Source organism: Cyclopterus lumpus, chromosome 2 (assembly GCF_009769545.1).
Source record: "Cyclopterus lumpus isolate fCycLum1 chromosome 2, fCycLum1.pri, whole genome shotgun sequence".
Lineage (NCBI taxonomy): Eukaryota > Metazoa > Chordata > Actinopteri > Perciformes > Cyclopteridae > Cyclopterus > Cyclopterus lumpus.
Window position 1 is genome coordinate 11,506,169 of NC_046967.1, and position 70,832 is coordinate 11,577,000.

At 45.9% G+C, this 70,832-nt stretch overlaps 5 protein-coding genes across 6 annotated transcripts in view; 2 read left to right on the plus strand and 3 right to left on the minus strand.

Annotated features, from left to right (window-relative positions):
• filip1l (filamin A interacting protein 1-like) overlaps window positions 1-6,823 on the minus strand; it is a 7,328-nt gene extending 505 nt beyond the window's left edge. The window contains exons 1-2 of the mRNA XM_034549357.1: window positions 6,715-6,823; window positions 1-2,906 (exon numbers count right to left, since the gene is read on the minus strand). The exon at window positions 1-2,906 is cut by the window's left edge and continues 505 nt beyond it. Coding sequence (XP_034405248.1) covers window positions 59-2,587 — 2,529 coding nt within the window. The 5' untranslated portion in view covers window positions 2,588-2,906; window positions 6,715-6,823 and the 3' untranslated portion in view covers window positions 1-58. The remainder of the gene's footprint in view (window positions 2,907-6,714) is intronic.
• Window positions 6,824-36,947: 30,124 nt separating this feature from the next.
• LOC117740496 (serotriflin-like) lies at window positions 36,948-39,292 on the minus strand. The gene is made up of 8 exons (XM_034546948.1): window positions 39,230-39,292; window positions 39,103-39,106; window positions 38,904-39,013; window positions 38,660-38,750; window positions 38,293-38,435; window positions 38,097-38,191; window positions 37,196-37,278; window positions 36,948-37,075 (listed from the first exon to the last, which is right to left on the minus strand). The coding sequence occupies exons 1-8, from the start codon at window positions 39,290-39,292 to the stop codon at window positions 36,948-36,950; spliced, it is 717 nt and encodes a 238-aa protein (XP_034402839.1).
• Window positions 39,293-39,611: 319 nt separating this feature from the next.
• Window positions 39,612-42,725, minus strand: LOC117740504 (flocculation protein FLO11-like). Its single transcript, XM_034546957.1, has 3 exons — window positions 42,717-42,725; window positions 41,294-41,971; window positions 39,612-39,719 (listed from the first exon to the last, which is right to left on the minus strand). Exons 1-3 carry the CDS (start codon window positions 42,723-42,725, stop codon window positions 39,612-39,614), a joined length of 795 nt encoding a protein of 264 aa, XP_034402848.1.
• Window positions 42,726-50,971: 8,246 nt separating this feature from the next.
• LOC117745970 (formin-A-like) lies at window positions 50,972-54,270 on the plus strand. The gene is made up of 8 exons (XM_034554669.1): window positions 50,972-51,182; window positions 52,324-52,396; window positions 52,488-52,600; window positions 52,701-52,799; window positions 53,060-53,238; window positions 53,508-53,565; window positions 53,663-53,725; window positions 53,804-54,270. Exons 1-8 carry the CDS (start codon window positions 51,012-51,014, stop codon window positions 54,242-54,244), a joined length of 1,197 nt encoding a protein of 398 aa, XP_034410560.1. The 5' UTR covers window positions 50,972-51,011; the 3' UTR covers window positions 54,245-54,270.
• A 7,938-nt stretch (window positions 54,271-62,208) lies between these two features.
• Window positions 62,209-70,832, plus strand: part of LOC117740582 (collagen alpha-1(VIII) chain-like) — an 11,334-nt gene continuing 2,710 nt past the window's right edge. The window contains exons 1-5 of one of the 2 annotated variants that reach the window (XM_034547069.1): window positions 62,209-62,291; window positions 63,272-63,421; window positions 68,820-68,976; window positions 70,069-70,358; window positions 70,780-70,832. The exon at window positions 70,780-70,832 is cut by the window's right edge and continues 2,710 nt beyond it. In XM_034547069.1, coding sequence (XP_034402960.1) covers window positions 70,073-70,358; window positions 70,780-70,832 — 339 coding nt within the window. In that variant the 5' untranslated portion in view covers window positions 62,209-62,291; window positions 63,272-63,421; window positions 68,820-68,976; window positions 70,069-70,072. Of the gene's footprint in view, window positions 62,292-63,250; window positions 63,422-68,819; window positions 68,977-70,068; window positions 70,359-70,779 lie in introns of those variants that run through there. The other variant, XM_034547077.1, reaches the window with a different exon arrangement.

A 70,832-nucleotide genomic window follows, 5' to 3' on the forward strand; every position in this document is an offset into this window, starting at 1 on the left:
CCTCATGGGCAGGATTCAGCAACAATGGATGGGATGGAGGGTTTGGGGGATTATCAGGTCAATCATAGACATTACTTACTGTAATTTGTGATGGCCTTTGGATTGGGGTGGAGGTGGGCTTAATCGTGATGCTACTTGTGATTTTGCTGTTGCCTTTCGCAGTAGAAGTGCTGCAATTTGCAAACACCTGAGTCCTTTGCTCCTGGAGTCCAGGTGTGTGGCCCGGACTCAGTGTCTGCGACGGCGTGCTGATGCTCTGAATGAAGGGGCTCCCTAAGTGAATGTGGATTTTGTTGTCCTCCGTGGTGAAGACGTTTGGCCCAGAGCTGTTTGACCTCTGGACCTGCCAGCTGCTTTGCCTTTCTGGGGTGACGCGGAAGATGGCGTGCCCTCCGAGAACCTCCACTGGCTCCGTGGAGAGGGAGCGTTCGGGGGTGCCCGTCGTCACCGACACGATCTGTATAGGCGACATTGCTCTGTCTGGTGTTACGGAGCCGCACGAGTCCGGAGTCATCGCTCTGGAGTACGTAGCCATGGTGAACGGTGACAGGGCCCTATCCGGGGAACACAGTCCGTCAGAGATCGGGGAACCTTTAGATCTGGGGGAAATGGATATGGCCGTCGGGGATATGGAAGCATTCTGGATGATGGTGATTCTCTGTTTGGGCGGACCTCCGCTTGTGGGTATGACGGCAGTGCTTGTGAACGACTGGGTGTTTTCCGTGGTCGGGCTGGTGATCTCCAGTGTTGCCGTGTTGTGTCCGTGGTCGGGAGTCACCTTAATGTGCAGAGGCTGCCCGGGGCTGTGGGTCAGCACAACGTCTCCTGGCTGAACGTGGTTGCCATTCTGCCGCGGTTGCACTTTACCGTTCACCTGATGGGGGGCGTCTTTGTTTTTAAGGAACGGGACTCGGGCCCTCCTCAAGTTGTTGAGGTTGTTCACGTTAGTGATCAGCGTGGGGCTGCATTTGGTGAGCTGGAGCTCGTTGCTGTAGTTGGCGTTCTCTTCAGGGTCGCTCTCGTCGTACAGCTTGCCGTTCACCACGGCGCGCTCCAGCGGGGCCATCGTCTTACAGCCGGGAGGCATGACGTCAAGGGGCTCGGTTTGAACTTCCTTGGTAGAAACGTGAAGGTCTGAAAAGCGCCTTCCATTCATGCCGGGGCGAAGACTTTTGCTAAAGCGCCTGTACCTCTCCAGCTCTCGCGTGAGCGTCTCCATTTCTCTGGCCAGTTCTTTGTTCCTGACCTCCTGCTGGGTCAGTTTCCTCTGGAGCGTAGAGTGGTCAGTCTTCATGCGGCATATGGACTCCTCTGTTCCCATGTATTCATGGATCTTCTCTTTTAGAGCCGCTACCTCTCTGGTCAAATGGCTAGACTTTGCCTCCTCGTCCTTCAAGCGTTTGTAAAGAACGTGCTCTTGGTTGCACTCTTTCTTTTCAGCCAGTTGGTACTTTGAAAGTTCTTTTCTGGATATTTCCAGCTCCTCCATCAAGGCTTTACCTTTCTCTCGTTCATTGATGAATCTTTTCTCCAGTGATTCAAACTCCTCTGTTTTTACGAGGTCTCCCTCTACCACCTTCATGTCCTTTAATTTGTGTCTCAGGCGCTCCACCTCCTGCGTCAAGTCCTTGACTTTGTTCTCTTCTAGTTGGAAGTGTTTAGCAACAGGTGCTTTGACGTTCTCCTCTTTAGCTTTGCTTCTCACGTATTCTCTCTCTATGTTCTCCAGCGATTGCAACCTTTTCTTCATCATGTTGATTTTAGACTCCGAATCGTTGCTCTTTTCCTCTTCGGCGAGCAACATGGCCTTCAAGTCGTCCCTTTCCCTTGTGGCGCTGCACATTTTCTCCTCCAGCTCAGCCTTTGACCTCAGCGCTTTCTTGCTCTCCTCAATCAGCTTCTCTGTGACCGACGTAACTTTGTCCTGTTCAGCTTGAAGTTTGCCAGTGCTGTTCTGGACCTTGTTCTCCATTTGCTTGAGCTTCTCCGCCATTGCCTTCCTCTCATCCACCAGCATGACGGTCAGAGTCTTTAACTTGGTGAGATCTTCCTTCAGTGTCAGCTCTGTCTTTCCCAGTTGGCTTTCAGCCGCCTCCAGATCTTTGACCCTGACTTTCAAGGCGTCCAGCTCACTGGTCAGAACCTTTGACACCGTCTTCTCCTTCTCCAGGTTACTTTTGAGTGAGTTGCATTCTTGTTTGCTCTTGCTGAACGCGTCCTCTAATTTCTCCAAGTCCATAATCCTGTGGTTCAGTTTATCGACTTCGGTCTTCAAGCTCCGGCTTTGATTGGCCTCTTTCTCCAGTTTCTTGTTGAGGTCCCTGCAGTGGTCCTCCATCCGGATCAGCTCTTCATCCTTTCCCTCCATTTCAAGCACCCTTTTCCGTAACTCTTCAAGCTCAGACATGAGGCTAGAGTTTCCACACTCACCGCGGCTGATTTTGTCCCTCAGCTCCAGCAGTTCCTCCTCCGCTCGCCGGAGGGTCTTGTTGGTCTCCTCCAGGTCGTCCAGCTGCCTGCTGAGAGTTGACAGCTTCTGGCGCAGCTGCCTGCTTTGGGCGTCCTCGCAGGTCAGTTTGGCTGTCATGGCCTCTTGTTCCTGATGGTATCGACCGCCTTGGTCACGCAGCTCCGCCTCCAAGCGAAAGACCTTTAGCTCCTCCTCCTGCAGACGGGCATTAGCTGAGCTCAGCTCCTCCTGGGCTTGCGATGCGCCGGCACTCAGTTCTTGGACCTTTGCCGTTTGCTGATCCAGCTGCTCGGTGAGGCGCTGCTGCTCATCCACGACAATCAACGCAAACGACTTGAGTTTGGTCAGCTCCTCCTTGAGACTCGTGACCTTTTGGTTGTTCTCGTCGTCCCTTCTTTCTTGGTAGACCTTATCCTGATCAATTAACAGCTTCAACCTGTAAGAAACAGAATCCAATTCAAAACGTGCATGTACAGTTTGGTTACTTTCCCCCCTGCAGTTGCATTTTCTATTAATTTCACGTGAATTTCTTTAAATTTGGAGCACCACATATTTAAGTCATTGTTCATTTGAAAATGTCAGTCTTTTATCTTCACTAATGTTATATATGAAAGGGACTCAAGAAACTCTACACCCCCACTGTCATTACCACTTGGGCCCACGACTCCAAGCACCGACACATCATAAACACGGTTATTTCCCCGGCATTTCTTAGGCGGACTAACGTTTTTATGTCATGGAAAATTTAACACATCATAAAAAGCATTACTTTGACTCGCTCAGGTTGGGAGTCTGAAATACCAGAGGTTACTTTTCTTTTTGTTCCCTTGTTGCCAACTAATTCTCCGATGGTTTGGAAACCTGAGTTACCGCTGTAAATATCAGGCCTCGAGTTTAACGATCAGTTTCCATCGTGTTTGACGGTGTAGCATATGGCCGATAGAGTCCTCCGGGAAATAACGTGAAAGGACCCACAAGCAGCCCACGACCTCTGAAAATGATCTCACCAGCGAAGATGAGCAATACTGTCCAACTCATAAGGATGACGTCAAAGGCCGTGAGGTGAGAGATCATTTAGAAAGCAGAGAATATATGATATTTACACTTCCACAACTACTTGTATCTCATATTTCTACCTGCAATATATACGCTGATGGGCTACAAAGTACTCGTATTACGTCTCGGTGCGTAGACGGGGTCAGTACATCTCACACATGCATCCATCACCGGGTACACTCCCGGGGGAAGATATGTTATGTCTGCTGTGTGTGTGCAGCTGCCAGGCATTTCCACACAGATGGCCCAGTGGCATGGAACAATCCTTTAATTAAGGGCTTTCTCTCTACTACCAACCCTCCTCCCCCTTTACCAAAACCACCGCCTACCCGCCCTGTTTCTTCTATACATTTAAAGGAATTCCCCCTGCTTCAAAGGCAACTTCAGTTCCACAGAGTTCACACAGAAACCCCCCAACACACACACACAGTCTCACGGATCACTTGTTCCACATGTACACTCGGATGGTGGGCCGTGATGTAAGTGTGGAAGGGCGGCTCGCCTCTCAGCGGTAGCTGCTAAACGCTGGGAGCGGGACGGGACGTGTAACTGCATCCATGTGCTGCGACGGGGTCCGGTGAAACGTCAAGCACGAGCGTGCACGAGCCTCATGCACGAGCGTGCACGAGCCTCGTGCACGAGCGTCATCATTAGCGTCGTCCGGCTGAATTAGAAGACGGTCGTTATGAAGCGTGTGGTAAACTTGATTTTTATGTAAACTGAAAGTTGTGTTGGTTGTTGGCATTTTGCAGTTATCATACTTGTACTTTAATATAATTTAATTTAAGTAAATAAAATCTGTCATTTTGTGTTGCATAGCTGCCTTTTTAGGCATTAATCCCCTTTAAAGTGGTCATGGACTCCTTTATATTTATATTTCATTGTCAGTGAGTCGTCCAGGTGCTCAGATAATATTTCTATCTATCTTTGTTGACTTTAAGTTTGCCCTTGTTACAAAATACACTGGCTGGTGTCGATAGACTATTTTAATCTTCTTAACTTTCAAGGACTCTGGATAAGAGCGTCGGGCCTTATCTTGGAACCTGCATGTGTTGAGAAAAAAAAGTCCATTTTCTCCGACCGGCCGTAGAAACACGGAGTTGCTAAATGAAACAAGCAGACGTCTTTCCTGCGAACGAGCCCGAGGCCTCTAATCGCTGTTTATTCAATCTCTTATCTCGGCGCTCGCTGTTTTTCTAGTGATGTCATCCGCCAAAATAGAAGGAGAAATGTACTTAGTGCCGCAGCGAGGGCTGGGAACTCTGTTTGAAACGCTTCAAAGTCCCGAGCTGGTTATTAATCCTGTACACGGCTGCATTAAAGGGCACTTTGCACTAATAAAAGGCAAATCCTTGGAGAGGGCTCATGTGCCCAAAACACGGGTGAAATCACCTCCAGCCCTTTATGGGACTCTATCACGCTATTTCCCACTGCCCTCTGTGGTGCATGAGGAGATGTTGAACTCTTTCTCATCGGACACACACACACAGATGAGTGTGTGCACGTCTCAGACCAGTGGGGGTTCAATATAATTTAGCGTCTGCACGTTATATAGTCGGAAGCATCGTAGACTCCTGCAGCCTGACCCTTAAATAAATGAGACCCAACCGTACTTTAAGGGGAAGCAATAGCTCAAGTAACAGTATCCACATGCGTTCAGAAAATACATAAACATATATCAGCTGTTCCAGATTTCACCTCCCCGTCATGTTTTTATCTCCCCTCGTTACGGAGGAATAAATAGTGCTGCACATAAAGCTGGTGGCACATCAGTTTGAAGGCTGTGGACATTACAGGGCACCGTACCACCCACGCTGCAGCCGGTGCAACACGTTTCAGATGTGGGGGGGGGGTCGTGGAAAAAAAGGATTGATTCTGGCCTTGTTGCAAATATGCGCCCGTCTGCTTTATGCAACCGGCCGCAGCTTCTCAGAGGGCTTCCCTCTCTGGAAACTGTGTTACACGCTCCACATGTCGTTTCCTCGCCGCGAGGGATTAGGTCATGAACGTGCAGACCGACGTATATCCAGCAGACACACATGGCCACAGAGCTGGGGGGGGGGGGGGGCTGATTGATGCAGTGTGTGGACTGTATGTAAAGGCTAAGTGATGTGCCCCCAGAGTGCAATCATGTGTAAGATATGTAACTCTGACTTTTTATGAACTTCCCGGTGGCGCTGGGTGTGTTTCCAGAAGAGACCTCGATGTGGCGTCTGTGTGTTTGTGTGTATTCATTAATTAATTAATTAATTAATTAATATACATTATGGAGCTGCCAGAGGTGGAACGTAACAAAGTACATTTACCTCAGTACTTTACTGGAGTATTTCCAGTTTCTTTATACATCTCAGAGGGAAATATTGTACTGTTTACTCCACAACATGCATTTGTTTGACTTTAGTTACTTTGCAGATTCAGATTATCAAATAAAATAAAATATATATATATATAATAAATTATCTAAATTCACCTGCTACAGTTTATACTTATATATATATATATATATATATATATATATATATATATATATATATATAGTAGAAAATTGGCTTGAACATAAAGGGGCACAATGAGTACTTTAAATGTACAATACTCGGGGGGTTAATTTTGATGCTAATAAAAAAAAGGAATACTTTCTTATTTTAACACCACAGATTATTCTTTCCTCACCATTTAGTAATGTGAGTTGTTACAACCTCATCTGACAATAAAAAGCCATGAAAAGAACCTTAAAATCACATAATGCCTCTCTAAATAATAATGTGCTGTACATACTGTTTATATTAAATATAGTATAATCACATACTGTATGTCTTACACTGCCTTTTTACTTAAATATCACTGAGATTCATTAATGTCTAACTAGTGAATATCTTTGGACTTTTTCTTTATGCATATTTCAAATTAAACTCGATGATATAACCGCTGGCTTCAAAACATTAATGACATTCCTGCCACCGTTTGTGTTTCATTCAACACATCCGATTTAAAAAAAGACTTCCCGAAGCTTATAGATAAATACATCGAGGCTTTTAGAAGATAAACGTACCTTCTCGAGCCAAAGGAAGGTCTATTAAAAGCCCCACTCTCCCCAAAGCAGCGTGGAGTGGTGCGACCCTCCAATCAACAGGACTACTCACTCTTCTAAAGTTCTTTCCCCCTGAACCGAGCCGTGCGTTCAAGCCTACCTGTGCCGAAGGCGCCCCCGTCTTCACTTCATTATCTTCCCGTACAACACCCTCAACTCGTCCTCTCTGTGTGTGTCTCACTCTCTGAGTGCCTGTAATGTGGGCATTCCTGCAAGTCAGACCAAACAATAAGGGATGTGCTCCCTGCCTATGGACCATTACATCATCGGCACGCCCTTATATGGCGCTTTGCATTGCACAGGCTCGCAAGAAGGGGGTGTGCTTGCTCGCATGCGGAGCTGCTGTGCTGTGTACCTGCATGTGTTTGAGCGAGTCTCCCAGAAGTGAGTGTTTAACTGTTAAAGGATGTGGCGGTCGGAGAGGGAAAGCTTCTTTTTTCTTTTCTTGACGTATGTAATGTGTGAAATATCTGGCCGCTCTGTCACGGCTCGGGAGGTGAAGAGAGAGACGAGGAGTTCCAGTCGCGGTATTTCCGTCTGGCTCTCGTCAACATAAGTCATGTATTCAGCCGAGGAGGGAGGGAAGGAAAAGAGGAAGAAAAAGAATCGCCTCGCAAAGCTAATAAGAGGATCTTGGAAGAGGATTTTGTAATTGAAAACCAAAAAAAGCTGCAGGACGAGACGCGTGAAGTGTGCGTTCACATTTAGCTTAGCGTAAAGAAACAAAGGGACCCGGCTAGCATGGCTGTAGTCAAAAGAAGTAAATACACACTCGTGTCTCCTGTGATTCATCCAAATGAAACAACGTGTAGAAATAGAGTAAAAAGAACAATTTCCCCCGTAAAATGTAATCAAAGTTCCTCCAGCTGGCCCGTGCGTGCGGTTCTGAAGGTACTCTGTTACTTCCCTCTCCGGTGCAGAGGTCATCTTGCTGCCAACATTGTGGGGCTATCCGGTGCGAAGGGCTGGGCTGCGACACACCTGTGGGTGTAAAAGTGTCTTTAAGCTAATGGCTCGGCAAACAACGTGATGGATTTCCATGCAGCGGTGTAATCGCAGCCAAAGCCAAACACACGCTGCTCTTTATCAGCGGCACATTGTTGGGCTCACAATGCCTCCGTCTTTACTTTCATTATCAGATTGCTCTTAACTCATACGGGTCTGCAGCCGGTGACTGAATGCATCTTTTAAAGAAATCTCACGGAGGGTTGTTGCTTAGCTGTCAGTGTTTCTATTGTTTACTCGAACAATGAGGCCGGTGACGACCAGAAGACACACGGGCAGCTCGAGTGGCGACTTCCTGGCGTTCGGGTGCACGACGCGCAATTAAAAAAAAACGTCAAATTGGTCCCAAATATCTGTAACCGATGCCAGGCGCGCGGGCGAGTTACAAGGGCAAGACTCTTCCTGTCTCTCGCCCCGCTAAATGAGATATGTCACGGCTTCACAATGCCTGAGGTCACCGCCGCGAGAATGTTACGAGCTCTCGCCAGCCGAGCCGAGGGGGACGAAGAGATTTAGCTGGATTCATTTTTAAGCCGCGCTCCGCAGGGTTTTTTCACGTAAAAAAAAAAACGAAGCACGACGTACGCGTTCGAGGAGTCGATGGACGCGCGTCACCCGACGTGGCTTCATGGCGCGACTGAACGTCTGCCAAAAAGCTACGCAGCACGATTACGAGTCCCCGGTTGTCCCGGCTGTGCTATCATTAATTCCCAGCTTTTAAAGGGTGTAATTACACATCAGAAGTAAAGTAGTGGTAGGAAACGAGGCCGGTTTGTTCAGCTTTCTTCAACCATCTTCACGAACCTCTGGACAACCTTCAGAAAACAGAAAGCCTCCTTTGGAAAGTGTAATTAATTGTTCTCCGAATGTTGACTAATACGGTGCCAGTGTAGACTCTGTTTAGTGGCAGATGGAGCGGCTTTGGTGAGTCACAGACTCACAAATTCCTAAAAAGAGTCAAAACTGAAAACATGTGGCCCTACGAAAAAAAAACGTGCAATTAATCACGGCGCTTTCGACCAATTGGAGGAGACCAAAGGCTGTGTGAGAAAAAAGAAAGACGTTTTTTTGAATGGCCGTGGTGCGCAGGCGGCGCCGAGAGAAGCCAACGATAGCATTTCTGTTTGCTCGGGAGCTTTTCGCCGCGCCGCCATTTTTAAAAAATCCGGTTTCGGAGAAGACGGCGAGTCTTGAACTCGACTGCGATGAGGAAGCGCCGCGTGGCGATCGTCACACGTGCGGTCGGAGGATCAGAGCCCGGAGGAACGACTCTTTTCCCTTAAAGAAGACGCGTTGAACTCGATTAGTCTTTAAAGTATCATTTTAATGCTTTGCACGAGGCCGTGGGATTCGGGGAGCCGGAGTGATGAGCTGTGATGTGTTTGAGTTGTGCGCTCTCTCCCATTTCCTCGCAACAAACTGTTTGTTCTCGGAACAAACAATTCGGTCATCCCAAATTAGATTCTATTTCTGGGTATGGACATGTTCGGGGCTGTACTTGAAACAGATGTCGGGGATCAAACACGCGAGCTGGCCCACACAAACATGTTTGCTGTGACAAGCCGCTGCCAAATGACAAATAGCGGCTGCGCGAAGATGTTTTTTTCGTAAACCTTCGATGCTGACGATGCAGAAAAGAATGTCGAGGTCCGCGTGAGCAACGTGTGCGGCGGGGTAGTCGTTAATGTCGGAGCGGGGGGGGGGGGGGGCGGCCATGTTGTCCTCGGCTGAAACTTCCTGGAAAGTCGGAGAGTCGAGCGGCACGGATGATGAACGCTTCGTGATCGGAGGAAACCGGTTAAGATTCCCACCACGTCGTTTACCCGTTTGATTGTGTCCATTAAGTCTTAAATAAAAGAGCTCAGGGGTTGTCCAAAGAACCCGGAGCGCCTTCGCCCACGACGTCATACGACGTCATCACAAAAACGCTCTAAGTTGAGTGCACACGCTTGGTGAGTGACTAAGTGAGGAAGGAAGCCGTGAGGTGTTTGGAGTGTCTATTTGTGCGTTTTTTTCCGTGCTTGAAAACATTGGAAATTACAGAACTGAAGCGGTAATGTTTTATGCTTGGCTGATGTTTCCATGGAAACGTTCCATCTAACTTGCACCGGCTTCAGCAACAGTTGAACGGCACCTGACTGCAGAAGCACTTATCAACTCTTAATATGCACTTAACCATTTAGCATGGAAACCCACGTTCATGCTCCGATGGAAGGAGCCGTAGAGGGTCTGAAGGCCCACTCAGACCTCAAAGACTCTTTCATGTGATATCAGTGAACACGGGATACCAGATATCTCTGCTTTCTGTTGCCGTGACGAAAGGTACAGCTGTCGTACACCTGCCTGAGAGTGTGTGTGTGTGTGTGTGTGTGTGTGTGTGTGTGTGATGTCTGGTACCTGATATCTAGCATGAATCTGATAAACCATTAATGACCAAACCAGATATTTCCTACCTCTGTGAGAGCTGCAGCAGTAAAAGCACGTCTGTGTGTCGCACAGTGATGTGTGTGACTTGAGGAGCAGCAGAACCACACACACACACACACACACACACACACACGCACACACACACACCCTCTCCACCGAGCGCGAGTGTGTGGCAAAAGAAGCCAATGAAGAATGTGAGGACAATCTTCTGCATTTCAGTTCACACGCGTTGAATAATTGAGACAAACAGGTTTTTTTCGAGGTGGGAGACGTTCTTGGTGGAATTATCTTGTTGTTCTTCCCCCAAAAAAAGAAGTCAGCGTTGGGAACAAATAGTTCCCTTCAGCCTCCCACATAACAAATGAAACGTACGTCATGCCAACGTGGAGCAAGATTAGAGGCAGGAATCAAACCGGCAGCCTCAGATTGAAGGGCTGTAATTTACACACTAACAACAGCTATTGCCTAACAACGCATCGCACGGGGAGGTGTGTGTGTGTGTGTGTGTGTGTGTGTGTGTGTGTGTGTGTGTGTGTGTGTGTGTGTGTGTGTGTGTGTGTGTGTGTGTGTGTGTGTGTGTGTGTGTGTGTGTGCCGGCAGGGAAGTCGTGTGTCTGCTGCTGATAATAAATATACTTACATAATTAGTGGATATATCTTTCCACGTCCCCCCCTACCTCATTCATTTTTGGCTTCGCACCCCGAACTCTTAACAATGACAGTCTTGTAACTTGGCAGGAAGAAGGGAAGTGACACACACACACACACACACACACACACACACACACACACACACACTAATCTGTTGTCAGGTGAGCCGGGTGGAGCTGCATCCAGAGACCCTTTGATGGATTCCTGATGGATTAGCATTGATCTCAAACGGCGTGCCGAGGCTCTCAAGTTGTCGAGTCGTAGCGCATCGTTCACGCCTGTTTCCTTCTCTTCTATTTAACGTGCACATCCACCTGTTCATCTGTTTCCTTCTCTTCTATTTAACGTGCACATCCACCTGTTCATCTGTTTCCTTCTCTTCTATTTAACGTGCACATCCACCTGTTCATCTGTTTCCTTCTCTTCTATTTAACGTGCACATCCACCTGTTCATCTGTTTCCTTCTCTTCTATTTAACGTGCACATCCACCTGTTCATCTGTTTCCTTCTCTTCTATTTAACGTGCACATCCACCTGTTCATCTGTTTCCTTCTCTTCTATTTAACGTGCACATCCACCTGTTCATCTGTTTCCTTCTCTTCTATTTAACGTGCACATCCACCTGTTCATCTGTTTCCTTCTCTTCTATTTAACGTGCACATCCACCTGTTCATCTGTTTCCTTCTCGTCTATTTAACGTGCACATCCACCTGTTCATCTGTTTCCTTCTCTTCTATTTAACGTGCACATCCACCTGTTCATCTGTTTCCTTCTCGTCTATTTAACGTGCACATCCACCTGTTCATCTGTTTCCTTCTCTTCTATTTAACGTGCACATCCACCTGTTCATCTGTTTCCTTCTCTTCTATTAACGTGCACATCCACCTGTTCATCTGTTTCCTTCTCGTCTATTTAACGTGCACATCCATCCTCACCTGTGCCCTAATCAGCCCATCTGTCTGCACCGAAACAAAAAGGTTGTTAACTGCGCTTCAAAAGCCTGTGTTTAAAGGGGAGGGGGGGGGCAAAATAAATGCTAGTTCAGCCTGGAGAAATGACAGCGTGACCACGAGTCAACGGAGTAAAGATTTGAGTTTCTTTGAACTCAGGTTTACCTCCAACACATTTTCAAACACCGTCATTGCTGTGTATCCGACTGCTACTCCAGATATCTGCTCCCATTTACTCATTCTCCGACTTATCTCCAAACACTGTCCAGCATCTTTAAACACAGGAAACGGGTGTCGTAATCTGGTCGTCCTCTCACACGCTGCATTAATGGATCAAATCCCCCCAAAAAAGCCCCAGAGAAAATCCACTCATCATGTCACCTCATCGCTATTCCAACCGAAGGCTCGGCGCCAAGAGGCCGTCAGCCTCGAGGAGCCGATGAGCTGCAACAAGCCGCACCAGGTCGACGCTGTTACGTAACAGAACACCACAAACACGCTTTTTTTTTGGGGCATTTTCAGGTCGTATTTTGAGGGGGATTTCTACGTGTGAAAAAGCGGCGTGTGCGTGATAGAGCGTGCCCATGTAGGGCGCCTCGCTGGCATCGGGGAGCTCTCGTTGGCACGCGACGCGGATTCTTTGTACTTTAGAGTTAGTTTCCGACGCTAGCACCTTTTTCAGGGAAGCATTCCACGTCTCTTTTGTTCCGGCCGCTCGATCGACCAATCGGAGCGCGAGTCTCCCCCGAGGGCGAGTTTCCAAAACGTTGACTCTTGTGGTACGAAATCAGCCGTCCTGAGAACTGGCTGACGAGTCTTCCTCCAGAGGCCATGGAAGAAGAGAGAGAGTCAACAGAGAGAGAGAGAGAGAGAGCGTCAACAGAGAGAGAGAGAGAAAGAGCATCAACAGAGAGAGAGAGTCAACAGAGAGAGAGAGAGAAAGAGCATCAACAGAGGGAGAGAGAGAGAGCATCAACAGAGAGAGAGAGAGCGTCAACAGAGAGAGAGAGAGAGAGCATCAACAGAGAGAGAGAGAGAGAGAGCGTCAACAGAGAGAGAGAGAGAAAGAGCATCAACAGAGAGAGAGAGTCAACAGAGAGAGAGAGAGAAAGAGCATCAACAGAGGGAGAGAGAGAGAGCATCAACAGAGAGAGAGAGAGCGTCAACAGAGAGAGAGAGAGAGAGCATCAACAGAGAGAGAGAGAGAGTCAACAGGTCGACGTAATCCTGACGTGTTTTTCTTTTTGCGTCTAAACTACGAGGTTGTCGACCTTCTGCATTTTCCATTCGGCCTCTCTGTCTCTCTCTCTCCCTCTCTCTCTCTCTCTCTCTCTCTCTCTCTGTCTCTCTCTCTCTCTCACTCTCTCTCTCTTTCTGTCTCTCTCTCTCTGTCTCTCTCTCTCTCTCTCTCTCTCTCTCTCTCTCTCTCTCTCTGTCTCTCTCGCTCTCTCTCTCTCTATCTCTCTCTCTCTCTCTCTGTCTCTGTCTCTCTTTTAAAACTGTCCAGAAGTCGCCCGGTCGTCATTTATCTGAACTCCTCTCGTGACCTGGATCTGTCACATGACACGGGTGTAACCTTCAGGTTTGATTGACACATCAAGACGAAGGTGTGATTTTCCAGTACAGTGACCCTTTAGCAAACAAGGCCTGGTATCACCGGTTGGTTATTGAGCTTCTCTCCCTCCCTCCCGTCTTATCTTCCCTCTCTCCTCTCGGTCTTTCCATCACGGCCAGCTGCTCGCTCCATCCCGCCGGACCCTCCCACTCGCTGCTCACGTCTTTTGCGTTGGGGAGGAATGTAAATGATAGTGGATCGAGGGTTCGAGGGATCGAGGGTTCGAGGGATCGAGGGTTCGAGGGTTCGAGGGATCGAGGGTTCGAGGGATCGAGGGTTCGAGGGATCGAGGGTTGGAGGGTTGGAGGGATCGAGGGTTAGAGGGTTAGAGGGTTAGAGGGATCGAGGGATCGAGGGTTCGAGGGATCGAGGGTTCGAGGGATCGAGGGATCGAGGGTTGGAGGGTTGGAGGGTTGGAGGGATCGAGGGTTCGAGGGTTGGAGGGTTCGAGGGATCGAGGGTTGGAGGGTTGGAGGGTTGGAGGGATCGAGGGTTGGAGGGTTGGAGGGTTGGAGGGTTGGAGGGATCGAGGGATCGAGGGATCGAGGGTTGGAGGGTTGGAGGGTTGGAGGGATGGAGGGATGGAGGGATCGAGGGTTGGAGGGTTGGAGGGATCGAGGGTTGGAGGGTTGGAGGGTTGGAGGGATCGAGGGATCGAGGGATCGAGGGTTGGAGGGTTGGAGGGTTGGAGGGATGGAGGGATGGAGGGTTGGAGGGTTGGAGGGTTGGAGGGATCGAGGGATCGAGGGATCGAGGGTTGGAGGGTTGGAGGGTTGGAGGGTTAGAGGGATCGAGGGTTCGAGGGTTGGAGGGTTGGAGGGTTAGAGGGATCAAGGGTTCGAGGGTTCGAGGGATCGAGGGTTGGAGGGTGCGACGCTGGAATCTCGCTGCAGCGAGACGGAGCGGTGACCGTGAGTCCGTGTGATGATCTGTCTCCGTGGGCGCGTTGAGGGGTGACCTCATCGGGACGAGACCCCGGGCTTTGGCGGCGGTTTGGGATCCTAAACAAAAAAGCTCTTTCTATTGTCTGCTCCCTTCCTGTCCGGGCGTGCAGCTTTCATTATCCCGGCAAGCGTGGAAAAACTTCTTCTTTTTTTTCTTTCAGACTCTTAATTAAAACGTGGAGGAGAAGCAGACTCGAGGCTCCGACCGCTCAGCCCCCGCGTCGTCGTCATCGATATTTCTCGTGCGTCGTTCTACGTCGTCCCCGGCAACGCGTTCACCCTTACAGTTTATTTTCCCCACACAGCGATCGTCATGCAGTGGCCCGATGGCTGGCGTTAATCCCTCGTAAAGCAGATGATTGCACTCGGTGCTACGAGGCAACCAAAGAGCCTCTTTGTCGGTCGTGCGTCTAGAATAACGAGTGAGTCACAATGCAACGCGATCTCGTCCTCCTCGTCGTCACCGTCATACTTTGCAGAAGCCTCTTGCATCATATCTTGAGGCCGAAGGTTTAGATTGAGGCTCTAAATACTGAAAACCTGGTGCGTCTCATACACAGACTCAAGGGTGCCTTAGCATTTGTAAACGGATCTCCTTTTCTTAATGTTCTTCGGGGTCACCTTTCATCCCCTTTGTAGCTGTAGCCGTGACTTTAAGCCATAAAATCTGAAACCACTCGGGGAAGTAGAGGGATGCCGTGGAGCAGCGCAGCCCTGGTGTCATCGGGTCCTTTTGAGCTGCATCAGGTGGCAGAAAACACTTCTAATGTTGATGGAGTGCACCGGTGGGAGAGCTGGGTGCATGTCGGAGGCCCGAAAGGCTCCGGATCAGCAGCGTTATTAATGAAAGGCCTGCATGTTGGATTCTGGGTGATGTCACCGTCTGGACAGACGCGACAGGCCTCACGTCAGTGAGCACAACAGATGGCTCACATCTGGAGGGGTTCCAGAGAGCTGAGGGTTAGGAGGTTTAGCTCTGTCCACCGGCTTCCAGTGTCCATGAGGATTGATGGTGATTTTATTTTTTATTTCACTGCAATTAGCTCTGGCAGGAAGCCTGGCCCTGAGAGCTTTTAAAAGATATTTAAAAAGTAAAAGCATCTGTTGCCGTAGCTGGTCCGTGTGGTTAATTACATGCACTGTTATCCCGTAAAACGAGTCAATGAGATTTTAGTGAAGAACGAGCCGGTCCTGCAAAAAGTGATTTATGCTTTTTTCAAGTAGGATCATAATTGCATTTTGCATGACATGCTTTGCAGCATCGTACTGCACATGCACACCTGGGAGACGGCTCAGCGGCTCCACTTGAAGAGTCGGGGGCTTAACTGGGGCTCAAGCTCCCAGAGGTGGGCTCAAAGGCTCTTTTTGAACCTTCCCATCACCAGCTTTTGTCTCCCAAAGGCAGGCCTTGAATTAGAATGAGAAATGACTTCTTTGGACTCAAAACTAATTCAAAATCTTTCACTTGATGCTAAAAATTGCATTTAATTGTACCCTCTCCCCGAGCAAGAGTCCATTTTACAAATGTAATATTAATATTTGGACCAGGGCCTCGCGGAGCGAAAGAATAGCTGCTAATTCTGAATTTTTATGACATCTTCGGGTTGAGCATAAAACTGGCTGTGATACGCGGCTTTGCTCGAAATGTGAGCTCATAATTTTCTTTGTTTGAAAAAAGCGCGAGCCTCAGGAATGAGCTCATGCTATACTTACATAAAATTAGAGAGATCCAGGCATAGCATTTATTCTCTCTCCAGACCGCAGATACCGTACCTCCTCCTTGGCATGCGTCACACTTTACAAGGAAGGAGGAGACTGATTCTAGGTGATATGAGGAGATATTCTCTGCTTTGGCACTGGGAATGAAACTAAACATTGTTGTCTTCTGGAGGAAGGAGAACAAATAAAACATGTAATGCTCTCTGAAGCCTCCTCGGGGCTTAGCGTGCGACCTCGCTCGTCTCCTCGCTCGTCTCCTCGCTGACATGGATACTTCCCCTTTCTTTGACGACCGTGAGCCACGAGAGGCTCCTGAAACTGGATCGACCCTTTAAACTGTTTTTCCACCCTTTAGTCGCACTAAACACCCGCCCACCCTGCTCTGCTTTCAAGCCCAAAAGCATTTGTCCTGAGATATCAGCCCCCGCTGGACTTTTCATCACACTAATCTTTTTTTTTTTATGAGTGGAGCGCACAAGCAATTTTAAATCTCCCGGACGTCTTCATCCTTCGGCGTTACGAGGGGGTCAGCCAGCCGCTCGTGGCCTCGCTCACGGGGTCGACGCCACATCAGGGGAGGAGATGTCCTGAGTACAACTTAAGTTGACTGCATCATTTTAAATCTTGGAAAAATACAGGGTACTTGAGGTTTTGGGCTGGGATCAAAAAAAGGATTCTGGGAATGACTCGTAGGACGAGTGCGGTCGGGAGTTCTGGGCGCAGCGCGGCGAGGCGGATGTCGTTTGTTTTGCTGTCATGACACGGCAGCTCGTCACCTGTCAGCCACTCCGATGGCTGACAGGTGACGAGCTCCTGCCATGAAACCGCGTCGAGGAACTGGGGTTCCCGGGGAGCCGGGGAGAGACTTGCGTTCCTGCAGAGGCTCGGCTTGTAAAACATTCAACTGTTCCCGTTGTTTTATGAAAATATGTCTCAAGACGTTAGTCACGGACGCATCATGATTACATTTGAAGGATTTCCTTTCGTGTATTTATAAAATCCTTCATTACTATTGAGGGAAAGGTGTTTCTGAAAAGATAATGTTTACCCTGGTGTCTCCGCCTCAGTGCCAGCTGAAGGCTTCTCATCAATCATCTGCAGGGAATTTAAAACCCAACTGTGGCTCTTATTTCCTGGTCGGCCTGCGAGTGCTGTCAAAAAGCCCAGAATGCACTGCGGCACGGCGCTCCCTCTGACGGCTCTCTATTGTTCAACGATCTCTAAAGATTAAAATGTTGGTTTCCATATCGCGTCCTGACAGCCGACCACATGGACAGGTCCTCTAATACAGCGTGCCACAATAACCATAAACTTTTACCCCCACTTTCAAATGTTTTTGGTTTTTTTTACATCTTTAAATTCCTTTGAGATGATGAATGTTGAGCGTTGCACCGATACGAGAAAAATCCAAATAAAGAGCTCGTAACCAAAACCAGTGGCTTTAGTTTTCCAGGCAAACTTCGTCAAGGAAAAGTAAATTAAACCCTGCTCCCTATAAACACCCCTCATTAAAAGTCAGCACCTCCAAATCAGGTGCTTCCTCAGCCCCTGAGAAAGTTACAAGCCGTTTTATATTTGACTCAAATCCCATAAAATCCCTGCAGACACAATGACTCAAGAAAGTCGATTTCTTTCTAGATTATTATTGAAAGATTAAATATACATGTTGTTACGCAGCAGTGAAATCAAGTGGCATAAAACACAGGATGCTGTTATCTGCTGCTTCGCCGACACGAAGGTGTCCTTCGTCAAGATGAGTGACATGTGGTGGGGCGGGCACTTCCCCAATGAGAGGGAGGACTTTCCATTGTGTAATGTAGTGAGAGAGAGAAAAAAAGATAAGTGAAAGTGTTTTTGTGCCACGGGCAGGAGTTTTATTGCCTGTAAGGTCGGCTGAAACGACTCTTCCTCCCAGAGGATATGAGGTCATGACCTGCGCTGAAATAAACGTCCTGAGTGGACTCCTCTGCCAAGGTGTTGCCATAATATATTTATATTTGGGTGTAACTTTTAATCTTTAACATTTTTTATTACTATCATTATTATTATTATTATCATTATTATTATTACGATTATTATTATCATTATTACGATTATTATTATCATTATAATTATTATTATCATTATTACGATTATCATTATTATTATTATTGTTATCATTATTATTATTACGATTATTATTACTATTATTATTATTATTATTACGATTATTATTATCATTATTATTACGATTATTATTATCATTATTATTATTATTATTATTACGATTATTATTATCATTATAATTATTATTATCATTATTATTATTATTACGATTATCATTATTATTATTACGATTATTATTATAATTATTATTATTATTACGATTATTATTATTATTATTATCATTATCATTATTATTATTATTACGATTATTATTATTATTGTTATCATGATTATTACTATTATTATTATTACTATTATTACGATTATTATTATCATCATTATTATTATTACTATTATTATTATTACGATTATTATTATCATTATTATTATTATTATTACGATTATTATTATCATTATTATTACGATTATTATTATTATTACTATTATTATTATTATCATTATTATTATCATTATTATTATTATTATTATTACTATTATTATTATTATTATCATTATTATTATCATTATTATTATTATTATTATTATTATGTTGCAGGCAGAGATCAAGTCTAAGTTTGTATATAATGCCTCTGGTATGAACACATTGATTATCAATATAATTAAGTATGAAAGTATATATTTCGCTCTCCCTGACATGTGACTAAACCTGCTGTGACAGATGGAGAACGTGGACGTCGACTCAATCTCAGAGCACATTTATATCGCCGTGTTTTACACGTTAAGACGTCTGCAATCACGCTGCTTACAGTATCGTCACATAAAGCGACAGCTTCGTAAGACCGATATCAATTATCCGTGAACTGTTTACACGCCAGTTAGAGAAAAGTCATAATCCATGACGAATATGCTTTTAAATACATGAGAACGTCCTGCGTACGCCTACGTGACGTGTTCAAATCAATCTAAATATGTAATTACTGTGTATTCCATCACGTTAATGGGCCCCCCCTCCGTCGTTGTTCAGACAGGACGGGGGGGGGGGGGAATTGCTTCCCCTTTGCTGAGGAGAAGGTAAATCAGAGAGAGAGTCCTCCACGATTCTTCATTTTCTTTTCTCCGTTGCCTGCTGCTGCAATTTGAGTCTCGCCGTCAAAATGTCGTGCTAACGCTACATTAGCTCCTTTTTGCTCCTGGGAGGTGAGCTCGTGCATCACTCGTACTGCCCCTTAAAAACTGAAAAATGGTCATAAAAATGACTTTATTCTCGTCCCTTTCTGCCCTCCTGTCTTTGAAACGAGACGCTGATTGTTTATTTATTATTCCACCAGCGAGAAGACTTTCCCACAACAGAAATAGCCCACAGTGCAGCGTTTAAGTTCTATTTTTACGGTCCCCTCCTATTTTTTTTTTTAAAAGAAAAAGGTTGGAAAATAACGAGCGTGGAGTCCTCGCGTCCTCGTGGTCGGCGAGGTCTAATCGCTGCATTCTGTCATGGAGATGTAATCACATTACGCAACGACGGCCTAATTACCCCCGAGCTTGCAGATGCAGCGAAGTCGTGCTTCGGCGGTCTCTCGCACGCACTCCTTTTATTTTTAAATGTTCATTTCTCTCGCTCGTGGCGTCTGTTTCATGTCGCCGTCGGTCGTCTTCGAGCTTCTGCTGATGCAACGTCGAGAGAGACGGCGCACCTCGTTTTCTTTATTCAAACGTGGCCTTCGTATTTGAGCGATGAGATGACTCGCCGATTAAACAATGACGGATTGTTAATCAGGAAACGTGACCGACGAGCCTCTCGGCGACTTCCATTATGACCAAAGGAAACGCTTCGCTCTATTGTTTGATTGTTTTCCCGAAACAGACAACAGATCCAAACTATGAGCTCACTTCTTTGTCCTTTTAACCAACGACAGACTGCTCCTCTCTCTCGTAATGCAAGAAAAGCTTCCTCAGACTCTAACTTCTTAAATGCTACAGACAACTGTCAAAAACAAACAAGGAAAGCCAAAGTCTGTTTGGCTTTTTCACGGAATGTTTTGAACCCAGAAATCCTTTTGACTCTAAAAATTGATCGTAAGCTCCATTCCCACTTGACAAAGAGCCCACGAACACCCACTAACATCTGGCTTGTGTCTTCAGTGGCGAAAGGTCAAAATCGACATTCATTCCCAGAATAGATGACTCTGCAGTAGTCACGCAAAGCCATGCCAATATATGATCAACGGGGATTTGGACAATCATTATACTTTCTGAACATACAATTGATTTGCTCTCCGCAAAGCCACAAGACTCCAATAAGTGAAATCATTCTGAAAACACACTTTATTTAAACCCGGCTGAAACTAAACGAAGCCATCTTTGTTCGCTGTTTCCACCGTTCCAGTCATCGTTACCTCTAGTTTGGGACTTTGAAAGAGGGACTGAATAAGTAGTCGATGTTTTACTGACCCTGTTTGGAAAGAAGGGCATCGGACTTAAAAAAGATGGTTTTTCAAATGAATCATCAGACTTCCAGCTTCCAGATAAAGTTGAGCAGCGTTCAGGGTCAAAGTGAAAGGACGAGTTGCCTCAGTAGAATCAGACCAATGAGCCGGAGCTGGAGGAGACTGGAGCGATCTGCTGGTTATCAGGCCCAAAGGGGGTGTTGGCCTGGCCCGGCCCAGCCCGGCCCGGGTCAGAGGCCACTCAGGTTTTCCGACGAACGTCTAGATACGCAAACAAAGCATTTCATTGTCCCGCGCCATCCGTCAGGGTAGATCATGAACCCAAATCTATCTTATGATTTCATTTTTTACTTTGCACATGATGTCAACTGACAGTAACGGACCAATCAGAGGACCAATCAGATTCAGACGACCAATCAGAGGGCCAATCAGAGGACCAATCAGAGGAACAATGAGACTCAGAGGACCAATCAGAGGACCAATCAGATTCAGAGGACCAATCAGACTCAGAGGACCAATCAGACTCAGAGGACCAATCAGAGGACCAATCAGACTCAGAGGACCAATCAGAGGACCAATCAGAGGACCAATCAGAGGACCAATCAGAGGACCAATCAGATTCAGAGGGCCAATCAGACTCAGAGGGCCAATCAGACTCAGAGGACCAATCAGAGGGCCAATCAGACTCAGAGGCCCAATCAGACTCAGAGGACCAATCAGAGGCCCAATCAGACTCAGAGGCCCAATCAGTGGACCAATTTAGAGGACTAGATTATTAAGACTGAGATTTTGAGACGTTAAAAAAAAATAGTTGGTCAACTTAAGTTACTGTGACAACCGTTAATAAATAAAAACATTACATTTCGAAAATAAAATATTAGAGTAAATGTACTTAATTACTTTCCACTACTGAATCCGATATTCCTTTCAGAGCGCTTGAGCTTTAAATCTTCTCGAAAGCTTTTTTTCCCAATAATTGTCAATAAAGGCCACAACATCACACCTCCAGGGTTCCTTCTGGGTCGCCTCCTCTCTTCCTGGATGCTCTCCGCCCAGAAATTCAGTGCTTCGTCGCATATTTGTCGTCTGAACTCGAAGACATTCTCACGAGGTTTCTAGAGAACTCTCAAGCTTCTTGAGGAGAGCGAGGCGCATTTGACAGAAACGCAGCGTTTCGGCTGTAAAGAGGTGGCTACACGGTGTGTGTGTGTGTGTGTGTGTGTGTGTGTGTGTGTGTGTGTGTGTCGCTGAATGTGTCACGTTGGTGTGATTCCTGACCTCAACATGGGGGCACGTCGGCGGGGCTTTCAAAGCGCCCGACGCGGTAACGTCATGCAGTCGGAGCGAGGAAGAGCTTTTCCATCCCATAAAAGGACGTGCTTCAAAAAACGCGTGCTTTTCCCGTCCCGACATTAAACAAACAGAACATGTGTTTCAGAACGTCGGGTTTTGAAGCTGACCAGACAATTTCTACTCCAAATATAATCTCGTCTCTCTCCATTTATCATATCAAAAGTTTCTTTGAAGCTGGCTTTGAACAGGAATGCATGAAATGCAGCGGAGAGGAACACAGGTGTGCTGCTGCTATCTCAACAACGCATAGGTGAAGACAGATCCTGCTTGTGTGTGTGTGTGTGTGTGTGTGTGTACAGCCAAAAAACATCTGCTTGACAACTTCCTAAAACCCTGTATAACTGTGTGTGTGTCTTTTCCCCTCCAATGTTCACAACCTGCCTGGCGGAGACGGGAACAGTAATAATTAATAACCCCAGAAAAGATCCCAGATCGTAAAAAAATATATATATATCGAAGAGGCTGTTTCAAAGAACAGGGCAGGTCCGGGTAATGAGCATCTCGGCGATGGTGAGGACATCGCCGAAGAATGTTCTCGATCGGATCCCCCCCCCCCCCCCTCCGCCTGCAGTTAAGTCAACCAGATGGCACGGAGATGGATGTTGTGCGCCCTGCAAATCATTAAGACGGGGAGATCATGTGGTGTCACGTCAGCAGCTACTGTGCCCCCCCCCCCCCCCTCAGAAACAGTGCATTACGTCAACGTGTTTTGTTTCATATCGTTTTCCTATCACTCCCTTTTGTTCGGGTTCTCAGCTCTCGAACACCCCCAGACGGATGAAATACAGGAAATTACCGTTTAATTGTGGGGGAAGTACGCACGTCTAATTAGTGTGAATCACAAAGTGTCGCAGTGAATGTAGCGAGCTACCAAACTACACTTCCTGATATCAATTTAACAACCAAAACTCACTTTTCACATGATCATATAGCATGAACCAACATTAAATGTACCGAGCGAAACATTTTACGTCTGTCATTGCTCTTTAATGGACTTCCCTGCTTCTAAACAACATATTTTATTATTGTAATTATTGGCCCTATAGCAGTGATCACGTTTATTCACGTAAATGTGTGTTTTACAAGAATAATGCACATTATTTGGTGTATTTGTAGTTTATATTGTTGTCTTTTAAAAGCCCTCGTGTGGACAATAATAACAACAACGCACAAAGATCTATTTCAATGGAATCTGAGTTACTTTAAGTCTGCTCACCTTTAATCCAGTCTGTCCCGTTTATTATCTTGAGGTGTTTATTGTGCGTAGCCGCCAAATCAAACTCAGAAACAACAGCATTAAAGTGTTAAAAATACAAAAACAGCAGCAAGTGAGACGTCCATCCAAAGAAACCTGGATTCAGTTACAGCCTCTTTTCTTATAAAAATGATCCCAGACCAGCTGGCTCGGTGGACACGAGGGCGCCGCGCGCATTTTCATGGCATTACATCACGCCGGTTCTGCTGCATATCCAAGTCCGTGTTCCCGTCGCCGTCATCTGGAGACACGAGGACACGTGTGGAGGGGGGGGGTGGGGGGGTGTATGTCCACGCCGGCTTCAGGGCATCACATGTCAACATGAGCTGAACTCCTCACACCGGCCCCGGCGTCAGAATATGTTTTGTTTAAGTTTTGTTATGAATCATAAATCAGAGGATGCAGATGGTCGTAAAACCAGTTTCTCTGCGGAAGAACAAAGGCGAGCGAAACAGCCCTCCGCGCGTGTGTGTGTGTGCGTGCATGTGTGTGTGTGTGTGTGTGTCGTGTTGTCGGTCACATCTGTGGATGGTTAAGATGCCGCTCTCGCTCTCACACCCCTGCTGCGCCTGCAGTACCTGGCGCGCGATGAGGTCATCGCTCGCCGACGGCTGCTCGGTCGACCAGTTAATCAGAGGGGAGCCCGGTTCACCCCCCGGCCCACATTAACTGGCTTTTTAAGGGCTTCCAGGGTGGGACGCAGTCGGCCGTCGGAGCCACTGCCCCGCTATGATATAAGGTCAGAGTAGCAGGAGACACGTTTATAGTCGGGCTTTCAAAGACTTCTCAAAGACTTTCCAGGACCCGGCCAAAGGAAACCACCTTCCTCTCGTACGGTCGAGCCTCCCAACGGGTTCAGCTCGGCTCAAACAAGTGATAAGTGGAGTTTTCCTCTGGAAAGTCAAAGCTATTTTGAGGGTTGTTTCAGTTGTTCTAGCCCTCTTTAATAATGTTTTGAGTGCAGAGCGGAACAGAAGCCGCTGAACAAATCCGGAGTTTTGTGCTCGGCCGAAGGTCTAAAAGGACGTTTTCTTAAGCTCCTCGGGGAGTCTCGAGGCCGCCTCCTCCACTGCCTCTGGACCGCACGCCTTAAAGGATCATTCGGTTGGCTCTTTGTTAGCTGATTTAGTTTTGACTTGATTAGAGCGTTGTCATAACCAATAGAAATAATGGTCACAACCCAAGTTATTATCAAGCAAATGCTACACCTAGTGTTCAGTTAATGGTATGAATGCTTGGCCCCATTCATGAACCCTATACATGTATTCTCACTCATGTGCATCAGTACTGGAGGATGATATACAGAAGTAGTGTTGACCAATCATGTTGGAGCTTTGTGCAGAAAGAGGAGGAGCCCATTGGCCAAAATGCATCCTGGTATATTGTCTGACAGAGATTTGGCTTTTTATTGGTTTAAAATTAGCTTGTAAACTGGCTAGTGGGCGTACACACATGATGGGTATCAAACAAAGGTACTGGTACTGGTACTGGTACTGGTACTGGTACAAGGTACTGGTACTGGTACTGGTACTGGTACTGGTACAAGCTGGTAACCTGTTGGACAAACCAGTCAGGGAGGGAACGAGGTCCAGTCAGAGGACACCTCCACACACACACACACACACACACACACACACCTCTTAACTTTACACATGACATCACACACACATATTTCTACTTTTACTCCCTCTGAAGGCTGCTGTCGAACCTCAGACTGAGAACCTGAACCCTCATCCCCCGTTTCCATGGTAACCTGGCGTCCTGTTGAACACGCACAGTGATTGATGCTTCTCAGAGCCATTAGGTTAGTTTTTCTTTCACCCCCCCCCCTACCTCGTATGAATCTTTCGCTCTTTTTCTCACGCGGTAATCAGGCCGACCCTGGACAGAGGCTTGTTTTTCATGGCAGCCCGTCCTTCCTGTCGCGGCCGGTGACAAAGCGCAGGCCCGTCGTCACTCAGCCCGCCGGTCCAACTCAAACAAGAGCAACGATGTGATGGACGTCATGAAATGAATCGTTATGAAATGAAGCTGATGGGGAGTTTTTAGGTTGGTGCACATGGCCTCTGTGTGTGTGTGTGTGTGTGTGTGTAGTCCTTGATAGCTTCAGTATGTGTGTTTGTTTTTTCAGTGCTAGTCTCCTGTATTGAGGCAGCTGAATGTGAACCCATGCTGATGGTTTGCAGGTAGAATATGTTCCGTATTGTGATGGGAATGTCATTAGTTTTGCATGTATTTAGTCATAAGGTTGTTTAATTCTGACCTGATGATGGCGCTAGATGAAAAGTCTGAGCGCCGGCAAAGTTATTAAAGAAAATTACAAAACATCTGGTTTCAGGTCGGCGTGCGGGACCGAGAATTGCAAAGAGTGCAAGTTTTTCTACTATGTTTTTATGACGTTGGACAGTTTAGAGAATGACCACATCATAGCACATTATGTGACCGCAGCATAAACAGAACTGATCTTCGACTTAGCCGGAGGAGGGCTATCAAGGGATGTGTGTTTTATCCACTCCGGCTCACAAATAGCCGCAGTGCTTCTATAAAGCAGAGCTGCACCTATAAAGCTTCTTCGTGTATCTAACTCTCGCCTCCCGACTCCGGATCAGCTCCAATAAAAAGACTCTCGCTTTGTGCAGAGCTGATAAAAGTAAAGGACCTGGTTCAGGTCATGGGAAAAACAATAATGGAATTCTTGAGGGTGTTGTTTCCCCCCCCGAAGAACACTTTGATTTATCGCTCCCATTATTTGGGGATTATTAAGACCTGAATGGACCGCCATCCTCACCCTGCATCTCGAGGTCGAGGAAGAAGACACGCGTTTGATCGCCCTACTTCCACTCAAGAGGCCCTTCAGCTCTGCCTCCCATCGATTCGTTCACAAAGGGTGTCACAATAGACGCAGCAGGGTTGAAGTGGAGCTTCTTTGTTGGCCGACTGCCATCTTTCTCCCCTCCGCTGTCACATTTCTCCCACTCACCTCTCGCGCTCCTGCTCCAGCAGGTTGGTGAACTCGTCGCTCTTCTGCATGAACTCTCCGTGGTTCCTCTTCTCGTCCTCCAGCTTGTACAGGGCCTGTTTGTGCGACTGCTCCACCATGAGCAGCTGCTCCAGCATCCGCCGGTGCGTCTCTCGCTGTTTCCCCACCAGCTTGTCCAGCTGCGGGGGCGGGCGCATATAAAACACCTGTCACATCTGGACACGGACCCCGTGTGCAGTCTTTTAATTGAGCGTTGGCGTTACCTCGACCATGGGCTTCTCGTAGATGTCCTCCTGGAAGGCGTCCGCCTTGCCCTGGATGGCGTCCCGCTGCAGGGACTGCAGGACCGTCTGTGGCGTGACGAAGCCATATTTGGCCTCCAGCAGGGCCATGTCCATCTTCTCTGCCCTCAGCACTGTGATCACCTCGTCTCTGGCCTGCAGGGGGGGAAGAAAAGGGCATTTGGTTCGACTCAACTCTGTGAAACCTGCAGCAGGATTAAGTTTCAGGGGCATAAATGCAGGGGAAGCCATTTAAATAGATATATATAGATATTATTTTGTATCTAGCGTCTTAAACTTCAGCGGTAAGGCAGCCTTTGCCTTGTTCCTATCATACAATAACATTGATTGATTCCAGGATCCAGCAGCCTCAGCTGTTGGCTATCTATTAATTTGTAATTTAACCGTGTCGGCCTCCGTGCCCACTGGGGCCACTGCCATGTCTGCGGTTCCCAGGGCTCAGCCATCCTCCACAGTCTGGATTACCTGCAGCTCTCCCTCCAGCAAGCTCAGTAGAAAGACGAGGTCATCTCGGGAAAGGTCCCTGCCCTTCTCCCTCTGACCTCCTCTTGCAGCTCCGCTCCCACTCCCACTCCCACCAGCACAGGTGCTGTTCTTGGCCGTCTTGTGGTTCCTCTGAATGGTGCCGGTGTCATCCGGCGGCTCGCGGCGCCGGCTGCGGCGCTCGGCCTTTCCCGAGGGCTCCTCTCGCTCCGCCGATCGCTTGCGCGTATCCGCCTGCTGCTGCCCGGCCTTGGCCTTGGTTACGTCCTCCAGGCTGTTGCTACGGGACCGCATGTTCCTCTACCTGTTGAAAGAATGGAAGAACCTTCATCCAGATGCACACACGTGTTTCCTGTCTTGTGAATCTAATGCATTATTTATCTTTGCATCAGGTTAAGACGGAGGCGACACAACAAACAATCCACAATGTGCCCAATTTGAGTCCACGACCTTGACTTTGAAGGGCTAAACCTCCCAGATGCTCTTACACGGTCAGGTGTAATGAATCCGTGTGACTAATAAGATACTTTAATTAGCATTTTTGGGCCAGGTGATTTAGGCATTACTGACACTTTTACTGCTTCACTCATTGATGTCTTATTTATATTTCAACCAAACCCGACAAACCCCAAGAAACAAGACATCTTCTCCACAGTGAGCACACCGTTAGATGCCTGAACCAAAAGCAGTAGAGCTGTTCACGTCTGTGCTTTTAAACCTTTTAAACGTCCTCAAGTCCGTGCGTGTCTCAACATAACTCGTAGTTTGTTGCATGTCGACTGTGCAGGTGGATCTTGACCCGCTGTGCAGGTTAAACCTGTTTCGTCATCATCCAGTGAGCGCAGCAGCGTGTCGTCATTGGTATCATTAGTCATCGTCACGACGACGTACCAGCCACAACGCACCAATATAGGCCTCAAGTTCTCTTTGTTGGACCCCAGACTTTCAAGTCCTGTCGTTATGAGCTCCCCAAAGTTTTTTTGACGATAAAAAGGCGCCTTGAATCAGTCCTGCAAAAAGGGAATCGAGGCGCTGCGGTCGAACTCTTTTTCACAGACGACGGTAGGTGGTCCGATGGTAACATGAGAGGAGATGAAGAGCAGCGTGGCTACCGACCGAGGTTTGTTTGGAGCGTACGAGTGTGTCTTTGTGACATCTGGTTCATGAATGGGCCGTTCGGTGACTCACCGATTTAGACAAATCACCAGATGACGAATGGATGAATGCTGGAAGCTGCAGACTCACAGGCAAAACAACTGTGAGCTCCTTTGCCAAGTGATGTATTGCTATATTCAAAAGGCAATGAAAACATGCTGAAACTCATGTGTATGGTTTGATGTGGGAGGAGGCATTACATCACCCATCCGTTTGGAATCAAATCAACATGTCTTGGTTCTGGCTGAAGACGGAATTTCACAACTCACTTCAATTTTGTCATTTGTCAACGATTATTATCCGACAAGGCAACACAGAAATATGTAGATTTTACATTTACTTCTGAAGATGAACGTTGAATTGTTCAGCATCCTTCTAAAAAGCTCATGAATCATTTTATGAAGGACTTTATAACAACTGGAACATCTGATTTGACATAAATAGATTACGTAACGTGTAAAACATCTTCATCAACATTGTTTTTAAGAGTGATTATCATCCAGTAATAAGATAAATCATAATTTCAGGTGATTAAATACTGATGAAAATATATAAATATAGATTTTATTAACAGATTGCGTGTCTTAAATGCTTCCCACTGGACCTTAAGTCCACACTTCTTCCAGCACTACTTTAATACTTGACCTCTCCGACCTAAATGTCCTAATTGGACCTGAGAAACAAAATGTGCAAAAGACTCCTGCGGCGTGAGTCCAGCCTCTGTGTGAGGCCCTCTGACGGCTGAGCGATCGCACTGTGCACACTCTCGGCCGGGCGCCACATGATTCAGAGCTGAGGTAATTCCCTGCAGTCCGAGACAGACTCCACATCGACTTACTCTGAGATCGGGAGGGCTACAGCGTGAGTGTTTGTACAGATGGAGGTGATGGACGTTCACGACAATAGGTAAAGAATACGGAACAGTGTGTGTGTGTGTGTGTGTGTGTGTGTACATCATTAAACCAGCCATCAGTCGCCCCTGCAGTTGCAGCCGGTTGCCGTGATGCAAGACTGCGGAGATTGCGCAACAGGTCCAAAGGGTAACGGACGTGTAACGCCCCCCCCCCCCCCGTGCAAGTATCACGTATCTGCAAAATCTCCAAGATGGATCATAAATACATCACTTAGTCCATAAGATGGTTCACCGAGGGGACAGGAGCAGAGCTTTGGATTGGATGTGACGGCTCTCCGGCTCCAACGTCATGGTGGGAGTCGAATGTTTGGAGATCAATGTTTTTATCTCTGGCGAGTGGTCCTGATTTTGAGTTATTGGTTATTGGAGCAAAGCAGTAAGAACACTGGCCACGGCGAGCGAGAGAAGATCCTCCTGAAGCTTTTTGGATTTGGACTGTGATTCCTTTAACCTGCGGTTCAAAACCCAAAACACGTTTCTTTCATTACCGATTCATCATTTTGAAGATTACAATCCGTCCAAAAGCCTCAATATACTGAACGTGCTCACATTGTTAGATTAAAACTAATTAGCTTTTTATTATCACGCTATTACAGATATTTACCCCAAAATAAAGTTGTTGAATGTGAGAAAAACAAAGTGAATTTAAGTGAAATGAGCCATGATGAATATGATAAAAGAGCTCATCAGTTTCTGAATATCACACAATAGGTTAAGAAAGCAATTTAAAGCACAGCGATGAGGAGGCAGCACCACTCTTTACCTGCTTGTGTACACATGTCCTCCATGAGCGCACTGTGTTGTCCACATCGTCAGCTCGGTGAAGGTGTGTACACAAAAGGGCCAAAAAAACAACGTTAATTAGCCGCCATGTGTGGCGCGAGACCTGGAACAACCCCGACGAGGCCTTTTTCAGGGCATTCTTCTAGCACCATCGCAGCTTATTGATTTATTTCTGAGAAAACCTGATTCAACCTCCGGGGTACCGTGTTCGTACCTGTGCTTCTGACGCAATAACAAGACATCACGGTTTCCATCTGTGGACGACAGCGGCGTGAATGAACGGGTGTGTAACGTGTGTCAAACGGCCCACAGAGGACTTAAACCCCAATTAATCCAGCCGGCGTCAGGCGTTTTCTTTTGTCACAGCGGATCAAATAAACGACAATCATTTTTCATTTTCAGTGCCAGAAGGCGATGTCATGATTGACAGGCGCTCAGATCTTATACGAGGGACTTGGCTGCGTCGCTCGGCTTTTGGCACTTAAGTCAACGCGTTGAAAAGAATCGTTCAAGCGCGCACACGATAAACACAGAGGGAGCGTTAATGAATGTGTTCTTCATGTGCACACACACATTTATTTATGTGTGTGTGCACAGGAGCTTTTCTCTGAAATCAGGGAACAAAAGCAGCTTTTTTTCCATTAATCAAGACGACGGCCGTGCTAGCGGCTATGTGAGCTCAAATGCTAACGCTCACACGTGAGATAACACGAAATACAGCAGAGGCTGGTGGGATATTTGGTCATGAACTTGAGTATTGGGATGTTGGGAGTCGTCCTCCCAGACAAATTAAATTAAAATTAGCAATATTAATAGAAAGACAGCTCATTCATTCATAAGCTCTCGTCCCCTTTCTTTCCCCCTCCTTCCCTGAGGCCCTTCCATTACCGTGTGCTCTCATTAGCCAGTCGGGACAAAAAGGCCGACGCCAAAAAGCAAAACTGTTACTGGAAACAGTTGGCAGTTTGGTGCTCGTCTAGCCGAGACCACCGGGGTTTCGCCGACTGGCTACCGGGTCAAAAGGCTCATTCATTCAAAGAGCCATGAACTCCCGAGCCCGCCTGCCAGCCAGTGGCTAACTCATGAACCCTCGTAAAGTCCTTTCATCACACATCTGAACACTTCAGAAAGCCATACAGCTTATTATTTTGGGGCTTTTTCAATCTTTTCTGTGACTCTTGGGACCCGCAATCTAAACCAGTGCCACACACACACACACACACACACACACACACACACACACATGAAAAGCATTTCCCAGATGTTGCACAAACGTTGTCGATACACCTTTTGAGTACACTCTCTGCAAAGCTACAACACGGTGGCGATGACATCACCGCTCAGGGAGCGAAGGGAGGCTCGTTAAAGTCGGGAAGGTGAAAGGTGAGGAAGCAGGTGTGCTACAAAAAAATACACCTCTTCCCTCTTTTCTCCAAACACACACACACACTATGCATGGAGACGCGCACACACACACACACACACACACACACACACACACACACACGCGCATGCAAACAGGAGCCTGTGTGGTCAGCAACACACAGACAGACACTCAGAACAAATGCACCCGCCGCATGCAGAGATTACAGAGTGGATTCCTGCAGCCTGACATCAGGCCGCTGTCAATGTGATTGAGGGGGAGAGAGAGGCAGATCAAACGAGAGCAGAGGGGGGGGGAGGGCAAGATGGAGGAGCTGCAGGAGAGCCTTTGGAGGATCTGCATGCAGTCCACTGTACACAAAGTGTCCACTAAATCACCGTTTCTCCAGAGGGGACTTTGGGGTTTAAGTCAACATATGAGGATTAAATGCTTTCAGGTGGCACGAGTATGTTATGTAACGGTTGTAAAGACCTTTCCACTCAGACATGCGCAGTGTTGCTTTTTCAACAACTAACAAACCAGCATTAGGAGCTAATCTATGCAATATATATATATATACGGATAAATATCCTAAAGATGGTTACAGGTATAGCACGCCAGGCCTGAGAGAATTGCTGGTTTTGACATGCCTTAAAATAAAGGAGTCGTTCTGTGTTATGGAAAATAGATTCTCTGTTTGTTTGTTTTCCACGGAGCCAGGCTACCCGTTTCCCCCTGTTCCCAGTGATTGTGCTAAGCTAACACCAAACCAGCCGTGCGGTGGCATCGATCTCCATCAACAACTGTCTGCAAGAAAGAAAACAAGCATCTGTTGGACGCTTGTGAAGCAGATTTCAACCCGAGAGCGGAGATGGTTTCTATATTGGGTGAATTATAGCTCAGCTCCAGGCGCCAGTCTTTGTCCATCTTTGCACTGTCTGCTTATGGCCCGTGAAGAATTGATCTTGTGTTGGAGGAGCAGGTTTTTCAAAGGGGGGGGGGGGGGGGGCGTATGGATAATTAGGTTCAAAAGGCTGGCTGTCATCCCAGCGTGCATCGGGGCTCAAAGCAGCACTGTGAAGTCGTGAATCAATATCGGAGTTTACGTCTGATGCATGAAAAATCAGATCAGATGTCGCTGATTATTCACACCGTTCAAAGTCCCGGTCCGGTGTGATGAATGGGAGGTCACCGCCTGGTTCTGGACCGTGTAATCGAATATAGGCTGTTGGTGTTTGACAGTTTTCCTCCCTCTGATGTTATCAGCTCAGTGGCTGACAGGAGATCAGAGCCTCCTGCATGCTTGGCCCACGTCTGGTCTATATCGGTAAATGTACCACACACGCTTGCACAGCATTAGTTATTCATGAAATCAGTTATTCGGGCCATAATTCTTTACGCATTACACATTTCATCCATGCACATCATTGTCTTTGCATGCATGGGAGGCCACACACAGAAAGAGGAGCCGAAGCAGCCGGTCGAATGTGATTCAACTGCAGACTCACAGAACCAGAGGAGCTCGGAGAAAGTTCTGAGATCCAGAAATCACCACTTTTTCCCTTTTGGCTCACGTAGTTTTTTTGGCCAGAGCGAAAACATCTTGAAATGCGCCGGTTGAGAACATAAAAGAGTTCATACGATGCGTTCATTCTTGCTTTCATGGCGCAGGAGTGTTGCGCTCGGCTGCTACAGAGTTGAGACGGCTTTCAGAGCCCATTGATGCAGCAGATAAGCAGATACCATTAAGTAATAAAATACTTTGGGAGAAGATTTGTGGGGGTTACTGAGACCAGATTGTAAATATATAAACATAGTTATTGTGTTTCTACTATTAAACGGTGTTAAATGCATCAGTGGGGCTAACTGCACCCAAAGAGCGACTGTGGGAGAGTATAGCGTGCAGAGCCGGAAGGGGTTTCCATCATCTCGCCCTGAAGACGCCAGTGAAATGTGTACAAACAGAGCAGCGGTTGCCGCAGCAACAGGTAGCGATCAGCCTCGAGGTGGTTATCAGCGTTGCTCTACTCTATTCTCTGGGGGATTCCTCCAGAGAATAGAGTAGATGGAATTGAACGATCCATGCCAGCAGAGGTCCTGACGTAATGAACTCTTGTCACATAAGAGCATCTATTGTTCACAAGAGGGCGCCATGTTGCCTTTAAAACTTCAGTAAAGGTCGCTCATGTGCAGAGAGAAGGAAGTGAAGTAACAAGCACAGCAGAGGTTTAAGTGGAGAGGCATAATTCCCTTTTGATTCTCCATATTGTAATTATATATATATATATCACTACTTCTGTGTACTCGTGTAAGTGTGTTTCTCCTCTTTTTCACACACACACACACTTTTTGGTCTGCTTTTGAGCAAAGATGTCTTTCTCATGACCTCATGGCTGGCTCCAAGCGCCGCGTTTTACCGTGTGTGTGCGTGTGTGTGTGTGTGTGTGTGTGTGTAACATCTGTAATTGTGCAAGTCTTCGCTGTATATGAGGGATTTCAGCGTGTGCCGTGGTCTCCACATTCAATAAAGGTCAAGCTGGTGAAAGCAAAGACGAGCAGCACCGGTCGGGCGACCTGTCAACCGGAACCGGGACCGACTGACCTTTTAATGGGGCCAGTAATTCTGTTTGAAGTGGTACTGGTTCTCTCGCGGTTGCTCTTTGACTCCATGTACGGCCTTGCTGGACTCCGCTGTCGGCCCCCCACGCACGGTCTAAACACGCCCAATACATTTAATATCCCGTATAGCCTTTCACGCCCTGGCAGGTGCTCCATGCTCAGTGTCATCAGACTGTAACCGTGCCGGTTTCGGAGCAGGTGATCATGAGAAAGTGAGGATGGGGCTTCAGTTGGCCAGGAGCTCCTGGGTGATGGTAACTCCATCTGTATAACACCATCAGGAGGGCCATCTGGTTCAGGGGCCGGCTGGCTCTAAAGCGGCATGCAGAAATATTTTATATTAACTATGGAAAAGGGATATATTTAATGTGAAAGACCATGAGCCAAAAGACAAGTATAACTACCCGTCAACAAATAGCAGCAACTAGCTGGTGAACATTGTGGAGCCTTTAGCTGCTAACGCTAGCCCCAGTTACTTCACAACTACTCAACGTAAACTTTTTACTATTTAAGTTATTTACTATTAAAACTGCATCAGATTTTTGGGGTTTCTTATACTCTTCATTTGTTAAAGTGTGATCCTACTTTAAATTTAGTATTATTTTAGAATACTATATATCTGCCCACTATCCCAACACCTTTAAAATAATAAAAATGTAATAATAATAATTATGATCATCATAATAATTATGATAACAGTAGTAGTCAAGCCCTTGATTAGTAAAATATAAAATAACACAAATTAATAAGGATGTATAACTTTCACCACAAAGGTATTTAGTAATCAGACTACATATTGTGTATGATGTCATGCACTCGTGTTACTCTGGAAATACTTTCATCTTTTTTGACCCTAAACCTGTGGCTTGAAGAGGAAATACATTCCAAAGCTCAAGAGATGAAACGAAGCAACACATGAAACTGATTTGTTCACATGAAGCGCTGCCAGAGCTGCACGGGAAATTAAATTGCCACCGTTCAGGTGTTCAGTGTTGTTTTCCACGATTATGCACCATTTAAAAAAACAACACTCCCCCCCCCCATCCCCTCCTCCTCCACCCCTCCCAAAGTGTCCTGTGTGCCCAGCATGACAGAGATGCTCCAGACAGATCCGATGGGAGGAAGGTGTAAATAGCTGGAGGGATCTGTCACCACACGGGCCCCCGGGGGCGAAGGCGATCCCCTCGGCTTCGCCTCAAACATGTACACACAGACAACAACGCCGTCACATCCACGTGATGTTGCGTAACAGCAGTACGAGTTTCCTACCCCCCATGATTCCGGCTCCCTTTGCTCGGACCAAACCCGTCTGTGAACTCTTCTTCGGCCTTATTTTGATCTCATCTCGACACACCTGTGTGCATCTAGCACAGAAATGACTCAAAGCCACCCGGCAGAAGTTAGAAAATAAAACTTTAGGACCTCATATCAGTAGAATAATCAGCAAACAATTGTGAAATAAAATGTTATACAATGTGTTCCTCCGATATGTCAGCCTGGTGTATGGAAAAAGAAAACAACCTAAGTACAGTAACGAAGTATTTCTACTTCGTTACTGTACTTAGGTTGTTTTTTTGTGATATCAGTACTTTACTTTACTATTTATATTTCTGTTGACTTATACTTTTACTTCACTTTTTGCAAAGAAAACTGATACTTTGACCTCTCAAAGCCGCGTTTATTTGATTCCCAGTGATACCCAGGATGCTAACTTAGCTAGCGAGCGACTACATGAGTAGACGACTGATTTTGCTAGCTATACATGGTGTATGTTAGGCTAACGTTTGCTAGCTATACATGGTGTATGTCAGGCTAACGTTTGCTAGCTATACATGGTGTATGTTAGGCTAACGTGTGCTAGCTATACATGGTGTATGTTAGGCTAACGTTTGCTAGCTATACATGGTGTATGTCAGGCTAACGTTTGCTAGCTATACATGGAGTATGTTAGGCTAACGTTTGCTAGCTATACATGGAGTATGTTAGGCTAACGTGTGCTAGCTATACATGGTGTATGTTAGGCTAACGTGTGCTAGCTATACATGGTGTATGTTAGGCTAACGTTTGCTAGCTATACATGGAGTATGTTAGGCTAACGTTTGCTAGCTATACATGGTGTATGTTAGGCTAACGTTTGCTAGCTATACATGGTGTATGTCAGGATAACGTTTGCTAGCTATACATGGTGTATGTCAGGCTAACGTTTGCTAGCTATACATGGAGTATTATAGGCTAACGTTTGCTAGCTATACATGGTGTATGTTAGGCTAACGTGTGCTAGCTATACATGGTGTATGTTAGGCTAACGTTTGCTAGCTATACATGGTGTATGTCAGGCTAACGTTTGCTAGCTATACATGGAGTATGTTAGGCTAACGTTTGCTAGCTATACATGGAGTATGTTAGGCTAACGTGTGCTAGCTATACATGGTGTATGTTAGGCTAACGTGTGCTAGCTATACATGGTGTATGTTAGGCTAACGTTTGCTAGCTATACATGGAGTATGTTAGGCTAACGTTTGCTAGCTATCGTAAATCAAATGAGACAATTAGTGTAGTAGACGGACTAGCGAGTTAGTGAGCCGAGGAAGTGTTGACAGTTGTCAGATTGTTGATTTGAGCCTTCTTAGCTATAATCATTGCAGGTACGTATGTACAATATATTGTGTTGAACATTGTTGCTCCTGGATGGATCACCGGTCATGGTGCTGCAGCACTTAATAAATATAAAACTTAAATTTCATAATTCTCAAAATTCTGACCCTTTTGCTTTTTTATGCAAAGAATTTTCTTGTACTTTTACTTTGACATTTAATATCAGAAAAGTATTTTTGATACTTATAAATATCAGATACGTTAAGACTTTTACTGAGGTGGTTTTAATGCTTAAACCTAACCGTTTCACAACGTTAACCACGCGCTTAGAATATAGTAGAAACTATTTTTTACAGAGTGAATGGATTTTGTTCCATAGGCTTCTTTAGAAATGTGAAGCAGTCTTTTTAAGGCAGGTTTCCTTCTTATCTAAGAGGAAGTTACCTTTTTTCAGCTTCCTGTGGAATTCATGCATCCTGGATTCCAGAGGAAGAACATAAAAGGGTGTTCTCATTAGTACATATATGTGTTCTGCTTCCTCTTTATGAGTTTACACATCAACGGTTTAATACTTTAGGCTATTTGACCTGGTCAGAAATCAGCAGCGAGACACAATCTTCACACATGAGCATATTTTATTGAAACTGACTGAGTCAGAGCCCCATGTGACATTTAATGAATCTCAGAGCCGCACTTGCAGGAGGCGGGACACCAAGAGGCCACGTTGCTGTTTGTGCAGCCCCACTGCTGCTTCAGTTCAGCACAGTTACTGTACTGGTCAGTGTAAGGACAGGAGTTGGCTGCAAGAGACAGAGGAACATAGATGCATGACTATAAAGAAAAACATAACCCAGGAGAGCTCACTATTTAAAGTCCTCATCCTAAAATAGAAGAGAAGATGAAGTGTGTTTGCCACTTACTGCACAGTTTGTCGTTGCAGGCGTTGGGGCAGTCACCGCAGGAGGGTCCTGATTTGTAGGGGCGAGCTAACTGGAGGTTTCCTCTGTAAAATAGACCATTAAAGACAATCTGTACATTTGTTCTCAACCCCCAAATACATGAAATAGCACTCAAATATTAGTGCCGTCACTTTATTGAAAGAGTTTAATTGTAGAAATCTGTAAAATAACTTTTCACTGCAGCGATTTCAGTGCTTCAATATTATTTATTTGAATGAGGATTTTTTTAATGAGGATATTTTTCACCTTGATCCATTTCACTCAACTGAGTGTCAATATTCAGTGAAAGGTCGAGAACTATGGAGTCAGATCAGTCTCAATAATTGCAAATGTGCACAGAACAATTCACAAATATCTTCAATTTACAAATCCACGCAGAACGATTCACAAATACATTACAATGCACACATAAATAACTAATTTATATAAATGTAAAAGAAAAATCACAAATATATTTCTGTATTTCTATGTGGATTTTTCTATTTGTTTGTGGATGTGTATGTATTTGTTTGTGGATTGATCCACATGTGTGTGTGTGTGTTCTTTGAGACTCCCCTGCTTTTCAACATAGACCTGTAGCCAATCAGATGTCGCCCTCATTTCCAACCAATCACATGAGCGCATCTCCCCCTCCCCTCCCCACGAGGCTGCCAGCGTTACAGTTGCACAATTAATAAGTAAGTTAAGGAAGTCGTTCTATATATTTGTGATTTTATTTTACATTTATATAAATCGTAATTTATTCATGTAATGTGTTTGTGAATTGTTCTGCGTGCATTTGCAATTATTGACACTGATCTGACCCCATAGAGAATATGCTCAACTCTTCTATTGAAAAAGAGAAAACATTGATTGTACTCACGGTGGGCAGTACTGGCAGACGTAGAAGTACTTGTAAGGAGAGTTGGGACAGTAAGCCACAGCACAGCCAACCTTGTTGGACCGGTACCAGACGATCTGAGCGGAGGAGAGAGAATCAAATCTCCAGTCTCATAGCATCACTGTGCAGAATACTGTTTTTAAAGATCACTGGTTCATATCAATGCAGGTTCCTGCACCTGTGTGAAGTGCCCCACGATGCCTCCGTTGGTGGAGCCCACTCCGTAGCGCCAGTCCTTCACCTCGTCGTACCAGGACTGCACCGCGTTGCTCCACGTGTTCTTAAAGCTGGACATGTACAGGTTCTCTCCACAGCCGCTAGCTGCAGATAGCGAGAGAGAGAGACCGTTATGCATGTGCACTCAACACATGTTCACACGTGGAATGCATCGTCTCCACTGTCACTTTGTGTAGATTTAAATGCCCCACGACGGTCACAACAGCTGTTTCAGACACATTGACTCTCTGGGTTTGAAGCTGCTCATCTCTGTGTTTCTAAAGTGACTTTGTGTAAAGTATCCAAACCCAGCAGAACAATGAACTTACTGCTGATCACTCGCTCGCTGTCGGGGCTGTGCTTCATGGAGCAGGTGTTGGCCCATCTCTGAGCGTTGGCTGCAGCCTCGTTGCTCCAGCTCTGTGGGGAGCAGAGGACGGATCGGCCATTACTGGACATGTACAGCGGAGACATCAACCAGTGCTTCTACTGTCATGTGGTATCAAGCCGAGCACTAGATCAAATGAACCTACATCAGTGGAGCACGCGGTGCTCCTTTATATTGGACCTTACCATCTCCAACATGTTGCTAGCAGTCGGCCGAACTCCTCTCCTCAGGGCATTATGCTTGTTCACGATGTCTCTCGGGTCGGTTGCCAATGTGGACAAGTTTGTTGAGGATTCTAAATAGACAAAAACAAACAAGATTGTGTGAATGTGTATGATAATCATATTAATGATAAAACAATTAGTGATCATTTCAAACGCTCACCTCCCTTCAGGAATGGTTTTCAGAGAGGGGAGAGAAATAAAGGTTAGTTTATTGCACATGGGAGCAAAAAATGTAAGTTTAAAAAATAACAGTCGATATTAGAGATGAAAAAATGTATTTGACTTACCAGCTTGGCGCAGAACGCCGAGGCAGCGAAGACGCACAGGAAGGTCAAAGTGTACGTAGCCATGGTCGAGTCCAGGACCGGTAACCTCCGAGAGCCACAGGTGGCGCTTATATACGCGCCGACTCGTGACGGGCGAACATATAGGCCACATGACACCTGTGAGATGTCCTTGACGAGGTATGGAAAGCGGCGGGTTCTGTGTTTACGTAGCGCACATGTTTACGATAACTGCGATAACGAAGCGTGTTCCCCTTATGTGGCAAGGTTATGAGGGTGTGCATCGTCATGGTATCTAAACTAAACCGGGATAATTTAAAGGTTAAACTAACATTGATAAGGTTTGCATAGAGTCCATATTGAGAAGGGGCCCCTTCCCCACTTCTTACCCCCTTACTTTCAGCACCTCTGCTCGGATGACACCCATCTTCATTTTGCTGTGAACTACACACCTGTAGAGCTTCTGGACTGCGTCGGTTGTGACGCCATCTTTCTGTCCCCAGAGACAGAGAGGCCATGACTATGCACTCAAACCTCCTCTGTGGAAGCTCCCGCTGCAGTAGGTGTATGGGTGTCTTTCTGTCTCTGTTCTTTTTTTAACATCCGGTGTCCATCATAAATACTGGACATTATCATTCTGCATTAAATATGCTCCAGGGCTTGCAGGGAGCCTTTTTGGGACACTTAGCTCTATTCAGCCACCAGAGGGCAGCACTTTTTTAGTTTTGGGAGTGGCCCTCTGGAGTGTTTGCACTCAACAACAATGCATATTTGTTTCGTTATTACTCAGGCGTGTTTAGTAAACTTTTGGGGCTAGTTTGAACTGGTTTTCAGGAAACGGAGTGCCTGTTTTGCCTTTGTTTTCTTCCATTTCCTCTTTAGCATTTTTGGGAACACATTGTTTGCACTTCCAAAGCGATCGTTGCGTTGGTGGCCTGCAGACATGAGATGCTGCCACCAGACGCCACTGTGTCAAAGCAACGCGGGCTCAGGATGTTGTAGAGAGATTAGAGACATTAAATTATTAGAAGTAAAATGAACTCATCCCAGTATATGAATAATGATATCTGAGAAAAGGTGCACAGTGACTGCTGCACTAGCAATACTCTGTTCCCTTTCAGATGCACTCATTCATCCACTGGTGCATTCCCAGTCTGTGTAGTGACAGAGGATTACAGGGTCCATCCATCATGTGGTGCACGTGCTGGCACACACAACCTGCCTCTCGCTGGACGATGAACTCGAAGCGCGTCACTCTCGCTCCGAGTGGCGTTCAGTTTGAAGTGTTTGTGGGCGTGGCGTGATGAATGACGACGTCCCTTCTCAAGAGGAAACGTATACGTTCACGTGCTTTAATATGCATCGTTAAATGGCCCGGTAGCACACATACAGGCGAACCTCTGGCTTTTTCCTCTAGCGCCACCAGCAGGCCGACGTCTCCAGAACTACCGCATGGACATGAAATGTGCCTCCGTGACACAAACCGGTGAGAATAGTTGCCTGAGCTCGAATTAAATCTTTAGGGACATGAGATATGAAGTCACAAATAAATCAGAAATGCTGTGATATTTCTTGTTATTCCCCAAACTGATTACTGCTGCGTCCCTTTTAGCCTGTAATCCAACCCCCGGGATAAAACTAGGGGTCATCCGACCCCCTGCGAGGAGAAGGTGAGAGGTGAGACTCTCTGCCAAATCAACTCATCAAAGTTCATCAGATAAACTCTAAATGATAATTCAATGTGGGCGTGGCTTTTGCTTCCTTCCATCTTCTTGTCCCTGCAGGTTTGCCCCCCCCCCCCCATCCTAGTTGCCCAGCAACCTCCTCAATAAGAAGTGCACTGAGTCATGCTTCTCCTCCTTTATGACTACAGGATGAGAGGATGAGTTCACAAACAAACAGGTGCAGGTGCGTGTTGAAATAATACTGATACTAAGATTAATATGAAGCCCGTCAGTGATGGTCACGTTGACACGTTTGAAGACTACAAGCTACAAATGTACCAAAACAAAGAGATACGAAGGAACTTTAAAAAAAGATTAACAACACATTGGCCTCACATTATACCATAAGAGACGTTGTTCTCTGGCTTGTTCTCTCACTTGTTCTCTCACTTGTTCTCTCACTTGTTCTCTGGCTTGTTCTCTCACTTGTTCTCAGACTTGTTCTCTCACTTGTTCTCTGGCTTGTTCTCTCACTTGTTCTCTGGCTTGTTCTCTGGCTTGTTCTCTGGCTTGTTCTCTCACTTGTTCTCTGGCTTGTTCTCTCACTTGTTCTCAGACTTGTTCTCTCACTGGTTCTCTGGCTTGTTCTCTCACTTGTTCTCTGGCTTGTTCTCTCACTTGTTCTCTGGCTTGTTCTCTGGCTTGTTCTCTGGCTTGTTCTCTCACTTGTTCTCTCACTTGTTCTCTGACTTGTTCTCTGGCTTGTTCTCTGACTTGTTCTCTCACTTGTTCTCTGGCTTGTTCTCTCACTTGTTCTCTGGCTTGTTCTCTCACTTGTTCTCTGGCTTGTTCTCTGGCTTGTTCTCTGGCTTGTTCTCTCACTTGTTCTCTCACTTGTTCTCTCACTTGTTCTCTCACTTGTTCTCTGACTTGTTCTCTGGCTTGTTCTCTCACTTGTTCTCTGACTTGTTGTCTGACTTGTTCTCTCACTTGTTCTCTGGCTTGTTCTCTGGCTTGTTCTCTCACTTGTTCTCTGACTTGTTGTCTGACTTGTTCTCTCACTTGTTCTCTGACTTGTTCTCTGGCTTGTTCTCTCACTTGTTCTCTGACTTGTTCTCTGGCTTGTTCTCTCACTTGTTCTCTGGCTTGTTCTCTGGCTTGTTCTCTGGCTTGTTCTCTCACTTGTTCTCTCACTTGTTCTCTGACTTGTTCTCTGGCTTGTTCTCTCACTTGTTCTCTCACTTGTTCTCTGGCTTGTTCTCTCACTTGTTCTCTGACTTGTTCTCTGGCTTGTTCTCTCACTTGTTCTCTGGCTTGTTCTCTGGCTTGTTCTCTCACTTGTTCTCTGGCTTGTTCTCTCACTTGTTCTCTTCTCATGTACTTCATGCGTGTACTTCATGCGTGTACTTCAGGCGTGTACTTCAGGCGTGTACTTCAGGCGTGTACTTCAGGCGTGTACTTCAGGCGTGTACTCGCTGCCCGGCCGAGGACCGGTGCATTGTTACGGTGTGAGTCATCAGTTTCCTCGGAGCCAGCGCTCTCTGAGTGAATTCAGGATCTGTTTTTGCACTCAGACCACGGTAGACTTTTGTTTCTGTAGCTCATGTTGTTGCACAGTTTAATTCCGGTAGAAAGATGCAAAAAAAAAAGAAAGAGGATGAGAGGATATTTTTTAAATATAAGGACACGTCACTTTCAGGATGAGCTACCCAAAGCTAATCCTGCACAACGTGGACACCAAACCCCGGAGCACTTATTGTGGCTTTGGCCCACTGCACTGCGTATGAGTCACCCTGGCAGATGGGTGCACCCTCCTTCACCCTCACCGACGCCATGCGCCGTCGAGCACCGGGCCTCCTCCCTCTGACCAAACCACGCCCATTCAGGACATGTTCAAGTGGCTCTTGAATAAGGGGGCGCGGGGAAAATGTTAGTGGGTCAGCAGAAAATAGCCTGATAATTGACCCTGTCATTTAGCGCCACGCTAAGCCCTCTCCTCTCAGCTGGGCCCGTTTCTGTAGCAACAGCAAACACAGGGATGGGTAACAATGGCCGCTGGAGCTGAAAGAAGAGTGTTCCCAGCAAGGCTTCCTTGTTTATTTATTTTCCACCGGGTGCATATTTAGCATCAAGCTGCCACCTGCGTCGCTTTATCCAATTATGTGAAACATGCCAAGAATTTCACAGCCAAAAGCCGAGGCCCTGCACGGGGGGGACGAATAGCATCGAGATGTTGGTTGACTGTAAGGAGTCTGTTGACAAACTGTGCTGAGGTGCACCCTGGGAGAACACGCTCCTCTCATTAATCCATTAAAAAACAAGGTGTAAATACAACAGATTCTTCGACAATTTCAAGAAGTTGCTGCTCCCTTCCAGGAATTAGTCTGACCCCCAGTAAACAACAACGACTAGCTGTTTCCATCTGTTTCCACTCTTTCTGCTAAGCTACGCTAACAGTAATAGTCTGTTTAGCTTCCGGATCTGACCTTTGACCCCAGACCAGCACACTAAGACCAGACCAGACCAGTCAACAGTGGCTGAGGACTTCATCGTGCACATGACCCCCCGCCATGCTGCATCATGGAAAGCGTTGGCCCCCCTCAAACAGCTCGCAGAGGAATCCATGTGGTATATTTAACAAAGAACACGGGCACTAAATAAAGTAAAGGTGGCGACACACGGACAAACCCGAGCAATGCAGGAAGGCTGACATTAATAGCGTCAGCAGATTAACGGACTTGGAGCACATTTGCTTCTTTAAGAAGTGAAAAGATAGAAATCTGTAATTGGTAATTGTTATAATCTCCTTTTCATCTGTGATGCAGAACGCTCACATCCAAAGTCCCGATGCTCTGACACCGATAGTCAGCATGCTTTCCCCCTTTTCACACTGCGAGGTCCCTGATGATCGCGTTCTGGTCTTCGGTCCCCCCCCCCCCCCCCCCCGGGGAACGGGTTCTGCCAAAGCACGTCCCGGCTGGTCTTTTTTCGAAGCCCACCCCCCGCTGCACAAACTGATCTCAGTGGACTCATTTTGGCTTCTTCGCGTCACACTGAGAGACATGCAGAGAGACCCTGTGGGACGCCTCTCTCTGGGTATATATAGTGCTCTTTTCCCAGAGCTGTGAGCGGCTGGTATTCTGTGAGGGAAACAGGATCCTCGTCACTGTTTCTGCAGCCAAACACCACGAGTCACTGACCCCCCCCCCAGAGAGATGTTTTATGGGGAAGTTTGTGCTTCTATCTCTGGTTCTCAAGTGTTTTGTTCCAGTGATTACGAGATTTTATTGTGCAATTCTGAGTGCTTAGTTTGAGGTCCATTCGGCCTTTCTTCTTTTTTTGGGGGGGGTCCATTCATCCCCATTTATATTATTATGATTATTATGGTATTATTTTTCTGCACTAGTCAACATGAAGTGTCCGTGACACTTTTTCTGCCCTCAATTCTTACCTACAAAACATTAAATAGAATAAAATACATACACAATCACAAGTAAAACACATAGACCTACGAATGCCTTATGAATAGACAGCTGTACCAATGTCTCTAGAATTAAAGTCCAGCAGCTTTGCATCACAATTTGATGAGCGTCCATTTTAAATGTACAAAATAAAAAGGATAAAATGTCTTCCTGCTCATCTCAACTGATCTCATCGACTCTGATTGATTTCTGATGACCCTGAAACCACGTATTCATTGCCCCCTGACACTTTATTTATTCTCCCGACGCCCCACCAGCACGGAGCTCCAGCCGGCCTTTGGTGGTGACGAGAGGCCGCGGATCGCCGGTTACGACCCGCGAGCTTCTCGCCCCCCGTCTCCTCCCGTATCCATGACTGTTATCATGTGTCTGGGTGCTGCGGCGAGAGCAATAAACCGTGGGAAGCAACTTCAAAACTCTTGATGGCGTTGAACTCCAGGAGGATGAAAAAGGGGGTTTAATCAAGAAGAGACACACCATTAGGTTCTCCTTATTAATGCATCAAACACCTTCCATAAAGCCTCCAGACCTTCTAATCCGCTCAAGGCCAGGAGGTTCTCCCTAATGCGTGTTTGATGATCTCTGCCCCACGACCCTCAAACTGTCATTTGAATGTTATTTAGAGGTTAAATTGCTCTGAATGCCAGCGCATCACCCGTCACGTTAAACGCCCGTTGTTATGACCGTGGACGTCACGCGTCGACCTCCGTGCCCCCCCCCCTCTCCGGCGTTCCCTCTAAACCTGCCGATCAATCTGTTGCTCAGCCGCCTTCTTGTTGGTCGGATTACGAGCACCAGAAGGCCGCGTGTCTCCGCTACGATACGCACTTAACCAGATTGACCTGTCACTTGGAGTCGCAGGCCAAGCCCATCTGGGGAGGGCCTTCTGTCCTTCTGGCTGTAATAGAGGCTTTGACACCTGTTGGTTCATCTTTGGTTGATGAGTCTACTAAATGTCACACAAACAGCCCAAAACCCAAATATATGATGTGTCATACAGAGGAAGTGACTATGAATGCAACAGGAAGCTTCATTTATTCATAACCGGTGAAAGCTGAACGAATGGTGATGATCAGACATGCTAATCCTCTCTCTGGATGTCAGGAGACCAAAAGAAAATGGAAGATGGAAGATGACAACGTCTGCGTCCGACTCCCTCCGCCCCCCTGAATGCATCTCCAAACTGAGACATGAGCGCAGGCCTCGTAACTCGACCCACTCCCTCGGCCGACGCGCCGCCCTTTGGAAGCGGCCAACGCTAGCAGTCCGCTCAGGAGCCGGTGGATCGAGCCCGCGGCTTTGATGCGCCGGGCGGATTGACCACGAGGTGCCGCCCGCCGGGGGCCCCTATCGGGTTCACGCCCGTCAGCGAATAGTCTTGAAAAGCAATCGGTGATTTACGGCCAGTTCAAACGCATCTCTTTATCATCAACAACGCACGGCGGCGTGCGCAAGTCAAAGATGCACTTTGTCCTTTTGCAGCTTTTGTCTCCCTCGACTAATAAATTCCACCCAATTAGAGCAAAGTGAGATTAAAACGAGATCAGCAGACGTTCCCCGTGACCCCCCGTGACCCCCCCTCTCTTCTGGGGTGTAATCTCTATATCTGGCTAATTAGCAACAACCTTGCAGAGAAGCTGCCACGATGCAGATTACACAGCGCTCACTTAGTGTTCTGTAAATCCACTCAACATGTCAGGGCATCGGAGCTTTAAGAAGGCAAACTGCACAACAATCTGCAAAAGGAATAATAATCTAAAATCAATGAATGAAATGCATAATTAATGAATAGCGTGTTGAATATAAAAGAACATATATAATGTCAGACACGAGCAGCAGTGATTTCTTGTCTGTGATTCTCCAAAAATGCTGACTAACCTTCAGCACACACAGATGCAACCTTTTGCCTATTTTCCCCCAAGATGAAAGATGAATATTGTGCGTCTGTCAGGGCGTGAGCATGAACACACGCACACACACACACACACACACACACACACACAGCTCCCAAAGCAAAGCTCCAGCCTTACCTCTCGCAGCGCAGCTTTAGCCCACTGTGCTGCCTCTGCAGTGTCACCGGCGCTGTCTTCAACCTGCCGGTGGAGCGGCGTCCTCCAGGCGTGTGTGCGTGTGTGTGTGTGTGCGTGTGTGTGTGTGTGTGTGTGCTCGGCTGCTCTCGGCTGCGTCGCGTCCTCAGCCGGCCTCTCGTACTAATCCAGGTGGTCCGACGAGGTGGAAGAGAAGAAGGGAAGCGTGTACTGACAGACCGGGGGAGCTGCTGTGTGTGTGTGTGTGTGTGTGTGTGTGTGTGTGTGTGTGTGTGGCTCGAGACTGTGAAGACAGACGTGTGTGTGTGTGTGTGTGTGTGTGTGTTAGAAAGAGAGAGCAGAGGGGAGAGAGACACGACCTGCCATGCAGATATCAGCCCTGTTGCAGTTAAATTTAAACCCCCCCTCCCTTCTGACACCTTGAGCCACGGCTGCTTTCCAACTCAGACACACACACACACACACACACACACACACACACACACACACACAGCTCTGACGACACCATATGGCCCTTGACAGAAGACTGAGCCCTGAGGGGGTTGGTGGGGAAATAATAGAAGAAAAACCTGCTACGTCATGCATACCTTCACCCTGCACTGTGCAATATGATGTGTGGCATAATATATCATATTTAAAAAACTAATGCACACGTCACGGTGGATATTATTGGTGGATATTATTGGAAATCACTGTCACTGTGGACCACAGCGTCTCTTTCTTCATCCGCTCTCCTCCTTCTTCGTCGTCCAAAAACCTGCCGCCTGCATTACCCACAATGCAACTCAAGACGTTGGCGGGTAACGCTTGTAGCAACATGACAGATATTTCTAACTTCACACCCCCAGATAAACTCGTAGCTTTGTGACGTCACTTGAGTCCATTTAACACGCCTCCCTCTGTAAAGCTGTGTGACGTCACTTGAGTCCATTTAACACGCCTCCCTCTGTAAAGCTGTGTGACGTCACTTGAGTCCATTTAACACGCCTCCCTCTGTAAAGCTGTGTGACGTCACTTGAGTCCATTTAACACGCCTCCCTCTGTAAAGCTGTGTGACGTCACTTGAGTCCATTTAACTGACGGGTCAAAGCAGTGGAGTTCCCCTTTAACAGCTCGGAGTCGGGCGGGGTTGCACCAAATAAATGTAGCAGGCATGCTGAGCGCTGCACCGGTCTGAGAGGCTGCTGAGTCACAGGCAGCGTCGTCCTCTCTGGAACAGAACAATGGCCTTTGTTGAGCTTCAGGAGGCACACGGAGCTCAAATGAACTGATTGTGTTTTCATATTCAGAAACAATCTCAGAACCGAGGTAACCAAATAGGGATTGACCTGCATGTGTGTGAATGTGACTGCAGAGTCCTCCAGCTGTCAGCGGTTCCTCTCTCTTGACTCTTTATTTACCCAGGTGTGTGTGTGTGTGTGTGTGTGTGTGTGTGTCGATGTTGAATGTTCTTAACTCCCCTTATTGCAGTGTTGACGTCGTGAATTGGTGAGAGTTGTTGCATTAAGAAAAGCATTAAAAAAGCTGCAACTAGCGAAAGTTTTGGGGAGTTTTGCTGAGAAAATGACAGATAAAAAAATGAATTGACAAATAGAGTTTGGCTCTACTGAAAACAGCTGTTTTCCTTCCAATTCTTGATTTTGCGATTTAAATATGTCGCCCATTTCTCATCTCAGTTTATTATAGATCAAATGAGTGAAACACAGCCAGAGACGGGAACATTCAGATTCAGTAAAGGAGAAAACAATGTGAGTTTTTATTTATTTTTTAAACATGGAGTAATCCACACCTAAACAAAAATGTTGCCTTCAAGTTAAAAAAAAAAAAAAAACACATTACGTACATTTGCAAAAAGCTCAAATAAAAAAACTCTTCTGCAAAACAAAACAAAGAAAATGTAACAGCAACAAATGTTGGATGATGCAACGCTCTGGAGCCATATTTATGAAACCCATGTTTACCTTTTGTCATTACACGGCCTTTCAGTATTTACAGTATATGTACATTTGGATTTTCCGCCGGTGGGTAAAGTTTAAACATTTAAAAGCTGCGTGAAGTAAAGCGAGTATGCATGTTATGAAACGTCATATCTCGTGCAGTCAAACAAGCACATTAAAACCCCCGAGAGGATCACGTACTTTATATATTTAGGAACATGCTCGTGGGAACATTGATTTGGAGGAAGGGGGATTGAACTAGCAGCTCCAACACACTATAGTGGCTGGTCTGAGGCCAGCTGTAACTTTACTCTGGTCACTAATCACAAACATCACAAAATTAACCTCACTGACAGCTCCGAGGTCCCCAAGTTTCCAACGAGCCGTCGCTCATCGCCCGCAGGTGTGTGTGTGTGTGTGTGTGTGTGTGTGTGTGTGTGTGTGTGTGTGTGTGTGTGTGTGTGTGTGTGTGTGTGTGTGTGTGTGTGTTTGTTGGAGTATCCTGTTACTTTACTCATTCTATCCGCTCACTGCCATATTCAGTCACGTAGTTTGTTTACTTTGAGTTTTTTTTTTTTTTTTATAGTTTATAGAGGAAATTTCTTTAAATTTGATCCAAACGTCCACTTGGACGATTAGAATTTATTATTAATTAATTAGTTAATTTTGCACAAATGTCTGATAGGATAAAATGATGAATTGATGACGTTTTCTGCAACTTGGTGGACCACAAGGCAGTAAATCTAGTTTTAAATTAATGTAAAAGTAAACAAGAGGCCAGAGAGGTGAGTAAAAGTTGTTTATCGATCGAGCCAGCGAGGAATCATATTTAAAATTAATTATTAACCTTTAAAAAAAATAAGCCAATCTTTTGGATCATATTACATTATATTCCTCAATTTAAAGCTTCACCTCGGTACAGTGTTTGTCGTAAAGTAAATTAAATTACAACGACTTCAAAGATATCACGTTCTTTAATGCAGTCAATGACGTCATCGGCCCATTGTCCACTCGTCTGCACACCTGTCTCCGCCAGCAGGGGGCCCGTTTGACCTTTGACCTTTCCGGCCCGCGTGTCTGAGCGGCTGCTAACGGGCTTTTCTGGGACGCTTCACTCGGCACACAATGGCCGCCGCCATTGAGTGAGTGATGCACATTTCTGGGTTTAGCTCGTGGATATCTGAAATGTAATGTTTAAATTCTGTCTGTGTACATAATATTCAGTTATTGTGGATTCTTTACTGTTTTTTTTACTTCATCTGTACATTTAATCTAATCTAACAGAGGAATCTCTGATCTTATCTTATCTTAAACAAGCGCACGAGGCCTTATTTTAATAAATAATATGTTTTTTTAGTCACACGGGACCCCCCGCTGAACATTTCCTCCCCGTGAAACAACACACACCCGGTAGAAAGAGACACTTACACCGGAGAGGAATTGTCGGCATGAAGAAGATGAGAAAAGTCATTTTGAGTTTTGATTTTTATTGAGGAATGATTTGTTAGCTGCAACGTAAAACCGCGGACATGTTTTCCACTCGCTCGATGCCAAGGCAGTGTCACAACGCACCGATTTATCTCACACACTCCCCGACCTCGTCCTCCTTCCCCTCTCGCTCGGCATTATGGGAGCCGGCCGTTTAAAAGCAGAGGTATTTACGACTCAGCACTCTCCTCTTGAGTTCCCGGAGCTCGACGAACACGTGGGGCCGGCAGTGTGACACCTCCAGCTCGGTTTAAAGATAGACGGGGTTTTGGTTGGCTATCGGGGTCCACCTGTCTGTCTGTCTGCACACCTGCCTGTCTATCTGCCTGTCTGTCTGTCTCCCTGTTAAACACACTCAACTTCACTTTAACAGATAAAATCCAACACACGAGAGCTTGTTATCGACAGCCGGATGCCGATAACACTGTTATTTCATCGATTTTATATCTTAATTGTGTTTTAATAGGATTCCTTCCGCAGTGGTAGAGTTAGCATTTAGATTAAGTAGTTTGATTATGTAAAAGCAAAAGTTAAACATTGTGGAAATAATCAAGGACATGTCCCGAATGTACTGTTTTACTCTTGAAGCTCTTTGAGACGTATTTAATTTGCTAACGTTTGATGAACAATTTAAATGTGCAGAGTAACAATCACTGTCTTATGTGTCAAATAATGGCACGGTGTAAAAAGAATAATATTTGCCTCTAAAATGCAGTAAAAGTACATAAAATGGGTTGTACTGTAAAGTACAAGTACCTCAAAATGTAAGTACAGTACTTGGGTGTATATACTTTTCCACCATTGGTTTTATTACATTTTCTATTTAAAGATCGTTATTATTTGTTATGTGCTAAATAGGAACAGCAGTACTAGTGGCCTAGAAGTGGTAATTATTCATTATTCACTGTGTATATAGTTTTCTTTAAAGTTATGTAAAAAGTGTTAATACAAATTTGATTCTTTCTTTTTGGACCTGAAATAAATAAGAAATGTTTTAAAAACTCTCTGCTGAACTAAAAGACTCTGTCGCCCTCTGCTGGTCAAAGGGAGCAATCAGTCACCTTTGAGCCACAGGTGAAAACAATGATGCACTGATTTGTAAGACCGCAGCCATCAAACAAAGGGAGCGAGGAGGAGGAGCTGCTGCTTGTCACCGAACAGCAAACATGTCCGACCGAGTTGTAGAAATCCTCAGAGAAGGCCGCATCTCGTTGAGCTCCATCCCGTCAGGGCGACAGCTGCCCAGGACGCCTCCTCTGACGAGCGTGAAGACACAGCTGGATTTCTCCAACGCAGATTCAATCCACGAGGGCGAGGAGCTCCAGCAGAGTGCGGCGGTACGTTGTCACTTTACCTCTGTATCACATTGTGTCACTGCACCTCTGTATCACATTGTGTCACTGAACCTCTGTATCACATTGTGTCACTGCACCTCTGTATCACATTGTGTCACTGCACCTCTGTATCACATTGTGTCACTGCACCTCTGTATCACATTGTGTCACTGCACCTCTGTATCACATTGTGTCACTGCACCTCTGTATCACATTGTGTCACTGCACCTCTGTATCACATTGTGTCACTGCACCTCTGTATCACATTGTGTCACTGCACCTCTGTATCACATTGTGTCACTGCACCTCTGTATCACATTGTGTCACTGAACCTCTGTATCACATTGTGTCACTGCACCTCTGTATCACATTGTGTCACTGCACCTCTGTATCACATTGTGTCACTGCACCTCTGTATCAGTCACTGCACCACTATATCACATTGTCACTGCACCTCTGTATCACATTGTGTCACTGAACCTCTGTATCACATTGTGTCACTGCACCTCTGTATCACATTGTGTCACTGCACCTCTGTATCACATTGTGTCACTGCACCTCTGTATCACATTGTGTCACTGCACCTCTGTATCACATTGTGTCACTGCACCTCTATATCACATTGTGTCACTGCACCTCTGTATCACATTGTGTCACTGCACCTCTGTATCACATTGTGTCACTGCACCTCTGTATCACATTGTGTCACTGCACCTCTATATCACATTGTGTCACTGCACCTCTATATCACATTGTGTCACTGCACCTCTGTATCACATTGTGTCACTTTACCTCTGTATCACATTGTGTCACTGCACCTCTGTATCACATTGTGTCACTGCACCTCTGTATCACATTGTGTCACTGCACCTCTGTATCACATTGTGTCACTGCACCTCTGTATCACATTGTGTCACTGCACCTCTGTATCACATTGTGTCACTGCACCTCTGTATCACATTGTGTCACTGCACCTCTATCACATTGTGTCACTTTACCTCTGTGTCACATTGTGTCACTTTACCTCTGTATCACATTGTGTCACTGCACCTCTGTGTCACATTGTGTCACTTTACCTCTGTGTCACATTGTTCTTGTATTAATTGGATGTGATCAGACCTGTTCTCCTTCTCTTCCTCATTAGACTGATGGGAGCGATCAAGGTGACGACAACCAAAACACAATGTTGGCCTTCAACACATTTGGGATAAAACCAGGTGCCGACTGGTCAACACCTGGTGACCTCTATGACATGCTGCGTTATTGAAAATGATCTTGTGTGTTGACCTCCATGTTCTCCCTCAACAGAACCAGAGGACCCCAGCTCCTTGCTGAGAGGGATGACCGGCTACCAGCTGACTCAGGCGGACTCTGACTTCATGGAAAAGATGAGGCTGGAGAAACTTATTAAAAAGCTGCAGGTATTTCTTTTGCTTTCTCTCCGCGCTGCTGCAGCTTGATTGCCGTCGTTGTCGCTCTGTGTTTTAGTTTTATGATGTTTGTTTTTTTGACCGTCCTCAGGGAAATCTGGAGGAGCTGCAGAGGTCGTTGGTGACGGAAAGGACGTTGTTGGAGCTGGCGTTGACTTCCAGGACGAAAGCACAAGCTGGACTCCAAACGGTGAGTTTGAATGATGATTAACAAGATCTTTTTTTTTAAGAGTCTGAACCCCACCTCCTTATGTAGCTTTTTAACATGATAACTTTCTCTGTATGTCTGGTTCAGGCACTTTTACAATCGTTTTGTATCGCCCAGAAAATGGCCTTAAGTTAAAGCCGATGGATCCTTTGAGGTCGTTCCTTTGGCATTCAGTCACAAGCAGAATAAACAAAACACGGTGCACATGTTCTCTAATCTTAAACGTGGTGTTTCTCCTTCAGCTCCCGTCCTGTGAAGACCTCACCGAGTGGGTGAAGGTGGCCCTGAGGATGACCTCGACCGAGGTCACGCACCTCGACGTCAAGTCTCTCCTCGCCACAGTGACGAGAACCGACATCCAAAGAGCCACGGATGAGAAGATGAAGGCGCTCGGCCGGATGGAGAAGACGGTGGCAAAAAAGTCAGTAACGACGTCCCTGAAGGCGGTCAATGTCTCACTTTTAATTGGTTTTAATACAACATTACCTTTTTTTTAACTGATGTATATGTCGGTTTTTATTTTCACTGAATTTAGTCTATTTCCAATATTTGTATGCATGAAGCCCTTTTTTAAAATGACCATCCACGTTGTAGTTGTAGCATTAATATCTCAGGAAATTATATATATTTATGCATTTCAGTCATTGGAGTATGGTAAAATACTAACGTGGAGTCCTTTTTCCTTCTTAGGAGGAAGAAAGAGGCTCAAGCCAAAGGGGAGCTTGAACAACAAGTTGCCCGTGAGCAGGTAAGAGGGGCTCCAACTTTGTTTCGTGAAGTTATTTTTTATTATTATTATTATTATTATTATTATTATTATTATTATTATTTTGTTCTGCTTCCAGCTGGAGATCCAGGGATTAATGAGCCGGTTATCAGACCTGAAATCTGAACTTGGCCAACAAGAGGTGAGAATCTGGTTTCTGGTGTTGACGTGAAGCTCGTGAGGATTCGCTGTCCTCTTAAGAATAACTGTCGCTTCACAGGAAGTCTCTAAAGCTCTTGAACTGCAGATCAAAGCACCAGAGATCCGGAGGTCTGGAGCTGTGGATCAGGATCAGGAGGAGAGGGCCAAAGGGCTGCGGCAGAGAGTCGAGGCGCAGGAGTCTGCGAGAGGGAGGAAGAAGCCTCCTGGACCCGGGGAGGTTCCTCCTCCTGGACCCGGGGAGGCTCCTCTGCAGGGGAGGAAGCCTCCTGGACCCGGGGAGGTTCCTCCTCCTGGACCCGGGGGGGCTCCTCTGCTGGGGAGGAAGCCTCCTGGACCCGGGGAAGCTCCTCCTCCTGGACCCGGGGAGGCTCCTCTGCAGGGGAGGAAGCCTCCTGGACCCGGGGAAGCTCCTCTGCAGGGGAGGAAGCGAGCTGCAGGAGAAGAGGAGGCGCAGCCCCCTGTTCTGAGGAGATCCAAGAGGATCGCCAGCAGGAGGTGAACTGGTCCATAGCTTTGAAGGCAATGCTGGATTAGATGGCTTATTTGACACGATTCAGCAACTCGAAACAAACGGTTGGGTTTTTATTATGTTTTTAATTAAAGTTATATCTTTTCTTTTTTTTAAGAATCTGCATTTGCCGTTTTATTTGTAATTTATCAAATGTAACTTTCATAAGTGTTGTTGAGACACCTTCTGCTTTAATGTGTACAATAAAGTGAAAAATATCACTGAATTTAATTTGACTTGATTTGTCAGGAAGTTGAGGGTCAAAGGTCGTCGTCTAAGGCTCGTCAGCAGCGCCTGAAGCCCAAACTCCTGATAAATAAATGTCTTTCTGTAGATTAGTAATAAACTATACTCTTTAGGTTTCTGTGAGGTTCTGAAATGTTTCTGAAACCATGTCATCCCTCTTGTCCGGAGGGGGAAAACATGGCGCTGACAGCGTGAATGTTTCCGAGGCGCCTTCTGAAGTTACAAATGAAGTTTGAACTGACGGGGCAGGAGAACTGGAGGAAACTCGTCTTATATTTTATTGATCCTCCACTTCTCCTGCAATCTGGGAGGCTCGTTTTCAGTCCGACTGTAACCCCCCCAGAACCTGACGAGGTCCCCCCCCCCCCCACACAGAGCTGGACTCCAGATCCTGCCATTTAAGTTTTATACCAATAAAGTCAAACTAATTGTGAGCAATGAGTTTGTTCCAGGACTGGTTTCGATTTCCCTGCATCGTCTCCTCGCTGCCAAACCTGGAGCCCCGAACTGCTTCTCAGAAATCGAGGCGTGGGAACGTTGCCTCGAATGCGTCGGTTTCAGAAACTGGATCTTGTTTACGGAAGGAGACGAAATTATGGGTCATGTCTTCCTCATTGTGGCTGAATAAACTTCCCCCTGTTTTTAAGGCACGTCTATAAACGTTTCATAGATTTACTGAATATATCAACAGCCTTATGTTTAGTATATTAAAGGCAATAATTGAAAAATTGAGCTTTTTTACGGTCTACAATATTAGCTTACAGTTTAACCTTAATGCCATTATGTACAAAAAGACTAATATATATATATATATATTGTACCAGTAATCCTTTTTGCATGGGTGCGTTTAGTGAGAGCCACCACTAGAGGGCGGTGCTACGGATGTCAACCCTCTACTGCACCCTTAAGTCTTCCCCTCCACTTTATTTCTATACTTCATTTCAAATGTTTCATATTTTATTAGCTGACATATTGTATGTGCAGGATTCTCTAAAGAATAGATATATTAGCTTTGGAGTATTTTGTAATCCTTTTGTATAATAATGTCAGAGGGAAACGTTGTTTTTAAAAATATATATTTGATAAAAAACTAACTGTATATAAGAGGGGAGATAAGAGGCATGTTTCAATATAACTTTTGCATATTTTCACACATGCATTTCTAACGAAATCACTTTTTTTCTTGTTTCTCGCCACCGCAAAAATATATTTAGATGGTCCCCCGGACCCCTGACCAGGAAAACCCTGCAGAGGTCCATCAGTGAGAGGTGGGGGGGGGGGGCTGGGACCAGAGGAGGTGAGGCCTGTGACACGTCCATGACTAATGAGGCAAAGTGTGAATCCTACAGCTCGCTTCACGAGAGGATGCTCCTCTTCAAGGTGGTTTTAAAATGGAGCTTTAGAGGATCATTGGTGGGAGGAGAAAGTCTTTTTGTTTTGCTCCACTGATTAGAATCCACCAAGGAAGGAAGGAAGGAAGGAAGGAAGGAAGTCATGCAATAGACTAAAACTCTCGTATTAGTCGAGGGTTTTTGGGGGCGAGATGAGATCTTCTCTCTGTCTGCATGTTTCAGGGTGAATGTGTCCCCCATGTGGACGACGATGTCGTCTTCTGAATCCGTCGCGAGCTTTAGGCGTGTGCATGTGCGTGTGCATGTGCATGTGCACGTTAAATGCCACCGTGTGTGTTGGTCTGCACGAGGCTCCCAGTGCACCCCGACCCACATTCAGATGGCCGGCGCTTTTAGAACCGCGCTATGAAAAATGCTATAAATACCAATGGCCCACCTCCACACACACACACACACACACACACACACACACACACACACACACACACACCTGTAGTCAATTAGTCCCTCTGCCTGCTGTATCTCATGTAACTCGAGTTCACTTCAAACAGCCGAGCGGGAATTCTCACACGCACGATTGCTCTCATTGTGTATTTTAATTAATTTCTAACGACTTATATTACTAATTATAGTCGGTAATCGGCACCAGATGTCGTTTATAACCCAGCAAGATGGCGGCTAAAACCCTCCCGGTCATTTTCAGGGGAACTTGTTTTTCTTTTGACCCGCCCGTGTTTCTTTAAGTCTTGCTTCGCGACCTCGTTCTTTTTGGATTTGGCGCCCGTGAACTCAAACCTCCAATGGCGGGTTCTCAGCAGCGAGCCGATGGCCTCCGTGTGTCACCCTCTGAGGGGGTCCAGACCCTCTGAGGGGGTCTGATGGTAGTCTTCTGCCTTCCTCTTCTTGTTGGGTTCTTGTTATGGCTCCGTCGGGTCCCGGTCTGTGAAGTGACGCATGCCTGTCAGACACCCCGAGCCCTATTGGCCTCCGCACGATTCCCCCTTGATTATTAATATAATATGAGCGTGGCGTATTTTGGGAAAAGCTCACCGGACTTTATAAGCGATGAAATCGGGGCAATAAAGCGTGTTTTTAACGGCCATATAATGAGGAACGATAACTCTCTTCCCACTCGTTTTATATTAGAAAAATCGAAAATAAGAACAAAAATGAGGCCCAGACTTCACTTGGTGAGCTGATACTTCAACAGAACTTTAAAGAAGAAGCAAATAAACGACACTGCGGTAGGAAAAACACGACAAACGTTTGGGTCGTACCAACTTGTCCGTCCTAATTAAATACAGACGAATGCATAAAGTGATCGGGTGCTCCTTAGAAGGCGACACTAAACACTTCCTCACTCGGGGGTCAGTTCGCTCTGCTCCTCAGAGGAATGCTGGGAATTGTTCGCCCCGTCTGCTTCAACTTCTGCTGCTTCTCGCCAGCTTAGTTGTGCTGTTTCATACACACACACACACACACACACACACACACACACACACACATTCTTTTATTCTGCCAGTCGAGATATGCATCTGTGTTTTATGTAAAGAGCACAGTGGCTCTGGTGTTATGTCTGCAGCCTGTTGGTCTTCATGGTGTCTGAGAGGCTTTTGGATGGTGTGTGTGTGTGTGTGTGTGTGTGTGCTTTTCAACCCGTAATGGACAGAGTCTGGGATCAACATTCGGGTTGGTTTTCTCGTGCTGGCGATGGCCTCGCTGTGGTTTGGCGCGGTGTAAAAAGTGAGCCTGTTTTTTTAAGATATTAATGCAAATATTGTGCCAAGTGCAGAAATAAAACGGAGCTTTGTGGGCTTCGGCCGACACACACGAGCAGGAAGGAATTCAGGGTTTTTTTTTTTCGCACGCACTCAAAAAGGTATTTGTGTTCGACGTCACGCTCCAGCTCTCGACAAATGTTCCCACAAGACACGCGACAATACTCTCTAATGATGCCTCCAACTCAAATACCTGTGGCTCGGGGCTCGGAAAACATCAAAAGCACAGTTGAAGGAGGTGGCTGTGAATTCTCCCCCACAAACGGCCATCATTTATGGGGAAAGTACCCCTTAATTAGTCTGGACAGCTCCGACAGCCACTCAAGTACTTACAGAGTACTCAAGTCGAGGTACTTACAGAGTACTCAAGTCACGGTACTTACAGAGTACTCAAGTCGAGGTACTTACAGAGTACTCAAGTCAAGGTACTTACAGGGTACTCAAGTCGAGGTACTTACAGAGTATTCAAGTCGAGGTACTTACAGGGTACTCAAGTCAAGGTACTTACAGAGTACTCAAGTCGAGGTACTTACAGGGTACTCAAGTCGAGGTACTTACAGAGTACTCAAGTCAAGGTACTTACAGAGTACTCAAGTCGAGGTACTTACAGAGTACTCAAGTCAAGGTACTTACAGAGTACTCAAGTCGAGGTACTTACAGAGTACTCAAGTCAAGGTACTTACAGGGTACTCAAGTCACGGTACTTACAGAGTACTCAAGTCGAGGTACTTACAGAGTACTCAAGTCACGGTACTTACAGGGTACTCAAGTCGAGGTACTTACAGGGTACTGAAGTCACGGTACTTACAGGGTACTCAAGTCGAGGTACTTACAGAGTACTCAAGTCACGGTACTTACAGGGTACTCAAGTCGAGGTACTTACAGGGTACTCAAGTCACGGTACTTACAGAGTACTCAAGTCGAGGTACTTACAGAGTACTCAAGTCGAGGTACTTACAGAGTACTCAAGTCAAGGCAAACATTCACCCGAGGCAGTCCACACCGCTCTGCTGTTAAATCATATTTATCTTCTGTTTATCGCCATCTACGTCGTTCCATAATAACATCACATCTCGTGTGTGGAAGCCTTCCATACTCTTTAAAATCCCCTCGCTCTAGTCATTATATTAGTATACCTACAGACATATCTCATATATAATAACTACCTTAAGGGCACCCGTATATGTACAAATCAACCCAGTTGCGGTGTACGTTTCTGCAAACTTACGGGACACGTTGACGTTCCTGAACCGGAAATATGTTTTATAAATACGTTTTCCGCATGTTAATAAACCGTAAATAAATAACGCAGCTTTCTCACACAGCGTTGAGTAACACGCGTGAAGTCGATGTTTATTTTAGGTGGACTCGAACAGCTGGCACCTGGGTGAAAGTCCTGTGTTTGTTTGACACACACACACACACAGCAGGCTTTCTACAACCTTTTCATACCCGTTAACGTTCACTTAAAGCTGCTTGTTGTGCTTGTCGCTTTTACTCTGAATTCAAAGACATCGACATTCTTCGCGTCTGCGGTTCGCACAAAACGTACAATGTCAAATTGGCGTATGTAAATATCCAGCGTGACCGTGACTCCATAACCTCAAATGTAAACCATCAAAATCCACACAGATACTTGGGAATCGGCTCCGACTTCCAGCCAAATAAATCAAAGCTCTATCGTGACGTACGGAGAGGTCACGTGCACGTCCAACGTGCACACTCTTCACATCACGTGCATGAACGTGGGGAAAGTATTATAACCGTATGCACATGCTGTGGAAAAGATGCTCAGTTTTATCTTCGGGAGAGATTTTCTTTAAAAAGCTTGAATGTTCCATTTTATTTTTAAGTGGAAACTGATTTTTGAACGTTAAATACTTTGAATCTGTTCTGGCAACAAATACGGTGTTATAAGTAAAAGTCCTTTGCTTGATTTATATGAATTGAATACAGTAAATGTGTTTTAGCGTCCTGGGAATTTATAATATGCAGTAATCTTGCACTTAAATTTCACCGTAAAAAAACCTGTGAAATGTTGTTTCCAATATTAAAGTGCTTTTCTTTAAATATGAATAATACCAAAAGTGACATTTTAATCCACTGTCTAGGCACTCTTTAGCAGCCGGTGATTGACAGACTGAAAAGTAAACGTGTATGGATCATATTTGCCATTTTTCATAATATATTTGACTTCAATCTTTCTGCAGGTCACCCTGCCAAGAAGCTCAGGGACACGAGGCCATAACACGTTGCACAATAGCTCCATTGATGGAGAACTTTTGAGGAACGTGAATGCACCTCGTGGTGTCTTTTAAAAAGGTTTTTGGAGAATTGCATTATGGGAAGTGGTGTGACAGTAAAATCACAGCGCAGCTCTCCCAGAACCAAAAGTTAATTCAACCGTGAACTTCAGCCACTCAATTGGAGTAGAAGGATTCATTATTCCTGGTCTGCTGGAACCCAGACGATGGCATCACGCTCTGGGGGGAAACATCCACATTCCACACGTCGACATGTTTCCAGAGCAGTGACGGACAGAAAGGGGGTGGGCGAGGCTTGCACGCTGCGTCTGCCTTTCAGCCGTAATGACCTCGGGAAATGTGGGTGACGGCGCTTAGCGTCTAACGATCCTTGTCCGAGGGGTTCCACGTGGAGAGCTGGCGAGCTCCGGTTCGCTCGGCGACGAAACCAACGTTGGCCTTTTCCATCCTCGAGAGGCACGACCGCCGCTATGCATCCTGTTTCCAGACGCTATATTACATGCATTTTGTGTGCAAATAGCTCATTATTTTCAAGACCGGCGTCTTTTTTCCACATCTTGTGAAGGTGCAACAAGGACGTAAACAGTCGGGTCGTGTGCAACGTCCTCCAAATCCTCTTTCTTCTGTGCCAGCAGAGGAATACATTTAGTTATTGCAAGCACATGTGTAGCTGTTGATTTAATTAAACGCGTGTTCTTGGACATTTTCTCCGGACAGCTGTGACACCGTCTCTGAACTCTCTGGGTTCTTTTGGGGAGGATCTGTGAAGTCACAGCACAGTTGGGTGCTGGAGAATCTGGAGATGGAGATGCATGGTGTTTACAATTCAATACAATATATTCAATCAATCTGTGGCCTCCAGAACCTTTTTTTGCAGACTCCATCCACCAAAGATGGAGAGGAACATTGGCGTTGCAGCGCCGACTCAAAGCGGGCTCTGAGTCGGTGGGATTACCGGCCAGACAGAAAAATCCAGAGGTGGTCTTGAAGGAGCGAGAGGGAGTCGTCACCGCGTTAACCGCTTCCAGCAGGAATCAGTGGAAGTACAGCAGACGGTGTTGACTGATATATAACCTTCACGTTGTTCACCGTGTTGTGTGTCGTGACTGGAAACCTGCAGTTCTGCCTCGTGGCGTCGGCACCGTTGGTCTTCCAGCTGTAAGGAGTGTTTACTTTGCATCGTTTCGCGATGACATCATCGTGTCGCTACAGTCGGGGTCTGTAAAGTGTTTTGGAGACAAAAAAACAAACAGATCCAGAGTGTAAGACGGAGCTCTGTTGGCCTTTTAGGAGTTGCTGCACCTGCACACATCAAACCTGAGACGTTGCTACCAATCTGTCCACGAGGAGATGTAATAGGAGTCGAGGTCCAGTGTGATGGAGGCGGACAATATTGATATATTGTCACTGTTTTTGTTTCTCCAATCTTTCTAAACATGCTTTTGCTTCTTTCGGTAGATATTTCATCTAATCTTTAGTGCACACCATCGGTATTCATACAATTCTGCCTGCAGGAGGCGCTACAGTAGCAGTAAAACATGATATGTGTACAGTTATTTATGCTGTCTAGACTCAGTACCCCAATGGCAGGCTGCTTGGCCTTGGAAGTAACGCTCTGGTAGCTGGTTAGCAGAGAATGCTAATGCTCGGCCTTAAAGCGGCTCAATAATAAAAAGAAAAGAAAGATGATATCGTCTTTATTCGTACAAAGAGGCCCTTGCAGAAACTAGCCGACTCACTAAAATGCATAAAGAGAAAAACCGTCTAATAGCCGAGGGGTGCACTGGAGGAAGTGTTTTTAAGAGACGGTCTACCAGATGGTGCCCACCGACAGCCAAACCCGGCAGCTGTGGGTCTGCTAAATGGAAAGAAGCCCGGCGATCGGAGTGGTACTCAAGTACGTGGTGGCAGAGCCGGAGCCAGGATACACTGTCGGATTCTCTTCCTGCATCCGGCTCTTGTTTTTCTTTCTCCGTCATAAACCGTCATTAACAATGTTAACCTTTGAAAAGAAACTCGCCATTAAATACAAAAACACTCAGAGGTTTACGTCTGGTGTTCGGGCCTCAGTTTGCAGAGCTTTACTAGATTGAAACTTGAGGAATTAAAAGAAAGAACTTAACGTGACGCGACATGCATGCTGGCCCCCGAATACGTTCCCGTTACCCTCCAACGATCATGTCGGGGAGAGGTGCCAGGAAAAGAAATAAAGAGAGCGCCCACAGGCGTTTATTTCTGTTTCCAATGTCCACTTCACTTCAGTGTGTTGTTGGTTTTGGAGCATTACCTTATTTCTACTTTCTACCTGTCGGATCCAACAGATGAAAGGAGGTCACCGGGGTTTGCTGAGGCCGCTTGGCCTGGAGATCTAAGTCGCAGGTTAATAACTAGCAGACAGGTATGATGAGGTCAGTATTTCCACTTGTTGTTTTCATGGGGAAACAGTTTGCTGCTCTGGACTCGGTAGGATTTTTAAAAAAGACAATGAAAAATTTGTGATTTGTGGGTTTGTGAGATTTAGAAAAGTTTATACAAATAACTGACCGGTGACGGAAGTCGTGATTATTTAGCATTGCACATTTTTCCTTTAACGAGCTCAAATTAGCGACTTTGGGCCCAAAGAAGCCGACGGTACGCGTTAAAGAACTGAAACGGCAACGCAAACAAAAACAAGAATAACTCCTCGAAATGCAAACCAGCTGTTCAGAGCGGGGATGTCCTCCCCTCGGCCTCTGCCCGTCGCTTCCATGCAGTCGGGACTCTGAACAAAAGGGGAACATGTTGGACCTTTTACACCCAAAGATCGCACGCGGAGATCCACATCCTCTAAATATTGGATATAGTTCCACGACATTGTTGACAGACATTCATAATGACTTCAGTCCAATGTTTCAGCTATCGGGTCAACAAGTTCACCAAATACCGGACATTCCCATTAGCCTCAGCTGTACCGTGTTAGCATGCCATCGCGTTAAGATGTTAGCACGCCGACAGAAAAACAAAACAAGGTTCATTCTCTCCTCCATGTTGTCTTCACGCCCTTGAGTGGCAATGTAACCATGCTGGGAACACTCCCGAGGAAGAGCTCAGGAACAGCTTCTAAATAGAGCTTGTGGTTGTAAAGTGTGTGTGTGTATTAGTCAATCTTGACCTCAGCCAAGTGAGACCCTGCCCTTGAATCTTTCCGCATGCAAAGAATGCAGCGAGAGGTCCAAGTCCAACGAGAGTCTTCCTCCCTGTGACGTGCAGCCGTGCAGCTGATTGGGCCTCGGCTCGCTCCGGCCTTTAATAACGAACAATGCCGCAAACACGCAGTTCCAGTAGTGGTTTCTCTCTCTTGTACAGCTCCCTCTTTTCTGTTTTCCTCCTCCTCCTCAGACCCAGAGCTTCTCCTCTCTCGGACTCGTGCAGCTCCACCCACCTGCAGATAAAAGCCAAGCCCTCAGCAGAGCTGCTGTTCAGCGTCTGTCCCAAACTCCTCCAAAGCCTCCTGATACTTCCAGCCTGCAGCAGCAACACACTAAAGAGGTGAGTGATGCGTCACCTCTGGCACGGCAGGATTTTCATGATGTTTTGGTTGGCGTTTAGGTTTTTTTTTGGGGGGGATGCAGCAGCTCACGGTTTGATTTTGAATGTGTTTTTTCTTTTCTTGCAATGGTCAACCCCAGTCCTCTCTTGGTCGGGTCGCGTCCCGTTTGAATTCCTGGAATGAGAATAACTTGTGGGATTGCGTGAGGGGGAAGAATGATAGAGATGGAAAGGCAAAGCAAGAAAACAGTTGGTAAGACAGCCTGCTTCACTGCTGCAGACAGAAGTCTCTCTAGATAACGTCCAAAAGATACACCTGGGAAGAATAACTCGGGCTTAAGCTTTTTAAAATAAATGCACGGCGCAGCATCTTGACGGGATTTAGCACCAGTTAATGGAATGTCGAGACGTTTCCAAGGTTTCGATTGCACGTCTTCCAACAAAGAGTTGTTGGCACTTTTTCATCCAACGTTTGAGGGAGAAAAGTAGTTTTTTTGGGGGCGTTCAGGTTATTGTAGTTTTTAAAACGAAGAAGAAAAAGAAGACGAGGTCGGAGTCGGGTTTTAGCGAAGAGGCTTTTTTGGCAGCACGTTGGCGTGAGTCAGAGACGGAAAGTTTGGGGTTCGTGTTCTGTCTTTGGTGTCCATCGGCTTTGAGAACATGCTCCAGTGCAGCCAGATGTTATGCCTCTCGATCCTCTCCATGACTTGACGACAAGAGCATCTGAGTGTGGCACCTGCCAGGAAACAGTTGGGAATCCCTGTTTCACACCCGATATGGATTTATGGCCATGTCGAACATGTCCAAGGCAGAAATGAGCGTCAGAAGTAGAAATGTGCCTCTATGGCTGCTGAGGTGATGAGTGTCTTTAGATTTACCACAAAGGTCCCGTTCTAAACGTTCGGCTCCTCGTTGCCATTTAATGGTGTTTCTCTTCCAGAGAACGCTCTTAATTGGGGGGAAAATGCGGGCGAGCTGAAATAGTTGAGGTTTGAACGAGTTGCGCAATTAAGTCGCTGATTACCGCGAGTGAGTGCAATCCACCGAAATGCGGTAGCGGGCGGCGCCGATGTGCAGATGGGAGGAGGTCACGGACGCTCTAATCGAGAACATCTAGAGCTTTGCAATTTAGTCTGATTGCTCTGAAAGAGGGGGATGGGCAGGTCACGTGCAGGGCAACCACACAAGTTAGTTACTAGAAACTGAGTTTGATGTTGTGCATTTACATTTACGTGAAGCTCAATCACCGACATTGTGAGGTTACCTGCATCGGGAATGAGTCTTCGAAGCAGGTTCCTGGGTCTCCACCTGTGAACTCGCAGAGAAAAGCTTCGCCAACTCCAAAATTGGTGAAATTGAACCTTTATGATATAGTAAAACCCTTCACTTTGAGGCAAAGAGAAGAACATATAACACCTCATAACATGTGGGAGGTGGATCTCGTTCCCTCGTGCTAAGCTAAGCTAACGGTCTTTCTTCAGCTGCACGTTTGTAATCTGTGCAGGCAGCGAATCGGATCCCTCTCGCCCGGTTATGACTTTATGTATTTGACACTCTGTTAATGTCTCTCGAAGGTGTTTTGGCTCTCACAGTTCTCACCTACTGAACAGGAAGTGTTTATGTGGCTCAGAGGGAACGCGTCTCTTGATCCCTGCAGCTGCAGACTCGGTGACTCGAGGCCACGTGTCCAAACATTCTCCGGCTACCGTGCTGACGTCTCCAAATACCAAATGCGATCACGCGCATGTTTCCACCAGCGGGGTGTCTCTCATATTATCACGATCCACGTCTGGAGTTCAAGTTTCTCTTATCTAAACTCCTAAGTAGACAGAGTCGTAGCTCTTTTTATCCCTCTGCTGCAAAAACATCTGGACAGAAGGAAAAGGGAGGATCGTATATTTTTCTCCGAGTGGCATATTTTACGGTGTGACACATTAAGCTTCGTATCCCATTACTGTCCCCGCACGCATGTCGGAGCAATAAATGTAATAATCCCCAGCCATTTTTATGATCCTAATACATTTTATGTATGTGCAAGAATGCAGGTAGCCAAAAAGAAGTCCAGAGTTACGGTTGGAAAATGCTCCCGTATTCACCACCTTTTTTAATAGCGCACTGCAAGTAATAGCAGCACAATGTACAACAGTAAAAGTAGTTCTGTAGTAAAAGAAAACAAAGGGCCCTGTGGCTGATTGGTGCAGCTGGTTGGATCTACTTTAAATACAGGTCGCTAGTTTGGTGCAGTGGTTCCCCTCCAAAAGGTCACAATATTAATCTGAAAGAAGTCAAAACAATGTATTATTTGGACTTTTCTTTTTAAATGATTGGGAGGAGCTAAGAGGGTAAATATCTCTTTGTTTCATGTTAAATTCAAGTACAAATTAGTATTGATGTCCAACACTTGAGCAGATCCACGCGGTTCCTTTCCACCGCTGAGCGCCGAGAGAAACAGAAGACGACGTGCTTCTTTTCACGTTTACACAGTTCATAAAATATATTTACGCAGCTGCAAGCTGCAGAATTCCCCGCTGGAGTCTGCGGTCTCGGCATAGTACAAGTGATCAGATGTGATTATTGGCCAAACGTTGCTATTGCCTACAAAAATAATCATTCGCTAGCAGAGTGTCCCTCTGAGAGCCAGAGCAAACACGAGCGAGGGCAAGAAAGAAATGTGACAAAACCACGGAAACCTTTGGAAAAGTCTGAAAGGCCTTCCTGCCTTTTCCAGATAGTGGAACCAGTCAATATTCAGCTTTTCTTGATTTGTTTCCCGACCTCTCTTCTTGGTTCTGAAGTGCCATCAAATGCACCGGATACTCTGTTTTGACAGAACTCAAAAGCTAATAGGAAAATAATTTCTCCTCCCCGGCTCCAATTTTTTGGCCTGAAAAGAAAATTGCGGCCAGACATCGGGTGACTTGTGGTTTCCAGAAGAAAAATCTGTCGAAGGGGGTTTGGAGAGCGGGGGTGTCGGAGCGCGTGTACGTACGTGTACGCCAAAGGTCAAAGGTCAGGAGGAGCCGTGAGCAAACACCGCAGGACGCCAATTTGAAAACACATCCGCGTGCTACTTTCCATCGCGGTTATTCGGGACGTCAGTTCGATGCCGAGGCTTTAAAAGGTCAGCCGACCCCCTTTTTTGTTGCCGTCTCTGGGCCTCTTTGGCCCTGCAAAGAGATCGAGGAGGTGTGAAGGAATGCCGTAAAAGAGCAAAGTCGGAGAGGAGCGGACGTCACCTGCTCGGAGACAGACTCCAGAACAGTCTGACTTTGTGAGGATAACAATGCAGCGGCTGGACGCACATGCAGTCTGTGGAAAACACCGGTAAACAAGACTAATATGGGTACCGATGACTTGAAAACTGTAATTCAGCTCTGGAGTTTGGCGCCCTCTATTGAACTTGTGCTGTCGAAATTTGATTATTTATAAAAGGGATAACATACGCCAAGCGATATTGTATATAACCTAAAAATTATTAAATCTTTTCATTTTGAAACGATGGAACCAGGAAATTGTTTGCTTTTTTTTGGGGTGTTTTTTTGCTCGAAAAATGTAACACAATGGCCATTTATATTTCTGTTGATGGAGTAATCTCTTGGGCCTGCAAAAAGAAATGTTTTTCTTATAAAGGTTAGAAAATAACAACTCGCACACACACACGCATGCAAATAGTCACACAGGTACATTCCCCAGATGTTGTCTTGGCACTTTTGCTGCTTTCTGTCGTGTGTGTGTGTGTCTGAACGTCTTCACACTGCACTGACACACATTTAATTTTTGCATTATTTCACAAGCACCTAATTTTTAGGGCCCACCGTCTAATTATGAGCCTTAAATAATTACAAATAATCAGGAACGTTTCTGAATGAATCCTGTTTTGGTCTTGAGATGTAAGGAAGTCAAGTAGCTTTTGAACACACACATATAATGAAATGAAATATTGTTTGCATAATAACATGTTGCAACAACCACACAAAGCACCGCTAATGCACATTCAATATGTATTTCATCACACACACCGCAGACGTCTTGTCCAATGGTTGCCAGATGTTGGACGTGGTAGTCCACGTGAGGATGGAGATGGAGAGGCTCGTCGAGAAGCAGTTACGTACTCGTTCTGTAACGTCTGTAATAAAAACGGTTTCATTGGCTCCGCCCTGAAGGATCCGACATGGAGGTCCTTTTACTGGCCTCATCGTGAACTTATGATTGAATGTTAAAAAGAGTAGGACAGGGTTATTTATTAAACCTCAGTCCAATCAGGAATACGTTAACGGCTTGCTTGGAGTCGGTGAAACAAAGTTATTTTATTTACAATAACTTTGATTATTACAAACACAAAGAAATAAGCACAACATGAAGGGGAACCCGTGGCTGCTGTTAAATACATGTGACAAAAAGGACTGTATTCAACCCAACAGACCCAGGAAGGAACTACCTACCTTACGATCTACCAACAGACCTTCATCAGGAGCACATGTACACACATGTGGGATAGGACTATTAAGAAAGGGATTAGTATTAATATGACATGTGTCCGAACGATGCGAGAACGAGACCTAAAAGAGTGCTCAAAGGTCAACGGGTCAGTGAAGTCACCAAAGTGGAACCAGAAGCCGAGCGAGCATGAATAAGATGTCCAAAGGGCCTAAATAAGAGCGAGTGCCTGTTTTTCTATACTCGCCGACCCGTCTTTCAACCTTCTTTTCATCCGGCTCCTCGCTGACAAATTGGAAAGCGAACATATTGAAGGTCAGTCTTTCTTTTATTGGCTTTGACTTTCTTTCACATGATTCATAATAAACAGGACTGCAAAAATACGTAAAATGCAATGACTATATAAGTCGCCTTCTTCTTCCCAGATGTTCTGGAATTAAATTCCAATAAGAGTTGCCCGAGAGTGAACGTTAAAGCAAAACACAATGACCACATTAAAGCACAGAAATGATATTTTTATCCAAGCGACAGATTGATAACAAAGGCCGAATGAAAATGGGACTATTACGGCTTTAAAAATGTATAATATAAATATCACTCTACAGAGTCTCACAGGATCTGTCCGTGGTGCTGGATCTATACATTTTAATATGCATCTAAAATCATCATAAAGTGTTTTACACGAGATCATTTACTACGGATGTGCGATTCTGAATGCTGTGACCAGACGAGTTGGAAGTCTCTATCCCGAGCTCCAGCAACACTTTTATAATTCTACATTTCTGGAACACTTATTTGTATGACCTCTGTCCCTACATTCCTCAAGGAAAGGGGTGTGCCCCCCAGCTGTACAATATGTCTCCCAGGTGGAGATGGCAGCTCCGTGTTACAAACCCCGGGCCTCCGCGAAAGGTCGCCGCCTGACATTCGTCCAACCTGACGTTCATTTATTCTCTCGCAGCGGGGCTGCAGCTGACACCTGGCTGGATCCCGTGCATGGCCGGCGTGCCACTCATGCCTTGGAAAAGACCCAGAAAACCTGAACTGAGGGGGAAGTAGAGGAGGGAGCGGACGAAGGAGCGGAAGACCTTTAGTTTGAGAGGAGGACAAATCTGAAAGTAAGATAATTTGACCCATAAAAACACATTTATGGGTGAATCGCATGTCAAAATCTGTTCAGCACATTTCTTTGGACACAAAAACACCTCAACTGCAATAAGTAAAGTGCAATGATTGTTTTTATTTATGATGATAAACACAATTACAAATGTAAACTCATTTAGTCAGCCTTCTCAGATCTAGGTTAAAGTTGCGCATGCTTTTTTGTTGCTTACTCTGGTATCCATGTGTATCAGAGTATAATAGATTAGGAAATGTGTGCTAAACGTAGTGTACAGTAAACATATTGGCTTAGCTTGCATTTTTAGTAATTGCCCAGAAAGAAAAATCCCCAAAACTTTGATCTCTTTGGTTTCTTTGTTTCAGAAGGAAAACATACATTCACCCGTCACTGTTTATTTCCCCACTGTGCTCTTGGCAGCACTTTGCCAATCTAGAAACATGTTTAAAGGATTATTTTCAACCCCCCCCCCCGTCTCCCGAGTCGGCTCTTAATTACGATATAGCATGTGCGTTGTGTGTGTATCCCCTCAAGGATGTGAGGCGCTGGGGGTTTTCCACAGTATGTTTGAATGGATGTGTAAACAAGGACCAAGGTCAGGCAGTAGGGGGGTTTGGTTTGACTCTGAGCACCGCCTGCTGGTCGAGGACGCACACGAAGGCCTAATGTTTAAAACGGTGTACATCTTAGTTGGCTGGAAAGCGAATAATAAACATCAATAACCTGTTTGAGGTGGAGTCGGCCATTCTGGAGGAAGATTGGTGCTATTTGAACTCAAAAGCTAAACAAATAGTAGCAACCCCAGAAGTACCGTTCCTCTCGCTCCCTCTCTGGCCTGTGCACGAGCGCGAACGCCCCCTGTGCCGATTGGCTGAAATAGCATGGTTAGTTTCCCGTTTGCAGAGAAAGTGCCGAGTAAGAGATTCACTGAATCGCAACAATTTTATGGGTCGCTCTGCCAATTTTACACATTAAGATCAGTTTATTAGTGCAGTTGCTTCATGAGTTTGTGGCTCAGATGATATTAAGTATGCTGGCTTTTAGAGACCGCAAATGCATACTTTTGTACTTGCTTTCTTCTCCACTGCAGAACAATGGCAGCTGTACCCCTCCACTCTCTCTGCCTACCCCTCACAGTGCTGCAGCTGTGTTTATTACCCCTGGCCCACGGCGGGGCGTATTATGGACATAAACAGCCTCCTCAGCAGCACCAGCCCTTGCCTCAGTACAATGATGGGTACCCTCAGCAGCAGTTCTTGGGGAACGAGATGCCGCACCTGCCTTATGGCAAAGAAGGGTCATCGCTGCCTCAGTATGGAAAAGAGCTTCCTCAGCTGCCTTTGCAAATGGGCAAAGAGAGGCCACTGATTGAAGGCAAAGGTGAGGGCGACAGATATATATATATATATATATATATATATATATATATATATATAAATATGTATACATACAACTTTTGATTGACTTGAAAGGATCCAGATAAACATTTGTATCTTATAATCTGTTTTTTTTTTGGTGGTAAATGAGGAGCCGACCTAAATTGCCACCATTACTGAACGCTAGGGGGCGCCGCAGTCATCTATTTTCCAATTGAATGAGTAATAAGCTATAAAGCCCAAACTAGCATTATTAACCAGTATCACAAATATTTTACCGTTTCATAAATGTTGAAATGGCAAAACTTGATATCAGAAAAATGGATATCAGATCACATCGGGCGCATTTGATTTTTGCTAATCAATCACTGGTGACCAACGTATTTGCATTGATCTAATGCGTCGCCATGAAACCTTGTTTACAGGACAAACGTTCCCCAGGGGGGCCAAAGGTCCACCTCCCCGTATTCCCGGTGGA

Coding starts and splice junctions, on each gene's coding strand:
- LOC117745970 (XM_034554669.1), top strand. CDS start 51,012: ATGTCCGACCGAGTTGTAGAAATCCTCAGAGAAGGCCGCATCTCGTTG. Junction 52,397..52,487: donor CACATTTGGGATAAAACCAG/GTGCCGACTGGT, acceptor CTCCCTCAACAG/AACCAGAGGACCCCAGCTCC. Junction 52,601..52,700: donor AACTTATTAAAAAGCTGCAG/GTATTTCTTTTG, acceptor GACCGTCCTCAG/GGAAATCTGGAGGAGCTGCA.
- LOC117740496 (XM_034546948.1), bottom strand. CDS start 39,292: ATGGCTACGTACACTTTGACCTTCCTGTGCGTCTTCGCTGCCTCGGCG. Junction 38,436..38,659: donor CAGCGAGCGAGTGATCAGCA/GTAAGTTCATTG, acceptor CGCTATCTGCAG/CTAGCGGCTGTGGAGAGAAC. Junction 37,076..37,195: donor CTGCAACGACAAACTGTGCA/GTAAGTGGCAAA, acceptor TGTCTCTTGCAG/CCAACTCCTGTCCTTACACT.
- LOC117740504 (XM_034546957.1), bottom strand. Junction 39,720..41,293: donor AGAGAACAACGTCTCTTATG/GTATAATGTGAG, acceptor CTCTGGGGACAG/AAAGATGGCGTCACAACCGA.